General features: G+C 36.2%; 2 non-coding genes across 2 annotated transcripts; one reads left to right on the top strand and one right to left on the bottom strand.

Annotated features, from left to right (window-relative positions):
- Positions 1–55442: 55442 nt before the first annotated feature.
- Positions 55443–55549, top strand: LOC121205837 (small nucleolar RNA R71). Its single transcript, XR_005900910.1, has one exon. It is a non-coding gene; the product is annotated as a small nucleolar RNA R71 (small nucleolar RNA).
- Positions 55550–58213: 2664 nt separating this feature from the next.
- LOC121205778 (small nucleolar RNA R71) lies at positions 58214–58320 on the bottom strand. The gene has a single exon (XR_005900853.1). It is a non-coding gene; the product is annotated as a small nucleolar RNA R71 (small nucleolar RNA).
- Between the last annotated feature and the right edge of the window lie 13769 nt (positions 58321–72089).

Here is a 72089-nt window from a genome sequence, read left to right as displayed (position 1 = left end):
CCCTGCTCTTGATGTTGTTAAAGTCTCTATTTTTTACTGGAAATAGAACGTTGTTTGCTTTTTATTTTCATAAAAGTGCCGAATGTACAAATGGTAATGGATTCAGCCTTTTATAGGCGTTTACAACTTGCTTCTTGTTCTGCCTTGTCTCGTTTAATGCTTGCAGGTACAGCTTTGGGCGGTGGCACAGTGACGAGGGCGGTGGCTGCAGCAGGCAGGAGGTGGCAGACGGCCAGAGGGTCCTAGGTGAGGCTAAGTGTAACACCCCAAACCCGGCCTGGAAGTTTGGTTCGAATCTGGCTTGTCACATTGAAGTGTTTTTCGAAAACCATGTTTCCATTAAAAACCCTTCTTAATAATTAAAAACTTATACCCTTTTTAAACCTTGTTAGAAAACCTCAGCTAAATAACATTCTTAACAACTTTGTAAAAATCTTGGTAGTTGCAAAAGCTTAATTTAAAAACAATTGCTGATACGTGATGTTTTGAACAACAGTAGTTGCTTTGGAAAACCGTGTTCTAATACTAGCAATTATAAGAACAATAAATAAAATTCCAAATTTGAAATCTAGAAAATTACAACGGCTTTACTACAACCCACATAAAAACATTTAAAAGCAATAATCAAAACTATAACATAAACAGTGTGTGTGGCTTCCTTTGAGTCCCTCACAGCTCCGATCCGTCTAAGGTTGGAAATTACCTGAAAGGTTAATAAACGGGGTGAGTTTACGAAAACTCAGTGTGAAATCCCCTACTATAAAAAGGAACAGTCAGTCATCTAAAAGAATTAAAAGTCTGGCCCCATCCTTACTTACAATTTCAGTACCAATCGGGTCTTAGCCCATTACAACAGACAGTACCAGATGGACCTTAGCCTATTACAGAATAATAAACATTATCAGAATTGGAACCAAAATGAGAATCAGAATTAGAACCAATAACAGAATCAGAATCAGAATCAATATTAGTAACAGAATCAGAATCAGAATCAGAATTAGGTGACAGAATCAGAATCAAAATCAGTAACAGAATCAGAATCAGAATCAGTAACAGAATCAGAATCAGAATCAGTATTAGTAACAGAATCAGAATCAGAATCAGAATTACGTGACAGAATTAGAATCAGAATGTGAATGCAATCCCAACCCAATCCAGCCGTATACACCCCCGTGCCAACCTTACACCATGTGGGGAGACAACTCGACCCACCCATCCGCTACACACCACAGAATTTGCAGCATGGCTGCCAGAACAGATATCGTGACAGAGTCACCAGATACAGATATTGTGGCAGAGCCACCAGAATCAGATAATGTTGCAAACCCACCTAACAGAATACGTGGCACAAAGCCATAGATAACTGTAATAACTTCGGCACATAGCCATCAGTGACAGTAATATAACTGGCGCAAGCCTTCGGTAAATATGATCGAGACAGAGTCATCAACAAATATGTTAGGCACATAGCTACAGGTAAATACTTTTGGCACGAAGCCATAGTCAAGATGGCACAAAGCCATATTTAGGTTGGCACAGAGCCATTAATAGCAGGTCTATAATCGGCACGAAGCCCACAACAACGGCACACAGCCTTCGGTAGCGTGATCGGCACTTAGCCATCGATCGGTCAACAGATATTGTGACAGAGTCACCAAATACAGATATTGTGGCAGAGCCACCAGAATAGATACTTGTGGCATAGCCACCAGAACGCTTCCTCCGTACAAAATCCCAACCCATGCAACATGTCATGTATGCAGAATGTCATGCCCATATTTGAATCAAACAATCACAGTCAAGTCATTAATATCACCAGCATATATTCACAATCAAATCCGTCAAACACACAGTCCAAGTCAGTCACTTGCCCACAAGGGCAAAATAGTCATTTAACACCCTAGGGGCAAAATGGTAATTTTACCCCACGAGGGTATCTCAGTAATTCTACCCTACAGGGGTATTTCGGTATTTCTACCCTACAAGGGTATTTCGATAATTCTACCCTACAGGGGTATTTTGGTAATTCTATCCTATAAGGGTATTTCAGTAATTCTACCCTATAAGGGTATTTCAGAAATTCTACCCTACAGGGGTATTTCAATAATTTCACAATCAAGGGTAAAATGGTAATTTTGTAAATCGAGGGTAAAACGATAATTTTGTAAACTGAGGGTAAACCAGTAATTCTGTAAATTAAGGGTAAAACGGTAATTTTACAAATCGAGAGTAAAATGGTAATTCTGTAAATCGAGGGTAAAATAGTAATTCTGTAAACTGAGGGTAAAACGGTAATTCTGTAAATCGAGGGTAAAATAGTAATTCTGTAAACTGAGGGTAAAACGATAATTTTGTAAATCGAGGGTAAAACGGTAATTCTGTAAATCGGGAGTACTTTGGTAATTTTACAAGTCAGGGCATTTCAGTAATTGGTAAACTAAAGTATTCTAAACATTGATAACAATACGAATGGGCCTAAAGCCTATTCTCGGCCCAAATGGGCCCACACGCTCTTATGGCCCTTTTAGCCCAAACCTAGCCATAGATATGCGATTCACCTAGCCTAGTCCAATATTTACTACACAATCAAACAACTTATCCAATTGGGCCCGTAGGCCCATTGGGCCCACATGGCCCCTTTCGGCCCATCGCGGCCCGAAGTAGCCATCCAACAACAAAAGTAGTGATAAATACACACCTGATTGGAGACTGGAGTTAATCCACGCTCTGATCACTCTTAGCCGACGCCCAACCCAAACGAGGACGCCATGAAGCGAAAGGGATCAGCCAAGAAAGGTACCTTTACTCTCCTCATGGTTCTCTCAATTTAAAGCCAGCTTCCCATCCACTCTTATGTTAGCTTCCCGATGTGGGATCCCTCCATCATCAGAGTTTAAATTCAACACCAACTCTTGTCGCCCCCTGTTAGCAAAATAAAAGCTCTTTGCTTGCCATGGGATTCAAACCCATGCCTCCCCTCAGATGCTCCACACGCTACTTGCCACTAAGCCACAAGGCTTTTTGTGTCACAATTTCTCCAACAATATTCTTAAGGCCTACCTACTACACCTAGGGTTTGATTCACCTTAAACCAAAATTTTTGCTAGAGTCCAGATTTGAACCTAGGACTTCTCTAACACTTCTCAGCACACTTAACCACTAAAACAAGCCTTCATTAACGAAATTTACACGCACAACAAAATATTATAACCTGCCTTGAACCGCTCCCATGCTCAAGGCCCAAAACTTTTAGGCCCAAATTCAGGGTGTTACACTAAGTGGGATTAGGGTTTTCTTTTTTATTTTTTTTTTGGGTTGGGTTAGTGTTTTGGGCTAAGTTTTGGGCTAAGGGTTTTGGGTTTGTATTGGGTAGTTGGGTTATGTTTATTTGGGCCCAAAATTGGGCTTTTACAAGTAATTTTACAAATTGAGGGTATTTTAGTAATTTTGCAAAATGAGGGTATTTTGGTAATTTCACAAATTAGGGGTATTTTGGTAATTTTACAAACCAGAGGTATTTTGGTAATTTTATAAACCAAGGGTATTTTGGTAATTTTACAAGTCGAGGGTATTTCAGTAATTTCACATATTAGGGGTATTTTGGTAATTTTACAAGTCAAGGGTATTTCAATAATTTCACAAATCAAGGGTATTTTGGTAATTTCACAAACTATGGGTATTTTGGTAATTTTACAAACCAGGGGTATTTTGGTAATTTTACAAACCATGGGTATTTTAGTAATTTTACAAATTGCAGGCATTTTAGTAATTTGGTAAACTAAAGTATTCTAAATAGGGATAACAATACGAATGGGCCGAAAGCCTATTCTCGACCCAAATGGGCCCACACGCTCGTGTGACCCTTTTAGCCCAAATCTAGCCACAGATATGAGATTCACCTAGCCTAGTCCAATATTTACTACACAATCAAACAACTTATCCAATTAGGCCCGTAGGCACATTGGGCCCACATGACCCCTTTCGGCCCATCGCGGCCCGAAGTAACCATCCTAAAGCTTAGCCGACGCCCAACCCAAACGAGCACGCCATAAAGCGAAAGGGATCAGCCAAGAAAGGTACCTTTACTCTCCTCGTGGTTATCTCTATTTAAAGCCAGCTTCGCATCCACTCTTATGTTAGCTTCCTGATGTGGGATTACTCCCAACCAATAGGAAAATTCCTCATTCTTATGATCACTTCAACCACAGAGTTTCAGTCCAACTCAACCTCCTACGCCTCTCAAATAGCAAAATAAATGCTCTTTGATTGCCATGAGTTTCGAACCTTGGACCTCCTTGCCAACTCTATGACGCCACCTTCCTGCCTCTTATGTGTCGCTACTTTGCCACAAGACCACAAGGCTTTTTGTGGCACAATTTCTCCAACAATATTCTTAAGGCCTACCTAGTACACCCAGGGTTTGATTCACCTTAAACCAAAATTTTTGCTAGAGTCCAGGTTTGAACCTAGGACTTCTCCAACACTTCTCAGCACGCTTAACCACTAAAACAAGCCTTCAATAACGAAATTTACAAGCACAACAAAATATTATAAGCTACCTTCAACCGCTCCCATGCTCAAGGCCCAAACTTCTAGGCCCAAATTCAGGGTGTTACAGAGACCCTTCAGTCACTTAAGAAATTTAGTATTTAACTATGTGACTCGCTCGTGTGACATTAGACATGGTCGTGTTGCCAAAACAGAATAGGGGGTTAAGTTGCAGGGGACACACGTCCTGAGAACACACCCGTATGGTGTGACCGTGTGTCACACACGGCCTAGACACACGCCCATGTGTCTATCCATGTGGACACTTCTAAGCTATATGACAAGCCATTTGCCACCCTGAACAATCCTAAACACTCATACAATTATTCATACATTCAAAACTTCATAAACAATGAAATTATATCATATGATTACACATTATCATTATACATAACTCACACTCAGAAAAATGGAGTCCCCTATACATGCCTTAAACCTTAATGATTTACAATCCTTCTCACCTCACATGATAACTCGATAGTGTGGTGTTATCTCCGGCCCTTCCAACTCGAGCTATTGTACAGACCTATAAGAAATAGGAAAAGAGAATGGGGAGTAAGCTTCAAAGCTTAGTAAGTTCATAAGAAAACAATTAGCAGCTCATTAACAAGTTTTATCAATGTTTGCAACATAATCACAAATTCACTACAATCTGTCTTCTTAAGTAACAGTCACTAAATTATTTATAACTGGAGCTACGAAACTCCAAATAAAGTACCGTTAATTTTCCCTAAAAATAGATTCATATATCTTCTATCCATAAAAATTTCAGAAGTTTTGGTTTGGCCATTCAATACCAGATTTTCTTAAAGTTTCCCCTGTTTCACTGTTTAACTATTCTGAACACTATTAACTACGAATCAAATTTCTCATTGTACAGAATTCAAAATATGTTCTCGTTTATTTCATTTGAAACTATACTCATTAAGGAGTCTAAGAATATAAATTTTATCTTATGACCATATTTTTACAATTTATAATGATTTTATAAAAACAGAATAGGGGATCTAGAAGTCATTTTGACTCTGTCCCACATCACTTCAAATATCTCATTATCGGCAATTCTTTTTATTACACTTCTTCTATATAAGAAACTAGAATCATTAAGCTTTAATTACATAATTTATTCAGCTTCTAACTCAACTCCCACAATTTATGGTGATTTGTAAAAATCACGTTACTGCTGCTGTCCCAAGCAGATTTATTACAAATTTACTCTTTTACACATTCATTGCATTCAAATTATTTAAACATGTATATCACCATTCAATTTCATCACATTTTTATTCATCACAAGTATGGACCTATGATTACAAGGTCACCATAAATTCTATTTCAGATATATATAACATCTTCACATATACTTCTCATTTCACATCCATGATTCAATTCCGATCAATCTAACATATATATAGATATATAACATATACCTGGACAACTTAACGTATTACACAAATTCAATTGCCGATCTAACACAAGTTCTCATAGTTGAACATAAACATGAAACCATTTCTCATATGTTCGATTCACATCAATCATTAAATTCAATTAATTCACATGTACATAATTAGGTTGTTCGTACTTGAATAATTTAATTTACGGAACGAATCCACATATCGTATTAGCCCATAGTCTTATTGCACCCCACTTTTAATAGTTCACCGGCAATTTGCCTGGTAGATAATAACCTAATTTCATCACAGGCAATAAGCCTGCTAGACCTTTAAGTCCGATATCATTTCACCGGCATTACACATGCTAGGCTCGGAGCCCGATAATATTCACCAGCTTAAAGCTTGTTAGACCTTTAAGTCCGATATCATTTCACCGGCATTACGCCTGCTAGGCTCAAACCCCAAAATTCATCACCGACACAAGGCCTGCTAGGTTTGAAACCCGAATATATATTATAATGTATAACTTATATCATCGATCACTAACATTTACCTCATCGAAGTTCACATTTAATCACTTTAGTACCAAGCCACATTCGGCTACCACATATAACTAATAATAATTTTATACACATCATGGTTTCCTTTAGATATTCAATAATCACAAATCGTGATATCTCTTCCAGCACATATACGGCATAGTTTATTCATTGTAACACTCATTTAGTGCATCAAATTTCCAAATCCAATTCAACTTAAGCATAATACCCATAATCGAATTATAGCCTTAAATCATTACATATTCACACATTAATTAAATAAATTTAATATTCTCTTTGCCATATTAATTTAACTCTTAGGCATATAAAAAGAATAAAGCTTAAACACTTAAGAACTTACCTTGAATGTCATTGAACAATTACGGGTTGATTAATCAACTACTTTTGCTTTCCCCCTATCTGAATTTGGCTCCCTTTGCTCTTGAGCTTAATTCAAGCAAACAAATAAACATTTATTCACCTTAATCCATCTCATGACTGAATGCCTTTAAGCTTAATAATAGCAATCCTTTAATAAAATAACACTCAACCAAAACAAATTCAGTTATACAAGTATATAATTAAAAGCATCAATCATGCTTAACTAAACGTTAAGCTATAATCGAAATCACTCAAACATATTTATGGTCAAATATAGCAAGAAAACTAAATAGGCTTTACTAGCCACACTTAGCTCAATTATAACATAACTTCACTTACTTATAAGCACATTCAACAACTTGATAACTAAGTTAATATCATGGTACCATAACTCAACATTTATCAACATGTCATTAGCAAAATATGCTCATGTCAAATTTGCTCCCAATCACATCTCAAAATTCAACAAGCTTAGAGCTCATTTAATAATTAAATTCCATTTCAAATCATCAAAACATTATCAAATGTATACTCATCCTAAATGACCGAATGCACATTAACTAATCACTTAACAATTTTCTTTAACCATTAAACTCATTCGGCAATGATAAGGACAAATTTAACAAACCTTAAATTCAACTTATAATTGTGCATATCTCATTCAAAGCTTCCACACCAATTTATTATCCAATCATCCATAACCGAATACACATATTTCTTTCATTCATTCTTAACAAAATTTTATCAAGCTTAAATCTCCATTCCATCATTTTAAAACGCAAACATTACTCAAATGTTATCTCAATTCACATTCGGCTACTACACATACACACAAAGCCGATTTCCCCTTATCATCTAATCCACCTATATGAATATTTAACTAGCTCAAACTTCACCCATCCACAATTACTCATTAAAACATAAAGACAACAACCATTCCCTTCAAATTCTTCCATGGCCAATTGTTCATATCACCACAAAATTTGAAATTTTAACATGGGCTAAGTAAGAGACTTAGTAACTAGCTTAAAATATGCTAAAATTTCAAGAACTAACATGAATTACTTACCTTAATTCAAGCTTAAAGGTGACCGAAGGGCTTAGCTCCCTTTTCTTTCTTTAAATTCTGCTAAGACGAAAGAAAGATGAGCATTTTTTTTCTTCCCCCTTTAGCTATTTTACTTATCTTTATTTTATATTATAAAACCATTTAGTTATTATAATACTAATATAAAATACATATATTTTGTATCAAATATCATCAGGGCCGGCCACTATCTCAAAAGTGGGGAATTTGACATGCAAGTCCACATTTTTTTAAACCATGCATTATTGACCACTATAATTTAACATATCACATTTTCAAAGTTTCACACATAAGTCCTTTTTAATAATTTTACATCCAAATGACAAAATTAAGACATGATACTTTCACACATGATACTTCACATATAGTAAACATAGAAAAGAGCATTTAAATAATTTTGTGACTCGGTTTTATGGTCCCACAACCACTTTTCGACTAGGGTCAAATTAGGGCTGTCACACCATCAGCTCATATACGTAACTTAAACTAACACAAAAACATATTTGCTTCCATAAACACCTACGTTCATATTTCAAACACTCTTATTACATGCCACAAAACCAAATGTAACAATTTCAAGTGTACAAAATAAATCTAGATAGTGTGATCTTCAATTTGATTCAATCGTCGAGTTCCACAGGACAAGATCTACAAAGAAACAGGAAAACAAAACAAGGAAGCTTCAATATAGCTTAGAGTAATACCCCTAACCCATATCTGACGTCGGGATAGGGTTCGAGGCGTTACCGGACTTAAACATAAACATTCATACAAAACCTGACCATAAAATTTGGTCCAAATCAAATTCATCCAATCACATGCATATCATCCCTTATACGGGCCCACGATGCCCAAAACATACGTTGGGAGTGGTTTGGGACTAAACCGAAAACTTTTGGAACTTTTACTACACTTAGAAAATTTTCATATTTTGGCGAGTCACATGCCGGTGTGGGTAGGTCGTGTGGTCATACAGAAGCTCGTGTGGCTTGGGACACGCCCGTGTCCTCAGCCTGTGTAACTCTCTATTTATGACGTCTTGCACAATTTGGGGTCACACGGCCAAGTCACACGCCTGTGTCCCTGAGGCCGTGTCCTTCACACAGCTGAGACACAGGGTCGTGTCTCTACCCATGTGGCCAAGTATTTACCAAGCCATTTGCCACCCTCATTTACACACTCACATAGACACTTTAAATGGAACTTAACATGACACAATTAATGTGACAACCCAAATTAGACCCTGGTCGGAATGTGGTTTCGAGACCACATTACCGAGCCAAAAATTTATTTTCGTGTTTTAATTGCATAAATTGTTGTGTGACAGTGAATATATGAGAAATTAAATGCTTAATATTAGCATTAGGATTGTGAATTAATTCAAAAAGGACCTAGTTGACGAAGTTAGAAAAGATGATAGATGAATTATAAGGATTAAATAATAACAAGGTGAGAAAGTTTGGGTTTGCATGTCAAGGTGCCCAATTCTTGATAGGTGGCCGGCCAAGCATGGTTCCATTCCTCCAAGTTTATGTTGATTATTATTTAATACTGGTAAGTGGAGTAGGAAATAAAAGAAATGAATTAAAAAGAAAAGAAAGGATGAATAGAATAAGGGAGGAAGGAGGAGTGTTCATCCTTTTCCTTACCACAATAGCCGAACCTAAAGAAAGAAAAAAAGAGAAGAAGGTGAAGCAAAGGCATTCGGCCTTTTGAATGAAGAGGAGGTTAGTAAATTTTGTTAATTTTTCTTTTGAAATAATAGTTGTTTGGGTTAATCATCACGTTTTTCTTACCTAGCCATACTAAAATTTCGAATTTAGAGTGTTGGATGGAGCTTTCGGTTATGGTATGTGTGAGAAGAACTTGATTTTTTCTTACCTTTAAGTTTTGATGGATAAAGAAACAAAAGGTTGTTGATGAAAGAAATTAATGTGTTAAGAGATTATGTGAAACTTATTCATGTTTATATATGTTATATGCAATGAAAATGGTTGATGATTTTGGAGGTGATTAGCTTGAATCGGCCACGGTATATCCATAAACACGATCTATGCTTGTTATGTTACTCATGGTTAAAACAATTCGGCTATGACATTCGGCCATGGATGGTTGTATTTCTTTGATGTTGTTTTTGATGCTTTAGGGCATTGAGGGTTGATTATAGATGAGGTGAGTTTCTTGATTTAAAATTTGATGGATGTTAAGCTAATTGGGCAACCAAAGGTTCAATATTTTTGTTATGAGGTCATATGTGCATTTCGGCCATGGTCTTTGCTTGAATATGAGATTTGTAATGTGATTTTCCTAAATTGTCTATGAATTTTTGGTTGTTGATTCCATGGTAATGGTATATTGAATCCATGAAAATTTAGTAAGGTTGCATTCGGCAACTTGCTTGGAATTAAAAATTGATGTCTAAGCTTAGGTGATTTCGATGATGATATATATATTCATAAGTATATTTAGTTGATTCGGCTTTGGTAGTTGCATGAGGTTATTAGCCGAATATACTCACATACATATACATGTGAAATTGGATTGTAAATATTTAGCAAGGTGATTAAACTAGTTAAATTATTGATTTAGCTCAAGGAGTTAAAGGAGGTGAATCGAGCAAAGGCAAAGAAAAGGTTATCGAGTAGCCGAGTTGGATCCGTCTTACCTAACACGAGGTAAGTCATTAAGCATGTAGTTGGTATTATTTCAAATGGTCATAATGTGTATGTATTGATGCTGATTGGAATGAATAAATATACATATATATATATGCATGTACGTATGTGATGATGAAATTGTTGAATGAAAGAAAAGAGGTAAGATGTACTGAGTTGTTGATCTCGGCACTAAACGTACGGGATGACCATTTATGACCAAGAGATTGGCGCTAAGTGCGCGGGATTAAATTGTACAGCACTAAGGGTGTGATTCGACTATGTTGCACTAAGTGTGCGAAATGAATATGATGCACTAAGTGTGCGAATTGACCATGCGGCACTAAGTGTGCGAGTTGGACTATGTGGCACTAAGTGTGCGATTTGATTACGTAGCACTAAGTGTGCGAGTTGATTATATAGCACTGAGTGTGCGGGCTCAATAAATATTCGTGAATCATTATGGACACTATGCGTGCGACATTATTGAGTCGATCGCGGACAGCGGATCGGGTAAGTGTCTTGAGTACGTGGCTAATAGGTGCTATGCTTATACTTGGTGTTGAGCTCGGTAAGTTCGAACCTATGTGACAAATATACTTGAAGTCACGTACATATAATTTATCGTAGGATGGGTGAAAGGCCGTATAGTCGTTTGATTGTAACGAAAATAAATCGATTTATGAAATTGCTTCAATGTCCTATTGATGAGTATTTAGAATGTGAATGCATGAATTGATATGAAATTGAATCGATAGGTTGGAGGAACTATGGTATGGTTCGGTATGGATGGAGTAAATTGTCTCGTTCCATTTGTTTCCTCTTGTGATAATGTTATTGATAGATGGTAGTGCATTGCTTATGACTTACTGAGTTATAAACTCACTCGATGTTTCCTTGTCACCCATTATAGGTTGCTTGGACTCATCTATTTTTGCGGGGTCGGGCCGTCATCGAAGTCATCACACCGGATAGCAAGTTTTGGTACTTTCTTCTTAGTTGGCTTAGAGGAACATTTTGGCATGTATAAGCTATTACGTTGTGTTTGAATTTTGGCATGTAAACTTTAAGCCATGCGAAAATGGCACGAACGTTCGATTGAGTTGGATCAAGGGTAGGCATGAAATGGACCTAGTTACTTTCGTAACAGATGCTGGCAGCAGCAGTGTCATGAGATTGAAAAATCATTAAAAATAGTAGGAGTGGAATTAATTGATGAATAAATTATGTAATCGAAGCTCGATGAGTCTGTTTTCATGAGGAAGTAACGAAAAGATCATATGGGCAGTATATTAAGAGATAATCAGATTTTTGTGGGACAGGGCCAGAACGGTTTCTGGATTCCCTGCTCCGACTTTGGAAATTCATTACAAATTAACCAGAGATAATTAGGGGTCGTACCATATATGTACAGATTCCTCTCTGAGTCTAGTTTTCATAGAAACAAACGGCATCAGTATTGGAGCCCCGTGCAGGGAGATATCCAAGTCGTAATGGGCAAAGGTCAGTGTAGTCGACCCCTGCAACTGGGGAGACTTTGACTAATAAACTGTACTAATTGGCCCGACCAAAAATTCTAGAAAAAAAATACATAGATGGGCACATGAGTCTAGTTTCTGGAAAAAATTACGAAACTGATTTTTGAGTTACGAAACTAAAGATATGATTTTTAAAACGACTAGTACACAGATTGGGCAGTGTCTGGAAAATAAATTTTGTAAGGAGTTAAAGCCAGTTAACACCTCGTGTTCGACTCCGGTGTCGGTTTCGGGTTCGGGGTGTTACAATTAAGCTACCAACACAACCATAATCAAGGCTTAAACATATCAAACCAATTATTTACTGTTCATAACAAAACTGCCCACTTGAGTCATAGTCACAAATTATTTATATCTTGAGCTACAGAACTCTAAATTTGGGTCCGCTTGATTTTTCTAAAACTAGACTCAAATATCTTTCTTCCATAAAATTTCCAGAATTTATGGTTTAGCCAATAAGTACAGTTAATTCTTCAAATTCGACCCTGTTCTGCTGTTTGATAGTTTCTTCCTTTCTTCACTAAAAATTAATTATCTCTTAGTACGAGATTCGGATGATGTTCTAGTTAGTTTCTCTTGAAATTATACTGATTAAGAAATTAAAAATATAAATTTAAACCTCGAAGTATTTTTATACAATTTTTAATGATTTTCCAAATTTAGAACAGGGGAACCTGAAATCATTCTGACGTTGTCTCAAAAACTATAAATATCTCGTACAATGAAATTCTTTTTCTTACACCGTTTATTCTATGTAAAACTAGACTCAATAAGATTTAATTTCATATTTTCATTAAACCTCTAATTCAAATTCCATAATTTTTTGTGATTTTTCAAAGTTGAACTACTGTTGCTGTCCAAAACTGTTCTAATGCAAATTTTACTCTTTCATGATTCCCTTGTACTAACTTTCATTAACATACCAATATTAACCACATCACACAATAACATTAGCATAGGCATATGAGTAGTTATTATGCTTTCAACCCATTAGCCAATATAAGCCAATTTATATGGCTACACATTACATCAAACCTTTAACCATCACATGCTAATATATTTAGCCAAATCATAATGACTCATACACCAAATGATTGAGTTCCTATACATGTCATAAACTTAAGAGGTTTGTATTCACTTTTACCCCACGATGATAGCTTGATAGTGTGATAATATCTCCGGCGATCTCCAACTCGAGCTAGCTTATTAACCCTATGAGACATGGGAAAGGAAAGGGGAGTAAGCTTCAATGGTTAGTAAGTTCATAAGCAAATAAGAACAACTATTAGCATTTATTTACTTTATCCATCCATGATGATACTATTATTACAATTTGCATTAAATCCAATGATTACCACTTACTCATTCATAATGCTTACTCTTTTATCTTACACACACTAATTATATTGTCTTGTCATTAGGCTAGCAACCATAATCTCCCAATTATAGCATATCACATTATTAACAAGTTATTTCAATTTGCTTAACAACACGCACATCATTTATGAGTAATCATAATTTCAACATATAGTTTAACAATCTTTCACATTTTTATTGAATCACAACTTAAGTATATACATCGTACTATATCCCAAGTCAATTAGGCTCATAAGCCTAACACATGATTATTTTAAAATCTTATCATACATCCATTTATCATAATTGTAGATCATTAGTGACATGACTATCAATATTTCACAAGCATAACTTTCTCGTGTGCATTCTTACCACATATTTATAGTATACCAAGACCTTTACTCATTGGTTATAAGTACATTTACTAACTCGTAGCACATTCTCATATTTCCTCATCATTGACTTACTTGTTACATAATTCACTGATTTTACCCGTTGAACAATTGGAATACTACCGGATACACGGAAAGCTTGCACATAGTGCCTCATACGTAGCCACTTACTACCTTATATCACATATCACAAATTGCTCACTCTTGAGCTAATCATGTGCCTGCTCACACAAGCTAACAGTCAGGACATAACTACACGGGCTGCTCACACAAGCTGACAGGTACCCGTAACACATGCCAGGCTACCCAGCCACCGGTAGAACGTACAAGACCAGCACTCGGATTCACATAGTCACACATACACATAATCGCATGAGATCATGTTCACATAGTTCCTAGTGACATGTCACATTGTATCCTAGATTATTCCTAAGGTTCAAACGAGATTTTCTCGATATCACATCTTTATCGAACTCGTTCACAAAGTTGTTCTCATTGACCATTATGTCATTCATACACTCATCATAACAATTAAAAATAGAAATTCATACGTTAATAAAGCATTAAAACATGATACAACATTGCATTATTTGCACATGAACTTACCTCGACACCAAAAATGGCAAAGAGGGACCTTATCGTCAATTACTCATTTTCCCCCGTTCTATGTCCGAACCTCATTTTATTTGATCTATAACATCACATTTAGCCCACTTATTAGTCACATTATTCAATGTGACCAAAAATTATACTATGGCAAAATTACATTTTGCCCCTAAACTTTATCATATTTATACATTTTCCCCTTGGCTCGTAAAATGATTTTTATTCAATTTCCTTGTACTTTAACCTAGCTGAACCATTTTCATAACTATAACAGCCCACAATTTTCACAAGAACACACTTTTACTACTTATTTTATAACTTTTACAATTTAGTCCTTTTAAGCATTTTCACCAAAAATCACTTAGCAAAAGTTGTTTCTCCAACCATAAACATGCATAATCTACCATTAAACATCAAAATGCACAAATTTATAATATGGGTCAAACCCTAGACCTACATCATAACTCAAATAAAAATGGTAGAAATAGGTAGATCTTGTTACGAGGATTTAAAAAACGTAAAAATCATTAAAATCGAGGCAAGAACGGACTTACAATCGAGCTTGGAAGCTTGAAAAACCCTAGCCACGGTTTCTTCATGTAAAATTCATCCAAGGAAGAAGATGGACAAGAAATTTTGACTATTATTTTGTTTTTAATTCATTTTAATTACTAAAGACCAAAATGCCGTTATGATAAAAATATTCTATTTCACCTATTTCATGTCCATTTTTGTCTAAAAAATTAACCAATGGTCTAATTATCATTTAAGGACCTCCAATTTAAAATTTCATAGCAATTAGACACCTATAACACCCCAAACCCGGCCTAGACATTACGGCCGAATCTGACATGCCACATTGAAGTGAATTTTGAAAAATGTAGTACTGTTGGAAAAACCATTTTATATAAATCTGTTGATATAGAAAAGTGTTATTCATATTAGTTTATAATTGTACTATTAAAACAAAGTTTCTTTAGATTTGTTATGTTGGCGTGGCGTTTGGAAAACATGCATTCTTTTTATTAAAATCGCGGCCGGCCTATTGCTAACAGGTATGATTTAAAGTAATAGAATTCCCAACCAAAGAAAAACTTTAAGAGGCCTTATTACATATTTGAAACCCAAATTAAAAAGCTTAAAGAATGAAAATTTAAAACAATAGCAAAAGCAGTCGTGTGGCCCCCATCAAGTCCCTCATAGCACCGACCCGTATAAGGATTACCTGCACAGGAAAGTAAAAGGGTGAGTTATGAAAACTCAGTGTGTAGTCCTTTATCAACAAATATTCGTACAGTAAGTAGTTATAGTCTGGGCCTAAGCCTGTTTTAGTAGTAGTTCAATCTCAATTAGGGCCTTAGCCCAATACAGTCATAGTCTCAGTATGGGCCTTAGCCCATCTCAGTAACAGTAATAGAAATGCAATTAGAAAAATCCTACCCATCCATCCTCTACTCTCTACTCCGTCCAGCCCTACACTCTATGTAGGGATAAAATCAACCCACCCATTCCTACACTCCAAAATATAGCACCGGTTACGGCACTAAAATAGTATTTGCAGCAGAGCTGCCAGTAATAGGCTTATAGCCTTTCAGTACACTTCCTTCAATATCATATATCCCACCCCATGTAATGCAACATAATATAAATGTATTTACATTAATAAAGGCTTGCTCAAATAGTCAAACATCACGTAAGGGTATATCAGTCATTTACCTCATAGGGGTATAACAGTTATTTCATCCAATTAAGGTCTAGGTATTCTTACCGACCCAACAGTAGGCCCACAGTTGTCTCGGGTGACCCGTGCAACCTTAACAGTCAAACAATGAAAATGGGCCCCATCCCAAAATTCGGCCCATGAGGGCCCACACGCTCGTGTGGCCCATAAAGCCCAAAAATGACCTTGGTCGTGAGCTACACAGCCTAGCCCAGTAATCTCCACACGTCCGTATAGTTTACCCAACTTGTGGGCCTACACGATCCATTTCAGCCCAATGTGGCCCAGAACAGCTTAATCCCATGAAATCGCTTATGAGGGCCTCTACTGCCAAACGTCCACGTTTTGAGCGTTTCGAACACCACACGAGCGAGCGCATGCTTGTATAGAGTCTAAGGACACATTTTTCAGCTTTTTCTGTTTAATAGTTATCGTGGTGTGATAACACAGCTATTTGCAAAAATGAGTGAACTTGTGACAGCCCAAAATTGACCCTAGTCGGGAAGTGGTTTCGGGACCGCTAAACCGAGTCATCGAAATGTTTGAATGTGATATTTATTGTCTAGAATATGTAATTATGAATGTGTGAAAATTTCAAGCTTCGATTTAGTCGATTGCATGTGAATTTAGTCAATAGGACTAATGTGCGACATTTTTGAAATGTGATAGGTCGAAGCATAAGGACCCATTAGTGCATGAAATAAAAAGGGGGGACTTGCATGTCAAATTCCCCCTAATTAGTAGTGGCCGGCCATGACAAGCATGGTAGACCAAGTGTGATGGGCAAGACATGTCATAGACATGTTGTGTTGGTGCATCATGGGTGGAAAAAAATAAAATAAGGAGCATGGGCATAAAATAATAAAAGGGAATATGATGAAAACAAAAAAAAAATAGTGTGTGGTTGTTTCCCCCCCCATTGCCGTGAGTTAAAGAAAAGAAAAGAGAAAATTTTGTTCATCCTTTTTCATCTTAATTTGGCCCAAAATTCTAAGGAAGGAGGAAGGAGTTCTTGTTTCATGTTTGGTTTGGAAGAGGATTAGGAGGAGGTTTGGCCATACTTGTATCTAGATCAAGGTATGTTTGAGGTTGTGCCATGAGATTCATGCATGTTTTTAGTTGCTAGCTTGAGTTCTAATTAGCCCATGGTTCAAATCTTTGCTATGTCATGGGGATGATATTCGGCCTAGGTAGATTTTGTGTTAATGCCATTGCATGCTAAATATGAAGCTTGTTAATGATGCATGTGATGGTGGATTGATGATTCTTGAATCTTCTTTTTAGCATTTTTGAGTGAGCACATATGTGCATTGGTTGCTAGAAGGAGAAGAATCGGCTAGCAAGTTGTGTGCTAAGGCCGAATATAATTTTTGTATATTAATGAGTAATGCATGTGTTAAATTGATGGAAAGGGAGAGGATGCTTTACTAGTGTATATATGTGTGTATTTGCCAAGTTTTGAACTTGAAACAAAAGGGTGTTTAGTCAATACAAGTGACCATACTTGTAGAATGTATAAATATGGGCTAAGTGCCTTGTGTTCCTCTTTTCGATGCTCAAATGATTAAATCAATTTATTTGTTTAATTAAGCTCAAGAGCAAAGGGGAACTAAATCCGATAAAGGGAAGGAAAAAGTGGTCGAATAGCTATCGGAATCATTCGACAACACCCGAGGTAAGTTCTTGAGTAAAAGAGCTTAAATTATGATTTGATTAGATCATGTTTTAAGCAAATTAAAATCATGCTCTTTGTGTGGCTATTGAGCCAAAATTGCAAGAATGATAAATGTCTTGTGTTTGAGTTTTGCTAACGAAAACGAAATACGAATGTGCCATGATTTATTGTTAAATGTGCATGGTTATTTGAATGATGTCCGGGCTAAGTCCCGAAGGCTTTGTGCTAAGTGACCATATCCGGACTAAGATCCGAAGGAATTTGTGCGAGATACTAATTCCGGGCTAAGCCCGAAGGCATTTGCACGAGTTACTAAATCCGGGTTAAGTCCCGAAGGCAATTGTGCGAGTTACTATAACCGGGCTATGTCCCGAAGGCATTTGAACGAGTAGCTATATCCGGTTAAATTCTGAAGGTACGTGATTTGGGAATGAATGATCTTGCTGTAAAAATTTCAGTAAATACTCTAGAAATATCCCAACATTGAGGTATGTTTCGTATGTGCTTGAATTTAGTTGAGCCCTTACAAATAAGTATTCGCTCAGTTGATAAACGAGCTACCGGCCTTTGGCTAAGTTGATCTTTTGTGTATGTACATAAGGGATGGTAATGTGAAGCAAGTATGATATCGAAAATTTGTGCATATGAAATTATCCGTTTAGCTATATGAATGCTATACTTTTGTTGTGCTGGAATTCCTTGCTCAAAACTTACTAAGCATAAATTGCTTACTCCGTTTCTTTGATCCTCTAGTTTATAGATTTTGGTTCTCCAGCTATCGGACTCGGGATTTTGAAGTCGAAGTCGCCCACACTATCAAAGCCCCCCCCCTTTTGGTACAATTTTGGTTGAACTTCGAAATGGCATGTATAGGACTACCCGTTTGTTGTGGGTCATGAACCCTTTGGACTTGTATAATTTTGGATAGCCATGCGAAAATGGCTTATATATGTTTGAGTATAATGTTATAATCATTTGGTATGGATATGGTTATTGAGAGGTGTGGATATGCTTGACAAGGATTGGCCATGGGAATGGTTAATCACTATCATAAATTGTGCTATTTATGCAAAAAGGGCTAGTTGAATCATGGAAACTATGAAATAGGTAAAGTCTACCTTAAAGGCAGATGCTGACAGCAGCAGTGATGTAGATTTGGAAAATCACTAAAAATAATAGGAATGGAATTAAATAGTGAATAAATTATGTAAACGAACCTTGATGAATCTATTTTCAGAGAAAAGTAACGAAACAATCATACGGACAGTATGTTAAGAGATATTCAGGTTCTTGTGAGACAGGGCCAGAACGGTTTCTGGATTTCCTGTTCCAACTTTGGAAATTCATTACAAATTAACCAGAGGCAATTAGGAGCCAAGTCAAATATGTATAGATTCCTCTCTGAGTCTAGTTTCTATAGAAACAAACGGCATCAGTATTGAAGCCCTGTACAGGGAGATATCTAAGTCGTAATGCGCAAAGGTCAGTGTAGTCGATCCCAGTAACATGGGAGACTTTGACTAATAAAATGTACTAATTGGCCCAACCAAAAATTCTAGAAAAAAATATGTAGATGGGTATATGAGTCTAGTTTCAGGGAAAATTTACGGAACTGGATTCCGAGTTTCTGAACTCAAGATATGATTTTTAAAGCGACTAGTATGCAGATTGGCAGTGTTTGGGAAATTTTTTTTAAAGTCTGTTAACACCTCGTGTTCGACTCCGGTGACGGTCTCGGGTTCGGGGTGTTACATTTGATTGGTATCAGAGCTACGGTTTAGTCGATTCTAAGACTTCCGTAATGCGTTGGGTCTAGCTATACATGCCATTTTATGTGATTATTTGATAGTGTGGTGATTTCTGACATTTGCAAATGTGTTTATTTATAGTAATGGATCCCGACCCCGACCGAGCGGTAGCTGATGATCTTGAGAGTGTAGCGCCTGCTCCCGCACAAGGGACAGCGCCGGCGGACTCTCAACCTAATGCTAGTAACCCGAATGATGAAGCTAGACAAGCTTTCTATAGCGTGATGAATGATTGGTTCAACCAATACATTCGAACTAATACGGCTATTCCACAACCTCCATTCCCGGCAAATACCACCCCCGCACCTACAATACCTCCGGAAACTGACCAAATAAGGTCAAATAAGCCCCAGTTGACAGAATCCGAAAACATGGGGCTACTGAATTTAAAGCTACGGACAGCGATGATGTCGAGCAAGCTGAATTTTGGTTGGACAACACTATCCGGGTACTCGATGAGCTATCTTGTACACCCGATGAATGCCTAAAGTGTACTATCTCCTTGCTACGCGATTCTGCCTACTATTGGTGGAATACACTGACTTCTGTTGTGCCCCGAGAGCAAGTAACTTAGGAGTTTTTTCCAAACTGAGTTTCGGAAAAAGTATATCAGTCAGAGATTTGTTGATCAAAAACGGAAGGAATTTCTTGAGCTTAAGCAAGGTTCTATGTCGGTTACTGATTACGAGCGAAAATTTGTTAGACTTAGTAGATACGCTCGGGAATGTGTTTCGTCCGAGGCTATCATGTGTAAACGCTTCGAGGATGGGCTGAATGAAGATATAAAAATGTTCGTGGGCATTCTTGAAATACGAGAGTTCGTAGTACTTGTCGAGCGTGCTTGTAAAGCCGAAGAGCTTAGAAAAGAAAAACAAAAAGTTGATGTGGGAACTGGAGAGTTTCGTAAAAGATCTTCGGGAAAGTCTCTTCAACAGGCATCGAAGAAATTTCGAGATGATGTGGGCTGGTCGAGAGGTATTTCGGGCCTTTTTAGACGAAATCGTGATCGACCCCCTGTGGGTACACGAGGCACTTCGGTCGCCAGTGTTGGGAATGAACGTCGAGACAGAACGAAATGTCGATATTGCGGTAAATGGCATTCGGGGAGTTGTAGATTCCCTGACCGCTCCTGTTACAATGCGGATCAGTTGACCACTTCATTAAAGATTGCTCGAGGTTGTCTGAACAGAATGTAAATCAGAGTGGGAAACCGGGTGCTACCACTGCTCGAGGTAGACCATCTAGAAATACGGGCAATGCTGGTGGTGGTCAGAGAGGATCTAGAGATGCTACGACCAGATCCGAGGCTCGTGCGCCTGCTAGAGCTTATGCTATACGTGCCCGCGAGGATGTTTCTTCGCCTGATGTTATTACCGGTACTTTTACTCTCTTTGATACTAATGTAATTACTTTGATTGACCCCGGTTCTACTCATTCTTACATATGTGAAACCTTAGCATCCAGTAAGACTTTACCTATTGAGTCTACTGAGTTCGTAATTCGGGTGTCAAATCCCTTGGGTCGTTACGTGCTTGTCGACAAAGTGTGTAAGAAATGTCCCCTAGTAATTCGAGGTTCCTGTTTTCCGGTGGACTTGATGCTTTTGCCGTTTAATGAATTTGATGTTATTCTCGGGTTGGATTGGTTGACCGTGCATGATGCGGTTGTGAATTGCAAAAGCAAGACTATTGAATTGAGGTGCGCAAATAACGAAGTAATCCGAGTTGAGTCTACGGACTTGGATGGGTTGCCAGCTGTAATATCCTCAATGTTGGCCCAGAAATATGTAAGAAAAGGGTGCGAAGCATACCTTGCGTATGTACTTGATGACAAAGAATTAGAAAAGAAACCCGAATATGTGCCGGTGGTTTGTGTATACCCGGATGTTTTTCCTGAAGAATTACCGGGTTTACCACCTGTTCGGGAGATAGAGTTTGGTATTGAGCTTGTACCTGGGACTACGCCGATTTCGATGGCTCCGTATCGTATGGCACCAACCGAGTTAAAAGAGTTGAAAGCTCAGTTGCAAGAATTGACGGATAGAGGTTTTGCTCGACCAAGTTTCTCACCTTGGGGTGCACCAGTACTGTTCGTGAAAAAGAAGGACGGAACCATGAGGTTGTGCATTGACTATCGTCAACTGAATAAAGTGACGATAAAGAACAAATATCCGTTACTGCGTATCGATGATTTGTTCGACCAACTGAAGGGAGCCTCAGTGTTCTCAAAATAGATTTGAGATTGGGCTATTATCAGTTGCGAATTCGAGATTCGGACATACCCAAAACTACCTTCAGAACGAGATATGGTCACTACGAATTCTTAGTGATGCCGTTTGGGCTCACTAATGCCCCTGCGGTATTTATGGATTTGATGAATCGGATCTTCAGACCATATTTGGATCGGTTCGTAGTTGTGTTCATTGATGACATCTTGGTCTATTCAAGAGATGAGACCGAACATGCTGAGCACCTGAGACTAGTGTTGCAAATTTTGCGGGATAAGCAGTTATATGCTAAGTTCAGTAAGTGTGAGTTCTGGTTAAGAGAGGTTAGCTTCTTGGGTCACGTGGTATCCGCATCGGGTATTCGAGTTGACCCGAACAAAATTTCAGCCATACTTAATTTGGAAACCTCCAAGAAATATTACCGAAGTTCGGAGCTTCCTGGGGCTCGCCGGTTATTACCGATGATTTGTAAAAGGTTTCTCGACGATAGCCACACCAATGACGAAGCTACTTCAAAAGGATGTTAAGTTCGAATGGACGGAGAAATGTCAGAAAGGTTTCGATCAACTGAAAACTTATTTGATTGAAGCTCTAATTTCAGTGCAACCCGAATCAGGCAAAGAGTTTGTCATTTATAGTGACACATCCCTACTTGGGTTGGGTTGCGTATTGATGCAAGAAGGTCGAGTGGTGGCCTATGCGTCGAGACAATTAAAGCCACATAAGAAAAATTATCCGACCTATGACCTTGAACTAGCTGCCATCGTATTTGCTTTAAAAATATGGCGACATTACTTATTTGGTGAAAAGTGCCATGTATTTTCGGATCACAAAAGTCTCAAATATTTGATGACTCAAAGAGACTTAAATCTGCGACAAAGACGTTGGCTTGAGTTGTTGAAAGATTACGAGCTTGTCATTGATTACCACCCGGGAAAGGCTAATGTGGTTGCGGACGCCTTAAGCCGGAAATCATTGTTTGCTTTACGAGCGATGAATGTGCACTTGTCTGTTCTACCCGACAATGTGTTAGTAGCTGAATTAAAAGCCAAACCATTATTGATTCATCAAATTCGTGAAGCCCAGAAAGTTGATGATGAATTGGTTGCAAAACGGGCTGAGTGTGTTCCGAACAAGGAATCGGAGTTTCAAATTGATAATGATGATTGTTTGAGGTTCAGAAGTCGTTTGTGTGTTCCAAGGAATTCGGAACTCATTTCGATGATTCTGAACGAAGCCCATTGTAGCCGAATGTCAATTCACCCGGGGAGTACGAAAATGTACAACGATTTGAAACGTTGGTTTTGGTGGCATGGTATGAAACGAGACATCTCCGACTTTGTTTCGAGATGTTTAATATGTCAACAAGTGAAAGCGGAACATCAAGTGCCTTCAGGATTACTTCAGCCGATCATGATACCCGAGTGGAAATGGGATCGAGTCACAATGGACTTTGTGTCCGGACTGCCATTGTCAGCAAGTAAGAAAGATGCGATTTGGGTTGTTGTCGATAGACTGGCTAAGTCGGCTCACTTTATCCCCGTGCGTACGGATTTTTCATTGGATAAACTAGCCGAATTGTATGTTTCTCAGATTGTGAGATTACACGGGGTACCTATTTCTATCGTGTCGGATAGAGATCCGAGATTCACCTCGCGATTTTGGAGGAAATTGCAAGAAGCTTTGGGTACCAAGCTGCATTTTAGCACTGCTTTTCACCCCCAAACCGATGGTCAATCTGAGCGGATAATTCAGATACTTGAGGATATGTTGAGATGTTGCATCCTCGAGTTCAGTAGTTCATGGGAACGGTATTTACCTTTGATTGAATTCGCTTACAACAATAGTTTTCAATCAAGTATTAAGATGGCACCTTACGAGGCTTTGTACGGTCGTAAATGCCGTACACCATTGTTTTGGACCGAGCTCGGTGAAAGTAAAATTTTCGGAGTTGATTTGATTAAGGATGCCGAATAGAAAGTAAAGGTAATCCGTGAAAGTCTGAAAGCAGCCACAGATCGTCAAAAATCGTATGCAGATTTGAAACGAAAAGACATTGAATATCAGGTGGGAGATAAAGTGTTTCTTAAAGTTTCGCCTTGGAAAAAGGTACTCAGATTTGGCCGTAAGGGCAAGTTGAGCCCGAGATTCATTGGGCCGTACGAAATCTCCGAACGAGTTGGTCCGGTTACGTATAGATTGATTTTGCCCCCTGAACTTGAAAAGATTCACGATGTCTTTCATGTTTCGATGCTTCGACGTTATAGATCCGATCCGTCACATGTGATTAATCCCTCAGAAGTTGAAATTCAATCTGACTTGAGTTATGAAGAAGAACCGATTCGTATCCTAGCTCGTAAAGTAAAAGAGTTGCGAAACAAAAGGGTTTCGTTAGTTAAGGTGTTATGGCTCAAACACGGGATCGAGGAAGCTACTTGGGAAATCGAGAGCTCGATGAAAGAACGATACCCAAACCTATTTACCGGTAAGATTTTCGGGGACGAAAATTTCTTAAGTGGGGGAGAGCTGTGACAGCCCAAAATTGACCCTAGTCGGGAAGTGGTTTCGGGACCGCTAAACCGAGTCACCGAAATGTTTGAATGTGATATTTATTGTCTAGAATATGAAATTATGAATGTGTGAAAATTTCAAGCTTCGATTTAGTCGATTGCATGTGAATTTAGCCAACAGGACTTATGTGCGACATTTTTGAAATGTGATAGGTCGAAGCATAAGGACCCATTAGTGCATGAAATAAAAAGGGGGGACTTGCATGTCAAATTCCCCCCTAATTAGTAGTGGCCGGCCATGACAAGCATGGTAAACCAAGTGTGATGGGCAAGACATGTCATAGACATGTTGTGTTGGTGCATCATGGGTGGAAAAAAATAAAATAAGGAGCATGGGCATAAAATAATAAAAGGAAATATGATGAAAACAAAAAAAAAGAGTGTGTGGTTGTTTCCCCCCCCCCATTGCCGTGAGTTAAAGAAAAGAAAAGAGAAAATTTTGTTCATCCTTTTTCATCTTCATTTGGCCGAAAATTCTAAGGAAGGAGGAAGGAGTTCTTGCTTCATGTTTGGTTTGGAAGAGGATTAGGAGGAGGTTTGGCCATACTTGTATCTAGATCAAGGTATGTTTGAGGTTGTGCCATGAGATTCATGCATGTTTTTAGTTGCTAGCTTGAGTTCTAATTAGCCCATGGTTCAAATCTTTGCTATGTCATGGGGATGATATTCGGCCTAGGTAGATTTTGTGTTAATGCCATTGCATGCTAAATATGAAGCTTGTTAATGATGCATGTGATGGTGGATTGATGATTCTTGAATCTTCTTTTTAGCATTTTTTAGTGAGCACATATGTGCATTAGTTGCTAGATGGAGAAGAATCGGCTAGCAAGTTGTGTGCTAAGGCCGAATATAATTTTTGTATATTAATGAGTAATGCATGTGTTAAATTGATGGAAAGGGAGAGGATGCTTTACTAGTGTATATATGTGTGTATTAGCCAAGTTTTGAACTTGAAACAAAAGGGTGTTTAGTCAATAAAAGTGACCATACTTGTAGAATGTATAAATATGGGCTAAGTGCCTTGTGTTCCTCTTTTCGATGCTCAAATGATTAAATCAATTATTTGTTTAATTAAGCTCAAGAGCAAAGGGGAACTAAATCCGATAAAGGGAAGGAAAAAGTGGTCGAATAGCTATCGGAATCATTCGACAACACCCGAGGTAAGTTCTTGAGTAAAAGAGCTTAAATTATGATTTGATTAGATCATGTTTTAAGCAAATTAAAATCATGCTCTTTGTGTGGCTATTGAGCCGAAATTGCAAGAATGATAAATGTCTTGTGTTTGAGTTTTGCTAACGAAAACGAAATACGAATGTGCCATGATTTATTGTTAAATGTGCATGGTTATTTGAATGATGTCCGGGCTAAGTCCCGAAGGCTTTGTGCTAAGTGACCATATCCGGACTAAGATCCGAAGGCATTTGTGCGAGATACTAATTCCGGGCTAAGCCCGAAGGCATTTGCACGAGTTACTAAATCCGGGTTAAGTCCCGAAGGCAATTGTGCGAGTTACTATAACCGGGCTATGTCCCGAAGGCATTTGAACGAGTAGCTATATCCGGTTAAATTCCGAAGGTACGTGATTTGGGAATGAATGATCTTGCTGTAAAAGTTTCAGTAAATACTCTAGAAACATCCCAACATTGAGGTATGTTTCGTATGTGCTTGAATTTAGTTGAGCCCTTACAAATAAGTATTCGCTCAGTTGATAAACGAGCTACCGGCCTTTGGCTAAGTTGATCTTTTGTGTATGTACATAAGGGTTGGTAATGTGAAGCAAGTATGATATCGAAAATTTGTGCATATGAAATTATCCGTTTAGCTATATGAATGCTATACTTTTGTTGTGCTGGAATTCCTTGCTCAAAACTTACTAAGCATAAATTGCTTACTCCGTTTCTTTGATCCTCTATTTTATAGATTTTGGTTCTCCAGCTATCGGACTCGGGATTTTGAAGTCGAAGTTGCCCACACTATCAAAGCCCCCCCCTTTTGGTACAATTTTGGTTGAATTTCGAAATGGCATGTTTAGGACTACCCGTTTGTTGTGGGTCATGGACCCTTTGGACTTGTATAATTTTGGATAGCCATGCAAAAATGGCTTATATATGTTTGAGTATAATGTTATAATCATTTGGTATGGATATGGTTACTGAGAGGTGTGGATATGCTTGACAAGGATTGGCCATGGGAATGGTTAATCACTATCATAAATTGTGCTATTTATGCAAAAAGGGCTAGTTGAATCATGGAAACTATGAAATAGGTAAAGTCTACCTTAAAGGCAGATGCTGACAGCAGCAGTGATGTAGATTTGGAAAATCACTAAAAATAGTAGGAATGGAATTAAATAGTGAATAAATTATTTAAACGAACCTTGATGAATCTATTTTCATAGGAAAGTAACAAAACAATCATACGGACAGTATGTTAAGAGATATTCAGGTTCTTGTGAGACAGGGCCAGAACGGTTTCTGGATTTCCTGTTCCAACTTTGGAAATTCATTACACATTAACCAGAGACAATTAGGCGTCAAGCCATATATGTATAGATTCCTCTCTGAGTCTAGTTTCTATAGAAACAAACAGCATCAGTATTGAAGCTCTGTACAGGGAGATATCCAAGTTGCAATGCGCAAAGGTCAGTGTAGTCGATCCCTGTAACATGGGAGACTTTGACTAATAAACTGTACTAATTGGCCCAACCAAAAATTTTAGAAAAAAATATGTAGATGGTCATATGAGTCTTGTTTCAGGGAAAATTTACGGAACTGGATTCCGAGTTTCTGAACTCAAGATATGATTTTTAAAGCGACTAGTACGCAGATTGGCAGTGTCTGGGAAATTTTTTTAAAGTCTGTTAACACCTCGTGTTCGACTCCGGTGACGGTCTCGGGTTCGGGGTGTTACAGAACTAGCCTACGTGTACTCCCACCTATTATAACAGAAACTTCAATTAAATACCTAACACACGAGTTGAAAGGACCCTAATCGAAACTTGTTACTATCGCCTAGCTTGAAGGAGCCCGGTTTTAGCCCACTTAGATCGCTGACGAGAGTTGATAATAGACTCCTGATGATTATCTACATGAGAAGTGAATCTATTATTCTTGTTGCTTATACACAAGGGTTGGACAAAACATACCCACAAAAATGGAAAGAACCATTCGGCCAAGGCTGAAGAATCCCAAGTGAAAATGCCTCAGTTCAGAAATAATACTAACGAATAGTGTTACCTAAGGAAGAGACGAGAGAAAGGTTTTGATCGATTCTATAGCGCTTAGAGAACTCCTTCGCTCCTCGAGAACTATTTAGACCCGAAAGAACACCATAACCAAGTGAAATAAGATAAGGATCAGCATTTTGAGAAAAAGAGAAGAAAAGCCGAAAGAGCAGAGACAAACAAAGACTTACAAATCAGTATTTGGCCACCCGCCAGCGAATAGGGAAGGAGTTAAGAGAGAGCAGAGAAATGAAAGAAAATGAGAGAAGAAGTGCCAAGGTAATCGGCCTAGAGACCACAACCAATTGCTTCAAAGAAATATTGCAAGAATTGACAAAATCAGAGAGTGAGCAAGCAAAAGTCAGCCCAAGTATTCAATGGAAAGAAGGAAAAGAAGGTGCAATTTGTTAGGGGAGAATTGGTTGAGAGAAAGGGAGAAGAGAGGGAAAGGTGAAGATTCGGCTAAGGCAAAGAACACTAGGAGGAGGAATGATGAAGTGAGGAAAGTTGATCAATCAAAATACCCTACTGTAGGACAAATCCCAAAATAAGTTAACACGAAACGTACCCGAATGGTCACAAGTAAAGTTCGGCTACCACACAAACACAACCAAAAGAGAGAAAAGGAGAAAAAGAGAATTGCTACCAATAAAGAGAGCAAGCCCTTCACAAATTCGGCCCTAGGTGCCTAGGACTGATTTTTGGCACAAAGAGAACCCCACTTTCGGCAAACAACTACCACTCCCCCTACTTCTTGATCCACTCCTCAAATATCTCCCAAAATCTCTCCTCTGACCAGTTAGATTCCTTTCGAACTCCTCCTAAAATTCAGCCACACACTCCCCTTCCCCTCAAACACTCTAACCGCCCATTAGCTCAGAGTCTCACTGCCACACAACCATCCACTCAACCATTTGCAAAATAAAACACACTTGCACGCAGCAAGACTCGAACCCTAGCCCTCTAGCAACAGTAACAAGCCACTATCCCCTAAGCCAGTAGGCTTTTTATTACTTGACTTCCCCACAATTATTTAAGAACCCACTATCTAGCAACAAGGGTTTTTTCAATTAAAACAAAATTTTTACCAAAGCCAAAGCTTGAATGCAGGACATCTCCAACACTCTTCAGGACACTCAACCATTGAAGCAGGCATGCAGATGTGATACACAACATACAAAAATATATACTTAAATTTTCGGGGCGTACAACACCTCTAGCTTCTAGAACTTAAGTTTTGCACTTTTTACAATTTAGTCCTTTTGACTGAATTGAGTGCCCAAATGTCGAAATTTTCGAACAAAATTTTTACAAAATTATTCTATGAAATTGTAGACCATAAAAATATAATAAAAATAAATTTTTCCTCATCGGATTTGTGGTCCCAAAACCACTGTTCTGAATAGGCCCAAAATCGGGTTGTTACAACTCTCCCCCATTAGGGATTTTCGTCCCCGAAAATCTTACCAGAAAAATTTCTTTCAACTCTCATGAATCACTTTCACTAATTTCCCAGAATCACAAATCATATCAACTGCGTATATCTCTTTCTAATCACCTTGAACTTTAAAACACTGTGTCGGAGTATATCGTCAAAGTTTTGAATTATTCTCTCAAATTTACCACCGATTTACAAGTGTATTACTGTGCCAAGATGCAACTACGTACTCATAATTTCTTGTAGCTTTTTTGTTCATAATTGGGATATAGCCCTCGGATCTCAATTCGAAATAATAGAGACTAATACTTTGCATAATCGAATAATCCTAGAAACATCTTACTCGATTGGTTTGTTAAATAAGAAATCTGTATACGAACGATCAATCACAATCTGATAACATCTTCCTTTTCAAAGATAAAGATAATTCAGATACAAAATCTATAGTAACTCTATCTCATATCACATCAAGGTTGTCACTGACTGCAATAGACCTGAAAGCTCTTGATACTTGACTTTTATCCATTATCAAATCGACATCTGAGCATAAACTCAAAAATATCAGGTTACATACCCGATCATCGAAAATCTATTTCAAATAACTGCACATTTTTATTACTCCTAGAATGATCCAACGAGATACTACTAAGCCTCGTACAAAAATTTCCTGCGTAAGCTTTGAATTCATCTGCACACAATTTCTATCTCAAAACAATAACATCAGTCATCAGGTCAGACCTGAAATTCAAAATAAAAAATTGACTCATACTGAACTCGTTTAGCTTACCATTCGTTAACACATTTCTAATATTCTCAATCTTGCAATGAAAACATCGCTTTAGTTTTTAATCTATCTAAAATCAGATCATCATCAATTAAGATCAATCATGTAACCCACTCACAAAATAAACAAAGATTTTTCCATTCAGCATCTATAACTATATCTGCTTTCCCAAAGATTAATCAATAACTAATCGCGATATTTCAATAGCTCAAGTCTTTAACACTATCTTAACTTCAGATCTTTCTATGACATTCGATACCTTAATTCTTGAAATCAGGGAACATGTGACACCTTTTTTGACATAAAAGTGACCGTCACTAATCACTGGTCGAACAGTTCTTTTTAATGTGACATTAACCGTATGAAAACATGAACCATCACGTTACATTCTGGTAATAAAACACATTCCAATCCATTCAATAGTGCATCACTGGAAAATCATAAACTCATTACTCAATTCAAATTGAACTCAGAACCAGAGCTTCGATTAATAATACCTTCAACTGTTTTCAACGTTGCTAACATGCACAAACCATCCAAATTTTCATAAATGTGATAACCATATCATTCAGAACAACTTTGACTTATAATAACATCATCAGATTAGAACAAATCTAATAGGTATATCTCGGTATCATACTCTCTAAAAAATCAATTCTTTATTCAAACTGTCCATCGATATATTTGTGGATGCAAAAAATTTATTACCATATTTGAGGATACTTTAACTACATGCAACTCAAATTACATTTCAACTGACTAGCTCACTCTGATAAAAACAACCAAGTCGATTTCGACTATCAAATAATAACATTACAAAATGCTCCTTCCTTCATGCTATTAAAACAACTCAAACACACAAACAACTCAAACACACAATCTTTCAAATTTCTCTTATCATGCCAATCAAAGACCTTTACAATCGCATTAGCTTAAAGAAACAAAGACATCCTAATTGAATGCATTGACTTTAATTAACTTATCTGAGAAAAGAAATCCATCATACAAATTGAAGCTTGTGATTTCACCACTTATACCTTTGTCGATGTCAATTCCTTACATGAAAATTAGAGAAATCCAGATACCAGAATCACCACGTTTCTATGATCGAACCAGAAGCATAATTATAATAGACATAGTTATTACAAGCTGAAGAACACACTTTAAAGATAAGTCATGGTTGATAATTCATAGAATAAGAGTGATAGAAAAATCGAGATAAAGAAATCCAAGATACGATACCATACCGGAAGTCCGAGAACTTAACTCACAAGAAGATAATAAAGATCTTGATAATTACCAGAGAAAGCCAGAAGAAAAACACTATTTATCGACTATGGACTTCCTTCATAGCAGAGATAATATATTTCCCGCATATATAAAACAAAACTATAATCAGTAGAAACATAAGAATAGTCTCACATAATATTTTACCATCGACTTCATTCCAACATATCATAATAGAATTCCGAAGAGATAAAGAAATGTCGATCATGAACCAACCAGACCAACAAAACTTTTGTCTAACATTATACTCAGCTAACATTCTCACACGATAGGAATTTCATCAGAAAATGAACAACACACACATATCTCTGAGGATAAAAGAATAAATAGAATACCCAAAAAAGATCATCATATTATTTCAACTGTAACTGTCACACACAGACATCTTTACTACTCAATTATAATTCTCTGACTAATTTTGTCATCATGAACCCCGTATCATTCCATTCACTAATGAAAACCAATTCGGGAAAAATTTCAGCAAACTCGTACTTTAGACATCATATATGAATAAGTCAATTAGCTGACATTAACTTTTTGTTTAACCGTGACATTGCTTAATCTGAATAATCTTTAGAACAATCTAATATCCTTTTAAAATTATTTCCACTTTCCAAACTATTCTTCTCTCTCTATGCATTACTAATTATTTCACCACTAAACTCTTTAGTTTCACATTTATGGACTTATTCCTCATGATTCTCATGAATTTTCGTTATAAAGCAACACTGGTAAGGGGGTGAGGTCATAAAGCGTCTAATTTTACTCTCATAGGTACACACATATAACTTAGCATTAATCACCAACATCATATCATCACAATTACATAATTTACTTCAAGCTAATTAACATAAATAGTCATGTTACATGAACTTTTTTTATTATCTTATGCAAAAAAGTGTACATAAACACACGTTCCGTCAATTTGAGTAAATTTACTTATCGTATTCACTTAATCAAATATGTTGGGCACATAACATCATATGCATGCCAAACAAACATGGATGGGCTTATCATTCTAGTTTTCATATTTCTCAACTTGTAGTTATCTCATTTCGTACATTAACACATACATATCGTGAACTTCTATTCGTACCTTTCCCAATTTTGACACATCATAAGCACATTTCAATATCATTATCAGCATTATCAAAAAATAGCACGATTGGAAGTCATCTCTATCTTAACAAAACAATTTCGTTAAAGTCGGGAGATATTACACTATCACGGTAGTAATATGGCATGTATAGCTAGACTCACTACACTATGTTAGTCCAAGAATCGACTAAACCGTAGCTCTGATACCACTAAATGTAACACTTCTTACCCGTATTCAATGCCTGGATAGGGTTCGAGGTGTTACCGAACTTAAATATAAACATTCATACATTTTGGGAACTTTACTACACTTAGAAAATTTTCATACTTTGGCGAGTCACACGCCAGTGTGGTAGGCTGTGTGGTCATACACGCGTCCGTGTGGCTTAGGACACGCCCATGTGGCTTGGGACACGTCCGTGTCCTCAGCCCGTGTAACTCTCTATTTATGACGTCATGCACAATTTGGGGTCACACGGCCAAGTCACACGCTGTGTCTCTGGGGTCGTGTCCTTCACACGATTGAGACATACGGCCGTGTCTCAACCCGTGTGGCCAAGGAAATGGCTATTTACCAAGCCATTTGCGGCCCTATTTGCACACTCACATACACACTTTCAATGGAACTTAACATGACACAATTAAGCTATCAACAGAACCATAATCAAGGCTTAAACATATCAAAACAATTATTTACTATTCATAATAAAACTGCCCACTTAAGTCATAGTCACTAAATTATTTATATCTTGAGCTACAGAACTCTAGTTTTCGAACAAAATTTTCATGACATCATTCCGTGAAATTCTAGACCATAAAAATATAATAAAATATTTTTTTCCTAATCGGATTTGCTATCCCAAAACCACTGTTCCGATTAGGCCCAAAATCGGGTTGTTACACTTAGTAAGTTCACATGTTAAAACGTTATAATTTACTGAATAATCACAGTTTTATAATTAAAAAAATTAATGTCTAACATTAACCTTGTCAATCACAATAATTCAATAGGTGAGTTTCATAAATACAAGTCATTTAATCATTTCATTTATACAGTATCAACCATTATCAAGTCACAATATAATATCGGAAATCACAAACACATGTACAAGTCTTTCACAAGAAATTATAATAAAGTATTAGTTACATATCATTATTAGGTCATTTAACTATTAAAATTTTAGCCCGATGAATGGTACAAATAGGTACAGATACGCGATTAACCATCCAAAACACACCATAATGCTCAAACGATCCATAGCAACCAAGAATACGCTTTGGCACTAAGTGCCTAGCCAGTAGGCTATCATCACTCCAGAAACACTCCTCAGCACCAAATGCCAAACCCGAAGGCTTACATCTGCCCCCGATAGCACACCAGAATCACTATCAATATAACACAGTAGTCCTCAATAAATGCTGGACTTCGGTATATTTAATAGACAATAACAAGCCAGGAATCATCATCCCATCACAAGTCAATCTCGTACAGTGTGCAATGTAACCTATTGGCATGCCAATTGTATCCTATCATATGTTCATTTGTGCTCTATACAAGTAACCGTATAACATTTTACAATTCAATTTACTTGCTCACCTTATATCAATTTGTAACAACTCAAATACATATATTTATATACATTTATTAACATACCACAACATAAAAAACAATATAGTATTAAAAATTATACCTAATTAAACTGTATGAACTTACAAAGGCTACACAACAAAGATGACAACATCAGGGACTATTTAGTAATTTTCTCATTTTCACAATTAACTACTAATTCTTGATCTATACAGTGATTTTTATTTCAATTTCTAATCCCAAATACATTATAAAATTCCATTTAATACATATGATTTCTTAATTGACATTTGTAATGCCCCGAATTTTTGGCCTAGAAGTATTAGGTCTTGAGCATGGGAACCGTTAGGAGGCTGCACATAAATGTTTAGTCGTGCAAGAAAATGACACAAATAATTGACTGCTTGAGTGGTTATGTGTCCTGAGAAGTGTGGGAAGTCCTAGGTTCAAACCTAGGCTTTAGCAAAAAATCATATTTTAAGTGAATAAAACCCTTGGTTCTAGATAGTAGATTTTTAAATTATTGTGGGTAAAACATGACACAAGGAGCCTGCTGGTAAAGGGGGTAAGTGGGGTGTTACTAATGTCTGAGGTTTGAAGTTCAAGTCCTGGTTTGCACAATAAGGGGGTCAATTTTTGATACTTTGGACGGCTAGTGTTTATGTTGCATTAGAGGTCTGATAGGTGAGAAGTTGGAGTGATTTGAGGAGGACTTTAAGGAGTGGATCAAGGGGGTGGGAGTGTTAGCCGAATTCTGGGAGGATATTGTGGAGGGAGTCTTAAGGCTTGTTTAGAGTTTGAACCGAAATTGGAACTATCTTGGACTCAAATTTCGGTAGGGGTGTGTTAGCTCCTCATTTTCGTTTTTTTTCCTCTCCACTTCTATTTTGTCAACATCCTTTATTGCCTTTTTGCTACTGTACCGAATACTGCTAGGGACTTCGGGCTTTCAGTTTTATTTTGCCTTCGGTTTTACTTTTTCCTCCAATACCCTGTCTATCAATTTTCTTTTCTTCTCTTTTCTGCTCTCTATCCATTTACTCAAATTTTCTCCCCTTTTCATACTGCCCTTTGTAGGTCGATTAGTGTTATCCATCATTCTTAGCACTTTGTTTCGGTAAGTGATTAATCGCTTGGTTCAGGGTTTTTTGTGCTATTGGTAATGGTTAACGAGAGTAGGTTGTAATATAGATTTTTTCCAAGGATAGTGAGGTAATCTTGGTCGGTGGTTTAGGGGGGGCTAAATCACTCTCGTTCAAGTAAGGCAAGTATCAATATTATTTTAGCATTAAGTGTTAAAAGAGGGTGATTAACCCTATTGATTAAAGGACTGACAGAGTGATTGATTCAATATAGGCTGGTGTTCGTTGGCTTCTGCGCCTTTTCGCAATTAGGTGTGTAATCACTGTCTTAATCGTAAATCAGCAAAATCTGAAAAATAGGATCGTTGATGCTACATGGACGTGCAATTGCTCGTGTGGTAACCCCAAACGCATAACGTGGGTACTAAATTACGAGAGGCCACCATGGGCGATCTCATGCGCTTAGGCCGTTTCGGTCATGTTAGGCCAAAATGGTGACCGAAAACCCCTTGTAAGGTAAAGTGACCAAAATACCCCTATAGGGTAAAATGACCGAAAGCCCCTATAAAATAAAATGACCGAAATACCCCTTGTAGTGTAAAATGACCGAAATACCCCCATGGGGTAAAATGACCGAAATACGCCCATAGGGTAAACTGACCAAAATTCCCCTTGTAAGGTAAAATGACCGAAATACCCCCCATAGGGTAAAATAACCGAAGCACCCAATAGGGTAAAATGATCGAAATACCCTTGTAGGGTAAAATGACTGTAATACCCTTGTAGGGCAAAATGACAGTAATACCCCTAAAAGGTAAAATGACTGATTTACGCTACGGTATGTATGACTGCATTTGAGAATGCCACGTTATATGTATGTTGCATCCATGTAAGATATTATGATAGGATGCATGACATGTTGCATGGGGTTGGCATTGTTATTTTGGAGGAAGTGTACTGTACTGATATGGTCACAAGGGTCACCCAAGACGACTGTGGACCTAAGGTTGCATGGGTCGCCCAAGATGATGTGGACCTACTGATGTCTTTAAGCCGTTCATATTACTAGTAGCTTTGCTGCAATACTATTTAGTGCCGCAACCGGTGCTAATCTTGGTGTGTTTGGCTGGGTGGGTCGATTTTATCCCCACATGGTGTGTTTGGCGAGACGGAGTGGTGTGTAGAGGCTAGATTGGGTAGGATTTTTTATTGCATTACTGAACTAATACTGTTACTGTAATGGGCTAAGGCCCACATTGATACTGATACTGTAACGAGCTTAGGCCCAAACTGCATCTATCTATTGAATGATTGACTGCTTGGTTGTTAGGGGATTACACACTGAGTTTTCGTAAACTCTCCCCTCTGTTTATCTGTACAGGAAATCCCCAGCCTTAGATAGATCGGTGCTGCGAGGGATTCGGAGGTGGCCACAGTACTGCTCCTGCTTTATAGTTGACTTTTATTTATTATTAAATTTCGAATTGTGTATTTATTTATGTAATAAGGCCTCTCTAAGGTTTTAACTTTTAACTTGGAATTTTACTTGCTTTGATATAAACTGCTAGTTGTAGGAAGAAGACGTGTTTTCAAAAGATAACTATTTTTCAGAAACACCATGTCTTCTTAATATAATTTTAAAGCTTCCGTGTAACAACTCCTACCCGTATCCATTGCCGAAATATGGTACGAGGCATTGCCGGAGTTTACTGAACATTTTCAAATAATTCCGAATCATTTATTATTCATATTCTGAAGATAATCATAAAGTCCCTCTATTGGGCCCTCGAAGCCCAAAACATACATTAAACATTCAATTCACATTCATGTCACATAAATATACAATTCAAACATTCAATAATTCAATTCAAGTTGCACGAATTTACTTTGTTGATTATTTGTGTTTATAATTTCACTAATTTGAAAACTTTTCTTTTCCACATTCAAGTCTCATATTTGAGCTGCCTGGGTTTTTATAAATAAATTTGATCATCATTTTTATTTATTTCATATTCTGATATGTTCAATTAATGCTCCAGGCAAAATTACCATTTTACCCCTGAACTTTTGATTAAGGACGATTTCATCCTTAGGCTCAGAAAAATAAAGTTCTTGTAATTTAATCCTTATTTTGAGCCTAATTATTCTTATATATATTGATCCATGAATTCTATAAAATAAATTTTTTTTCCATAATTTCAACACTTTTCAATTTAATCCCTAAAACATGTTTTCACCCAATCTTGATCTAAATTAATAATTTCTTTCAATTTTGTAATTTAAATAATAAGATAATCCATTTCATGCAATTTGGTCACTTCTGACATTTTTACAAAATTTCCCATAAAGTTTTACTTTTATTCAATTTAGTCCCTAAGCCTAAAACATGCAAATTAGCCATGCTAGCTGAATATTCATATATATTTTTCTCCTCTTCCTCTCCATTCCACATTCTTGATGTATAAATCATGCTTATAAGTAGCATTATCTATAATTTTACTATTGACTTATATGTATATTCAAAGCTATCCATCCGTGTCATAGTCACTAAATTATTTTTATCATAAGATACAGAACTCAGAATTAAGATTTGTTAATTTTCTCTGAACCATAAAAGTTTCAAAATTTTTAGTTTAATCAATAAGTACATTTTATTCTTTAAAGTTACCCCTATTCTGCTGTCTGACAATTCCGACCCTTCTTCACTAAGAATTAATTATCGCATCGTACGAGATTTGGATCATGTTCCCGCTTATTTATATTGAAAATATACTCATTAAGAATTTTAAAAATATAAATTTAAGTCCTTAATTATTTTTATCCAATTTTTTATGATTTTCCAAAGTCAGAACAGGGGAACCGAAATCATTTTGACCTTGTCTCAGTAAATTTATTATAGCTCACAATTCACAATTCCATTTCTTATACCGTTTCTTCTATAAAAAACTAGACTCTATAGGATTTAATTACATATTTTTCTAATCCTCTAATTCATTTTACACAATTTATGGTGATTTTTCAAAGTTAGCCTACTACTACTGTCCAAAACTGTTTTAGTGCAAGATGTTTATAACACCCTTATTTTCTTTCTCTACATTGTTTCTCATTACTTTCTCTTATTTTCTCTTCACTAACATATCAAGAACATAAGACCATATATAAGAAAACTTTACATTAGCATCAATTCCATGCTTTTTCAATAATATTAATCTTAAAAAATGTATTGAAATCTTGATGTTCTTACTTTGTTCCATTGATTTCAATCTTTAACTTGATTTTCTCTCTCCTTCAGCTTCTATTTCTTGATTCTAACTTAATATTCTAGCTCCCCATAGTCTTCTTGTGATCTTTCTCTCTTGATGAATATGGAAATTCTTTTGATTTCTAGGTGAAAATGGTGAATTTTTGGTGAAAGGACCAAATTGTAAAGAAAGTAAAACTTTCTTTCTTTCTCTCTTCTTCTCACATTGGTTTGCATGGGAAAGACGATGAAAATTCTTCATCTTCCCTTCCTTTTATAGTTAATAAATAATAATAAAATAATAAAATATCTTATTAAAATATTAATAAAATAATATTTATCTAATTAATAATTATAAAATATCATCAACATCATCATTACTTTCTAGATTTCTCTCTCTTCCAATTGACCACTTTGCCCTTTGTGGTCTTTTAAAATTCCATCATTGAATCATCACATAATTTGGTAAAATTATGATTTAGTCCCTCATAATTATTTTTCTATTCAATTTAGTCCTAATTCATCCATTTTCCTTAGTTTCTAGATCATTCCACCCTTAAAATATTTAGACTATTTGTCCTTCAACTTTTTCATATTTACACTTTAGCCCCTCAGATTTTGAGTATTTACTCTTGTGTAACAAAACTTTTCTCACTTTTACAATTTAGTCCTTTCTTAAACTAATATATCATAATATACTTCCTAATGTTGACATAACTCAGAATTTTCCCTTTTTATCACTTTATTTCCTTATTTTACTATATCAAGGATAATATATTACTATAAAAATTTTTGGGATATTACATTCCGCAACAAACATAGTTTTAAAGTGTAATAACAATCTAATATGATTTACGAATTTTTTTAATGATATAATAAGGTTTTAATATATAACGGGCTTTCCAATGAAATTATGGTTTCGAAAAACACTTTAATGTGACACCGCCAGATTCGGCCATAACATCTAGGTCAGGTTTAAGGTGTTACATTTAATGGTATTAGAGCCAAGTTGCAAAACTTGGCTGTGGATTGAGTTTTTAGATTTGAATTTCTGAAAGAACTGTTTTAAACAATTTGAAGCATTCTGAAATGTTATACTGAATGTGTGGTACACCGAGTCTCCGCGCCAATCTTGTACGTTCTCTCTAAAAACTGTATTTTGATTTTAACTGAAACTCCCATAGGGTAGGATTACTGAGACTATTATGGGTAGTACTACAAACTCTTTAGTAGGGTATACTAAAACTATAGTAAACCAATAGACATCGATAGACACTGCGTACCGCGAAAATAAACTCTTAAATACTGTTACTATTTTTTCATAAGATACCTATTAATAAACAATTGGAACTGTAAACCGATATGCATAAAACTATTAATAAAAGATAATACGCAAATAGACAATGAGCATAAGAGGTACACTCGAACGAGGTACAAGAGGCTGTGGTAGAGGCCGTAGAGGTGCTCGAGTTGGGTCCTTGTCGTCTAGCCATATGCCTAATTTGGAACTAGAGTGCGCAGCGGGAGCGTAGTGGTGTAGTTTTGGTTATGCAACCATTCTAATAGTTGGAAATTTTGGGGACGAAATTTCTTTAAGGACGGGTGAGTTGTAGTGCCCCGAATTTTGGGCCTAGAAGTATTAGGTCTTGAGCATGGGAACCATTAGGAGGCTGCACATAAATGTTTAGTCGTGCAAGAAAATAACACAAATAATTGACTGCTTGAGTGGTTATGTGTCCTGAGAAGTGTGGGATGTCTTGGGTTCAAACCTAGGCTTTAGCAAAAAAATTATATTTTAAGTGAATAAAACCCTTGGTTTTGGATAGTAGATTTTTAAATTATTGTAGGTAAAACATGACACAAGGAGCCTGTTGGTAAAGGGGGTAAGTGGCGTGTTACTAATGTTTGAGGTCTGAAGTTTGAGTCCTGGTTTGCACAATAAGGGGGTCAATTTTTGATACTTTGGACGGCTAGTGTTTGTGTTGCATTAGCAGTCTGATAGGTGAGAAGTTGGAGTGATTTGAGGAGGACTTTGAGGAGTGGATCAAGAGGGTGGGAGTGTTAGCCGAATTCTGGGAGGATATTGTGGAGAGAGTCTTAAGGCTTGTTTAGAGTTTGAGCCGAAATTGGAACTATCTTGGACTCAAATTTCAGTAAGGGTGCGTTAGCTCCTCATTTTCATTTTTTTCCTCTCCACTTTTGTTTTGTCAACATTCTTTGTTGCCTTTTTGCTACTGTATCGAATACTACTAGGGACTTCGGGCTTTCGGTTTTGTTTTGCCTTCGGTTTTACCTTTTCTTTCAATCCCCTGTCTATCGATTTTCTTTTCTTCTCTTTTCTGCTCTCTCTCCATTTACTCAATTTTTCTCCCCTTTTCATGTTGCCCTTTGTAGGCCGATTACTATTATCCAACATTCTTAGCGCTTTGTTTTGGTAAGTGGTTAATCACTTGGTTTAGATTATTTTACACTTTTGATAATGGTTAATGAAAGTGGGTTGTAATACAGATTTTGCCAAGGATCGTGAGGTAATCTTGGTCGGCAGTTTGCGAGGGGCTAAATCACTCTCATTCAAGTAAGGCAAGTATCAATATTATTTTAGGATTAAGTGTTAAAAATAGTAATTAACCCTATTGATTAAAGGACTGACAGAGTGATTGATTCAATATAGGTTGGTGTTCGTTGGCTTCTGTGCCCTTTCGTAATCAGGTGTGTAATCACTGTCTTAACCGTAAATCGGCAAAAGCTAAAAAATAGGACTGTTGATGTCACATAGGCGTGCGATTGCTCGTGTGGTAACCCTAAACGTATAAACATGGGTACTAGATTACGAGAGGCCACCATGGGCGATCTCATAACCTTAGGCCGTTTTGGGCCATGTTAGGCCGAAATGGTGACCAAAATACCCCTTGTAGTGTAAAGTGACCGAAATACCTCCATAGGGTAAAATGATCGAAATACCCCCATAGGATAAAATGACCGAAATACCCCCTGTAGGGTAAAATGACCGAAATACCCCTCTAGGGTAAAATGACCAAAATACCTCCATAGGGTAAAATGTCTGGAATACCCCTATAGGGTAAAATGACTATAATACCCTTGTAAGGTAAAATGACTGTAATACCCTTGTAAGATAAAATGACTGATTTGCCCTACGATGTGTATGACTGTATTTGAGCATGCCACATTATATGTATGTTGCCTCCATGTAAGATATTATGATAGGATGCATGACATGTTGCATGGGGTTGGGATTGTTATTTTGGAGGAAGTGTATTGTACTGATATGGTCGCACGGGTAGCCCAAGACGACAGTGGACCTAAGGTTGCACGGGTCGTCCAAGATGACTATGGACCTACTGATGGCTTTAAGCCGTTCATATTACTGGCAGCTTTGCTGCAATACTATTTAGTGCCGCAACTGGTGCTAATCTTCATGTGTTTGGCTGGGTGGGTCGATTTTATCCCCACATGGTGTGTTTGGTGGGACGGAGTGGTGTGTAGAGGCTGGATTGGGTAGGATTTTTGATTGCATTACTACACTGATACTGTTACTATAATGGGCTAAGGCCCACAGTGATACTGATACTGTAATGGGATCAGGCCCAAACTGTATCTATTTATTGAATTATTGGCTGCTTGTTTGTTAAGGGATTACACATTGAGTTTCGTAAACTCACCCCTCTGTTTATCTGTACAGGAAATCACTAACCTTAGGCGTATCGGTGCTACGAGGGATTCGGAGGTGGCCACAGTACTTCTCCTGCTTTATATTTGAATTTTAGTTACTATTAAATTTCAAATTTGGTATTTATTTATGTAATAAGGCTTCTCTAAGGTTTTAACTTTTAATTTGGGATTTTTACTTGCTTTGATATAAACTGCTAGTTGTAGGAAGACGACATGTTTTCAAAAGATAACTGTTTTTCAAAACACCACATCTTCTTAATATAATTTTAAAGCTTCCGCAACAAACATAGTTTTAAAGTGAAATAACAATCTAATATGATTTACAAATTTTCTGTAACACCCCGAATTTGGGCCTAGAAGTATAGGGCCTTGAGTGCGGGTCAGTAAGGAGGTTGTATATAGGTATTTAATTTTGCAATGAAATAACACAATTAAATGTTTGCTTTAGTGGTTAATGGCTTTGAGAAGCGTTGGAGAAATCTTGGGTTCAAACTTGGGCTTTAGCAAAAATTTTGGTATTAAGTGAAAAAACCTGGATGCTTGGATGAGGTGTGACACCCCTAATTTGACCCTAGTCGAAAAGTGGTTTCGGGACCACAAAATCGAGTCATAAAAATAATTAGCCGTCATATTTTATGACTATTATATGTGAATACGAATGTGTGAAAGTTTTAAGCTTTAATTTAGTAAATTGCATGTGAATTTAGTCAATAGGACTTATGTGTGACACTTTTGAAATGTGATAGGTCAAAACATAAGGATCTATTAGTGCATGAAATAAAAAGGGTGGACTTGCATGTCAATTCCCCCCCCTAATTAGTAGTGGCCAGCCATGAGCATGAGAGTGGACAAAATGTTATGGGGTGAAACATGTTGGAAACATGTTGTGTTAGTGTGTTATGGGAGAAAGAATATAATAAAAGTTAATGAAATAAATGAAAAAACATGTTTGAGGTGAAAATAACAAGGCCATTTTCTTCTTCTTCTTGCCGTGAGTTGAGAAAGAAAATAGAAACCTTTGAGCTTAGGGCATTCGGCAAAAGAAGGCTTCAAATAAGCTCAAGAGCATAGAGGGGCAATTTTGGATAAAGAGAAAGTAAACGAATAGCCGTGGATATCTAGTCGTCGACCACTTCCGAGGTAAGTTTTAAGTGATTAAACGTTGAGTAAATTCAATCATAATAGGACATAATGAGTTGATTTAATAAGATATGATGTGGCCATGATATGTCTTAAACTCAAATGGTAAGTTCATATGTGTTTGGACTTGGAAATTTAAGAGCAAATTGTAATAATTTGCTTTGGACAGCAGCAGTAACGTGATTTTAGAAAATCACTATAAATTGTTGGTGTGGAATTATAGGCTGAATAAAATATGTAATCAAAGCTTATTTAGTCTAGTTTCTTATAAAAGAGACCGTGGAAGCAAAGAAATTTCCTATAAAGAGATATTTAAAGTTGTGTGGGACAGTGTCAGAATGACTCCGAAATCCCCTGTTCTGTTTTTAGAAAATCATTATAAATTGTACAAAAATGGTTATAAGATAAAATTTATATGCTTAGACTCCTTAATGAGTCTAGTTTCAAATGAAATCAAATAAAACACATTTTGAATTCTGTAAAATGAGAAATTTGATTCGTAGTGAAGAGTGGTCAGATTAGTCAAACAGTGAAACAGGGGAAACTTTAAGAAAAATCTGGTATTTATTGGCCAAACCTAAAATTCTGAAAATTTTATGGATGGAAGATATACGAGTCTATATTCAGGGAAAATTAACGGCAAGTGATTTGGAGTTTTGTAGCTCCAATTATAAATAATTTAGTGACTACTGCTCAGGAAAACAGCTCGTAGTGAATATGTGATTTTGTTATAAACATGGATAAAACTTGTTTTAGTTACTCATAAGCTATTGATTAAACCCATACGTGAATTCTAAATCGTGATATTGTAAAACGATACATGAGTGTTAGATGGATCTTTGATATTAAAATTTGTGAAATTGTAAGTTTATGAGTATTCGAATATGAAATGATAGTATGGCGTGAAATTGAATTATTCATTGGGAAATGATTAATGTAGATTCGGCCAAGACAAAGTGTATACATGATAGTATATGTGATATGTGAAGTATATTTGGATAATTGTGATGTGAATGTATATATATGTGATACGGCCTAATAGCCGATGTGATGAATGTGAAAGTGTATATATGTGATAAGGCCGAATGGCCAATGTAATGAATGTGAAAGTGTATATATGTGATAAGGCCTAATAGCCGATGTGATGAATGTGAAAGTGTATATATGTGATAAGGCCGAATGGCCAATGTGATGAATGTGAAAGTGTATATATGTGATACGGCCTAATAGCCGATGTGATGAATGTGAAAGTGTATATATGTGATAAGGCCGAATGGCCAATGTGATGAATGTGAAAGTGTATATATGTGATAAGGCCTAATAGCCGATGTGATGAATGTGAAAGTGTATATATGTGATAAGGCCGAATGGCCAATGTGATGAATGTGAAAGTGTATATATATGTGATAAGGCCTAATGGCCGATGTGATGAATGTGAAAGTGTATATATGTGATAAGGCCTAATAGCCGATGTGATGAATGTGAAAGTGTATATATGTGATGAGGCCTAATGGCCGATGTGATGAATGTGAAAGTGTATATATGTGACAGGGCCGAGTGGCCAACGTGATGGATGTGAAAGTGTATAAATGTGATAAGTCCCGAAGGGCAATTGTGTCAGTACTATATCCGGGTTAAAACCCCGAAGGCTTTATGCGAGAGTATTATCCTGATTAATGTCCGTAGGCTTCGTGCTCGTACTATATCCGAGCTTTAAAGACCCGACGGCTAAATGCTAGGATTCAAGTAAGACTTTGATATTGAGTATCTGCATTAAGTTACCATCAAATAAGTATTATGTATTCAAGATGTTCAGGTACGTATTACTTACTCATCGGTGGAGTGATTTCGAGGTGAATTATCAGTATCAAAGAGGTAGGTAAATGTGATTAATATTATAACTCCAAATGTGAGAATGTGCTTTGGAAATATTTGACCATCTAGGTCATTATTATTCGAAAGTATATATGTGGCAGCCAAGTGTTGCGTTTAATGATATTATAGATCGAGATGAAGCTCTAGATTAACTTCATCGAACAGTTGAAATGAATGACCAATAATAGTGATTGAGAACACTTTGTCTTGCTTAAAACTTACTAAGCATTAAATGCTTACTCCGTTCTTTGAATCTCTGTTTTATAGATTTTGGTTCGTCAGCTATCGGACTCGGGATTATTGAAGTCGAAGTTGCCCACACTATCAAGGCCCTTTTGGTACACTTTTGGCTGAACTCTAAAAATGGCATGTATAGGACTACCCTTTTGTTGTTGGTCATGTACCCTTTGGATTTGTATAATTTTGGATAGCCATGCGAAAGTGGCTTATATATGTTTGAGCATAATGTTATAATCATTTGGTATGGATATGGTTATTGAGATGTGTGAATATGCTTAACAAGGATTGGCCATGGGAATGGTTAATCACTATCATAATTTGTGCTATTTATGCTAAAAGGGCTAGTTGAATCATGGAAACTATGAAATAGGTAAAGTCTACCTTAAAGGCAGATGCTGACAGCAGCAGTGATGTAGATTTGGAAAATCACTAAAAATAGTAGGAATAGAATTAAATAGTGAATAAATTATGTAAACAAACCTTGATGAATCTATTTTCATAGGAAAGTAACGAAACGATCATATGGACAGTATGTTAAGAGATATTCAGGTTCTCGTGAGACAGGGCCAGAACGGTTTCTGGATTCCCTGTTCCGACTTTGGAAATTCATTATAAATTAACCAGAGCTAATTAGGAGTCATTCCATATATGTATAGATTCCTCTATGAGTCTAGTTTCTATAGAAACAAACGACATCAGTATTGCAGCCCTGTACAGGGAGATATCCAAGTCGTAATGCGCAAAGGTCAGTGTAGTCGATCCCTGTAACAGGGGAGCCTTTAACTAATAAACTGTACTAATTGGCCTGACCAAAAATTCTAGAAAAAAATATGTAGATGGACATATTAGTCTAGTTTCAGGGAAAAATCACGAAACTGATTTTCGAGTTGTGACACTCAAGATATGATTTTTAAGGTGACAGCGACACAGTTAGCCAGCTGTCTGGAAATTTTTAAAATGGACTGCGATAGTAAGCAAATTTAGCCTGTGAACCCCTCATGTCTGACTCTGGCAACGGTCTCGGGTACGGGGTGTTACATGAGGGTTTTTAAATTATTGTGTTAAATAAATGACACAAGGAAGCTTGTAGTCTAGTGATTGTGGCATCATTAAGGTTGTATGGGAGCCTGGGTTCAAGCCTTGGCTCTTGCAATTTATTTTGGTTTTTTTTAAGAGAACCTGAACTTTGGCCTTTAGACCTTATAATTAATTGGGGATAAAATATGACACAAAAAGCCTTGTGGCTTAGCGGAAAGCAGCGTGTAGAGCCTTTGAGGGGAGGCATGGGTTCGAATCCCATAGCAAGCAAGAAGCATTTATTTTGCTAACAGGGGGCGGCAAGAGTTGGTGTTGAATTTAAACTCTGATGTTGGAGGGTTCCCAGATCGAGAAGCTAACATAAGAGTGGTTGCAAAGCTGGCATTAAATAAAGGGAACCATGAGGAGAGTAAAGGTACCTTTTCTTGGCTGATCCCTTTCGCTATATGGCGTGCTCGTATAAGTTGGGCATCAGTTAAGAGTGCTCAGAGCGTGGATTAACTCCAGTCTCCTATCAGGTGTGTATTTCCCACTACTCTAGCTATAGGATGGCTACTTCGGGCTGCGATGGGCCTAAAGGGGTCATGTGGGCCCAATGGGCCTACAGGCCCAATTGGATAAGTTGTTTGATTGTGTAGTAAATATTGGACTAAGCTAGGTGAATCTCATATTTGTGGCTAGATTTGGGCTAAAAGGGCCACACGAGCGTCTGGGCCCATTTGGGCCGAGAATAGGCTTTAGGCCCATTCGTATTGTTATCCCTGTTTAGAATACTTTAGTTTACCAAATTACTGAAATGCCCTCGATTTGTAGAATTACCATTTTACCCTTGATTTATAGAATTAGCATTTTACTCTCGATTTATAAAATTACCATTTTACCCTCAGTTTATAAAATTACCGTTTTACCCTCGATTGTGAAATTACTAGAATACCCCTGTAGCATTGAATTACCAAAATACCCCTAGTTTTGTAAAATTACCAAAATACCCCTAGTTTCTAAAATTACCGAAATACCATTGGTTTGTGAAATTACCGAAATACCACTAGTTTGTGAAATTACCAAAATACCCTCAATTTGTAAAATTACCAAAATACCCCTGATTTACAAAATTATAGAAATACCCTTGACTTTCTAAAAATTACAGAAATACCATTGGTTTACAAAATTACTGAAATACCCTTGGTTTGTAGATTTACCAAAACACCCTTGTAGGATGAAATGACTAAAATACCCCTAATAGGTAAAAAGACCGTAAAGCCCTTGTAGGGTAAAGTGACCGTAATACCCTTGTATGGTAAAATGACGAATATCCCTTATGTTCTGTATGAGTGATGTGCTTAGGATTTACATATATTGATATTGGATTAGTTAAGCTTGAGTGACAGGTGGCGGTTATCGTAGGTGATTGATTATGGAAACGTTTCAACTTCAATCCATAACAGGTGTGTACTAACCCTCGTAGTAGCTTAGATTAATATCTGCTGAGAAGCCGAAATGCTAAAATACCGGTATTTCGGGAACTTGTAATCTTGCGTGTGGGTATAGATGCAATAAATACGATAAGATCAGTGTTTGGATCGATGGAACGAGTAAGAACTCAATTTTGTGCACATGTATGTTGGGCCTCAATGGGCAGGAATTAGGCCAAATGGGCTTTTGGGCCCATTTGGGTAAAATTGATTGAAAATGGAATTTGGAAAAGTTGCATGTTAACACGGTTAGTATTGTTGTAAAATTTGGGTTAAGCAGGCTTAGTGGGCTAAATTAGCATTCGTAGGGCCCATTAGGGGTTTTGGGCCCAAAAGCCCGAATTTGATAAGTGGGTTAAAGATCATTGATTAAACACTCGGAAATATTGACAATTGTAATGAACATGGAAAACCCTGATTTTTCGTAAAATTACAAAAATACCCTTATAATATGAAAAATCACTGTTTTGCCCTTGTGGGCAAGTGACTGACTTGGATTGTGTGGTTGACGGATTTGATTGTGAATATATGTTGGTGATATGAATGACTTGACTGTAATTGTTTGATTCAAATATGGGCATGACATTCTGCATATATGACATATTGCATGGGATATGGGTTATATTGATGGAGGAAGTGCTAAAAGGGCTTTGCCCCAGTTTACTGAAAAGGGCTTTGCCCCAGTTTATCAGAAAGGGCTTTTCCCCAGTTATTAAAAGAGGTTAGGCCTCCAGTTATATGATAAAGAAGCTATGCTGCCAATGGAGAGTTTGGTTGGGTGGGTTGAGTTATTCCCCACATGGTGTGTTGGTTGGTACGGGTGGAGAGTAGCGGATGGTGGGTTGAGTAGTCTCCCCAAATGGGCTTGCATACATTCATTGATATTACATGTGATATTGAAAAGGGCCTATGGGCCATGCTGCTTACAGTAAAGGCTTCGGCCAGTGATATGATTTATGAAAAGGCTACGGTCCAGTTATATGATTTATGAAAAGGCTTCGGCCCAGTATATGTCGAGACTGAATTAGGGTTTAGGCCCATATTGCTACTGTTTAAGGGCTAAGGCCTAGACTGTACTGTTACTGAATAGGGCTTTGGCCCAGATTGTACTGACACTGTGTTATTCACTGTTTGTTTGTTGTTGGGGATTACACACTGAGTTTTCGTAAACTCACCCCGTTTCTAACTGTGCAGGTAATCCCTAAGCTTAGATGGTTTGGAGCTGTGAGGGACACAGAGATGGCCACACTACTATTTCTGTTTCTTTTAATTGCAATAAGTAGCCAATTTATTTCTTTATAAGTTTTATCATATTAATATTATTATTTGGTTTTGGGTTGTAATAAGGCCATTTTAATTATTTTTCTAGGATTATTTTATTTTATACCCTATATTTTACTGATAATAGTCCAAAATGGGTTAGACTTAGGGCGTATTTCCAAAATGATAATTGTTTTCAAAATAACGCAACGATACAATTAATTGGTTTATCAAAAATATCTATTTAAATGAATTCCAACTCGTATTTCTCAAAACCTAACCTCGTACCAAAGTATGGCAACGATTGTGGGCATGTCTAGGATTGGATCCAATCAAGAGCTTGGTACTTAAGCAGCCTTCATGGCTCACCTCCTCTGTTACGGATTCCTACCTGGTGCCCAGCTTCTATTCACTTTGTTAGCTTAACAAAAGACAGTTTATAAAACACTAAAACGAGACATGGATTTTTAACTTCAACATGGCACGTTAGATTCGGCCATAAAGTCTGGGTCGAGTTTGGAGTGTTACATTTAGTGGTATCAGAGCCAGGTTACAAAACTCGGCTGGGGTATGGGTAGCAGAAAATTATTGTTGTTTTTTTTTCTTTTTCCGAAATTGGGGTTTGAAAAGGGTTTTTCTAAAAATTTTGTTTTGAAATTTATCAACAAAACTTGACTTGTTTCTGGAAAGATGTTATTGGAAGTGTGGCACACCGAGTCTCCGGCACCAAATCTGTAAGTTCTCTAACTCTGTTTACTGTTATAGATAGCAATGCTATATTGAGAAACCACTATAGATAGTAGCACTATACTGGAACTTTCTAGTTAGAGTAAATTGTAATGCTTGAATTTAGATTTAGTATTTATTTGGTGTGTGTTCTGGAAATGTAGAAATTGGTGGCATGTGAAATCTCTCCGCTCTGATGGACAAATGTTTTGGGTGTATGTTAGTATTATTAGTATCAGAGTGCGCAGCGGAAGTGTGGTGGTGTAGTCTGAGAGTGGAAAATTTCGAGGACGAAATTTCTTTAAGGCGCGTAGAATTGTAACACCCCGAATTTGGGCCTAGAAGTATTGGGCCTTGAGTGTGGGTCCGTAAGGAGGTTGTATATAGGTATTTAATTGTGCAATGAAATGACACAATTAAATGTCTGCTTTGGTGGTTAATGGCCCTGAGAAGTGTTAGAGAAATCTTGGGTTCAAACTTGGGCTTTAGCAAAAATTTTGGTATTAAAAGAAAAAGAAAACCTGGATGCTTGGATGAGGGATTTTAAATTATTGTGTTAAATAAATGACGCAAGGAAGCTTGTAGTCTAGTGGTTGTGGCGTCATTAAGGTTGTATGGGAGCCTGGGTTCAAGCCTTGGCTCTTGCAATTTATTTTGGTTTTTTTAAGGGAACTTGGACTTTGGCCTTTAGACCTTATAATTAATTGGGGATAAAATATGACATAAAAAGCCTTGTGGCTTAGTGGCAAGTAGCGTGTGGAGCATCTGAGGGGAGGCATGGGTTCGAATCCATGGCAAGTAAGGAGCATTTATTTTGCTAACAGGGGGCGGTAAATTTGGTGTTGAATTAAAACTCTGATGTTGAAGGGATCCCATATCGGGAAGCTAACATAAGAGTGGATGCGAAGCTCGCTTGAAATAGAGGGAACCATGAAGAGAGTAAAGGTACCTTTCTTGGCTGATCCCTTTCGCTGTATGGCGTGCTCGTTTGGGTTGGGCGTCGGCTAAGAGTGCTCGAAACGTGGATTAACTCCAGTCTCCTATCAGGTGTGTATTTCTCACTACTCTAGCTGTAGGATGGCTACTTCGGGCCGAAAGGGGCCATGTGGGCCCAATGGGCCTACAGGCCCAATTGGATAAGTTGTTTGATTGTGTAGTAAATATTGGACTAGGCTAGGTGAATCGCATATCTGTGGCTAGGTTTGGGCTAAAAGGGCCACAAGAGCGTGTGGGCCCATTTGGGCCGAGAATAGGCTTTAGGCCCATTCGTATTGTTATCCCTGTTTAGAATACTTTAGTTTACCAAATTACTGAAATGCCCTTAAATTGTAAAATTACCAAAGTACCCTCGATTTACAGAATTACCGTTTTACCCTTGATTTATAGAATTACCATTTTACCCTCGATTTATAAAATTACCGTTTTACCCTCGATTTATAAAATTACCATTTTACCATCGATTTATAGAATTACCATTTTACCCTCGATTTATAGAATTACCGTTTTACCCTCGATTTATAGAATTACCATTTTACCCTTGATTTATAAAATTACCATTTTACCCTTGATTTATAAAATTACCATTTTACCCTCGATTTATAGAATTACCATTTTACCCTCGATTTATAGAATTACCGTTTTACCCCTAATTTACAGAATTACCATTTTACCCTCGATTTATAGAATTACCAAAGTACCCTCGATTTATAGAATTATCGTTTTACCCTCGATTTACAAAATTACCATTTTACCCTCAGTTTACAAAATTATCGTTTTACCCTCGATTGTGAAATTACTGAAATACCCCTGTAGGATAGAATTACCAAATACCACTAGTTTGAGAAATTACCGAAATACCCTCAATTTGTAAAATTACCAAAATACCCCTAATTTACAAAATTACAAAAATACCCTTGACTTTTTTAAAAATTATAGGAATACCATTGGTTTACAAAATTACTAAAATACCCTTGGTTTGTAGATTTACCAAAACACCCTTGTAGGATGAAATGACAAAAATACCCTTAATAGGTAAAAAGATCGTAAAGCCCTTGTAGGGTAAAGTGACCGTAATTCTCTAGTATGGTAAAATGATGAATACGCCCTTATGTTCCATATGACTGATGTGCTTAGGATTTACATATATTGATATTGGAATAGTTAAGTTTGAGTGACAGGTGGTGGCTATCGTAGGTGATTGATTATGGAACCGTTTCAACTTCAACCCGTAACAGGTGTGTACTAACCCTCGTAATAGCTTAGATTAATATTTGCTGAGAAGCCGAAATGCTAAAATACCGGTATTTTGGGAACATGTAATGTTACGTTTGGGTATAGATGCGATAAATACGATAAGATCGGTGTTTGGATCATGGAACAGGTAAGAACTAAATTTTGTGCGCAATGGTAAGTTGGGCCTCAATGGGCTAGATTGGGCCTAATGGGCTTTTAGGCCCTTTTGGGTAAAATTGATAAAAAAATGGAATTTGGAAAAGTTGCACGTTAACACGGTTAGTATTGTTGTAAAATTTGGGTTAAATAGGCTAAATCAACATTCGTAGGGCCTATTTGGGGTTTTGGGCCCAAAAGCCCGAATTTGATAAAGTGGGTTAAAGATCATTGTTTAAACACTCGAAAATATTGACAATTGCAATGAACATGGAAAACCCTGATATTTGGTAAAATTACGAAAATACGCTTATAATATGAAAAATGTCTGTTTTGCCCTTGTGGGCAACTGGCTGGCTTGGACTGTGTGGTTGACGGATTTGATTGTGAATATATGTTGGTGATATGAGTGACTTGACTGTGATTGTTTGATTCAAATATGGGCATGACATTCTGCATACATGACATATTGAATGGGATATGGGTTATATTGATGGAGGAAGTGCTAAAATGGCTCTGCCCCAGTTTACCGAAAAGGGCTCTGCCCTAGTTTATCAGAAAGGGCTTTGCCCCAGTTATTAAAAGAGGCGTTATATGATAAAGTAGCTATGCTACCAGTGGAGAGTTTGGTTGGGTGGGTTGAGTTATTCCCCACATGGAGAGCTTGGTTGGTACGGGTGGAGAGTAGCGAATGGTGGGTCGAGTAGTCTCCCTAAATGGGCTTGCATACATTCATTGGTATTTCATGTGATATTGAAATGGGCTTGCATACATCCATTGACATTACATGTGATATTGAAATGGGCCTAAGGGCCATACCGTTTATAGTAAAGGTTTCAGCCTAGTGATATGATTTATGAAAAGGCTTCGGCCCAATGATATGATTTATGAAAAGGCTTCGGCCCAGTGATATGATTTATGAAAAGGCTTCGGCCCAATGATATGATTTATGAAAAGGCTCCGGCCCAGTAACCGTTAAACGAAAGGCTTCGGCCCAGTATATGTCAAGACTAAATAGGGCATTGGCCCAGATTGTACTGCTACTGTGTTTTCACTGTTTGTTTGTTATTGGGATTACACACTGAGTTTTCGTAAACTTACCTCGTTTCTAACTGTGCAGGTAATCCCTAAGCTTAGATGGTTTGGAGCTGTGAGGGACTCGGAGATGGCCACACTACTGTTTCTATTTCTTTTAATTGCAATAAGTAGCCGATTTATTTCTTTATAAGTTTTATCTTATTAATATTATTATTTGGTTTTGGGTTGTAATAAGGCCATTTTAATTATTTGTCTGGGATTATTTTATTTTATAGCCTATATTTTTCTAATAACAATATGAGTTAGACCTAGGGCGCGTTTCCAAAATGATAATTGTTTTCAAAATAACGCAACGACACAATTAATTGGTTTATCAAAAATATCTACTTAAATGAATTCCAACTCGTTTTTCTCAAAACCTAACCTAGTACCAAAGTGTGGCAATGGTTGTAGGCATGCCTAGGATTGGATCCAATCAAGAGCTTGGTACTTAAGCAGCCTTCATGGCTCACCTCCTCTGTTTCGGATACCTACTTGGTGCACAGCTTCCATTCACTTTATTAACTTAGGAAAGACTATTTTTTAAAACACTAAGAAGGACGTTGAAAGAGGAATGGGTTTTCTTAAAAACTTCAATGTGACACGTCGGATCCGGCCATAACATCTGGGCCGTGTTTGGGGTGTTACAAAGGTAGTTAGGATTCTTTAGAGATATTTCATGACATGATCTCCGCAACCTTTCGCTATTTCCCCGATTCTATTGGTGACCACATTTAAAAACCTTAGTTTCCTTATTGATTTTCATTGTTAATTCATTATTTTCTAAATCAATGGTAGACATAAAGTGGCCAAGAACGGTCTACCTAACAAAATGGGTATCTCACTGTCTTCCTCGAAATCTAAAATGACCAAATTGACTGGGACAATGACGTTACACACCTTAACCAACACATCTTCAAGTCCTTCCTTCGATTGTACTAAAGACCTGTCAGCTAATTGTAGTGTAATCTATGTATTTCTAAGTTCCCTAGTCAGAGTTTTTCATATATTGTTAAGGGCATTAAATAAATACTTGCTCCTAAGTCACATAGAGCATTATTAAAGTGAATATCCCTTATCTCTATAGGAATTTTGAAGCTCCCTGGGTCTTTCAGTTTTGGAGGCATTTGTTTAGAAATTATCACACTAAATGACAAGTCTATGTTAACCTGCTCTCCTGTTTTAATTTTCTTATGCCTAGACATAATTTCTTTTAAATACTTGGCGTATTTATAAACTTTTTCAAATAATTCAATTAGAGGAAAATTAACATTCAGATATTTGAATAAGTTTAGGAAACTTACAAACTCTACTTCACCCTATTTTCACTTATCTTCTAACCGTGAGGGGAGCGGTACCTTGGCTAGTGCGGGTTCTTTCTTCAACTCATCTTCCGCCTCAGCTGCTAGCTCAGTTACCTTCTCTGATTCAGGTTCATCATTAACGTTTTGAGGACTTTCCTTTTAAAGATCATCAGTATCGTCTTTGTTCTCCTCTTGAGTTGAGTTTTTTGGGTTACTCAGTACTTTACCTGAGCAAAGACCAATTGCCTTTACCTGCTCCTCTCCTTATCTTTGACAATTTTTCTGGGTATTTTTTGGGATTTTGGTGTCAATTTTCCTTTTGATGTCTCCTATCATGCTCATCAATTGGCTCATTTGATCTTTGAGTTTAGTCGATGCTTTTTTCATGTTGGTGCACTCAGATTGTACTTGTTTTCTTTCTATGCTCATTGACTGCTTCTCTTCTCTTAATTTGATCTAGACGTTAACTACATATAGTATGGTCATTTGAGTTGGCCCTTTTTTAAGGCTTCTACAAATACGAAGGTTGGTAGTTAGTATTTTTAATAGGTTTAGAACTGTTACCTCCTCCCTAGTTTATGCCCCATCTCAGGTTTGGGTGATCTATCTGCCAGGGTTGTAAGTGTTCGAATATGGGTTTCCACCCCTATTCCTCATATAGTGTACGTTCTCTGATGGATTATAAAAATAATGGCTAAGAGGTTTATCTCCACCAAATGTTGAAGACGCACTAGATGTGGACTTATGTGGTTAAGCATGTCCAAAATTTGTTGGTATTTGTCATCGTCCTAGACAACTTTTACTGTAGATGGTCTCTGGCCATAAGTAAACCTTTCTTTTGGCCACTAGTAAGAATTAATCACCATGTTCTCTATTAAGTCGTATACATCCTCGTATGTTATGTTCATTGAGGCTCTTCCTACAATTCTATCGAGTCCTAAGTGTGCGTGTGCATCAAACCCGTTATAAAATATTTGAAGCCTCAACCACTCGAGTAGACCATGATGTGGGCATATTTGAATCAAAATCTTTAAACATTCTCAAGCTTCGTAGAAGTGTTCTCCTTCTAATTGCTTGAATGTAGCGATATCTCTGCTTAGTTGGAACATCTTGCTGATAGGAAAGAACTTGTGTAAAAACTTTTTCACGAGTCTAACCAAGAAAAGGCATTATCGATTAATAAAAAGGGAAACAGATGAAGATGAATAACGTTATTGGTGACCCCATTAAACTTTAGTGTATCACAAAGCTAGAGAAACTATTTTAAGTGTTGGTTTGGGTCCTCCATCATAGTTCCTTTAAACTATAAATTATTTTGGACCAACTAGATCATGGTCGGTTCTTTCTTCTCGCACCATAGGTGGGTTTGCTGGTAATTGTGGTGGTGGTGGTAAATCTTGTAGGTTAGTTTCATTAATCTCATTGAATAGCAGTTTCTCTCATGGTGGATTGTCTGTAGTAAGTGGTTGGTTTTGCATTTGCTGTTGCTATTCTATAGGTGCTCCCGTACTTCGAGTCATACACTGAAACCGTAAAGAAAAATAAAAGTGATAGTAAAAATAAAAAATCATATCTATAACTTAAAATTTTTCTAATTATTCTATTAACGCAAAAAATAAAAATAATCTAGTGATGTTGCCTCCCCGACAACTGGGCCAACAACTTGATCGCCTCTGGACGTACTAACGTTCAGAGTGTGAATAATGCTACTAAAAATATGGAATTTGAGGTGGTACCTGCAAGTATACGAGTTAGGTTGTAAATGGAGTAGGTGAGTACTCTGAGGATTGTACCTAAGGGAGGCTAGTCCTAAATTAATATTAATCTAAACAAAAATAGATCTAACTAGTACTTAAAATAAATTATACTATAATGAAAATAATGTGAAAAAATTATTTATGAATACAATAAAAGAAATAAACATGCAAAATAAATTTAACATAGAAAACTTAAGATGTAATTCAACCAAATCTAAGCATGGGTGATCAGCTCACTTCGGTGATCATAAATAATTCCAATTTTAGGTTTCTACTCAATCAAATAGTCATTACACTAGCAGGATATCTCGATCTTTCACTAAACTAATGGGTTGGCAAGAATTACTTATCTCTCAACCTCACAGTCCATACCGAATTTGGGTAAGGGGTTCACGAATAGACAATACCAATTTTGGGTTAATTCCCACCTAAATGAGTTTCTAGGGTTGTTAAGCCTAGGTTTTAAGTTGTTCCCATTCCAAGCTGTTGATTTGTTAATAAAACTCTGCATAGAAATTAATTAATCACACTTCCACTCACTAATCCCCATAAAAGGATTAGTTCCTCATGGATTTCATAAACAATGTAAACTTGATAAAATAAATAAACATTATGAACAAATCAAGAATAAGAGTTTAAGAAGAAATCTTGATTATATTGAATATTTGAAGCACAAAAATCCATAGATTTTACATTGGATCTACAAATCAAATCTTTCGATGAACTCGAATGAAAGTAATTGAAAATAAATCCTATATCTAAAAAGAACTAAAAACTGAAAACTAAACCGAAAATAAAATTCTAAGTTACAAAAGCAGTCATTTCTCAAGTGTCTTATGAGTCTATTTATAGTGTTAGGGTTGGCCATCATCCTTAGCCTCAGGCTAGTTAACCTTTTTACGTTTATTTCCATTATGCATACCAAAACAACCTGCACTCATAATTCTCGACGTATAGGGTCGGTGTCGTGAGATCTAGTGCCTGTGTCACAACATCAATGGTAGTTTGTTTAGCTCAAGTTTACCTTCAGGGGTGTGTCACGACATCTACTAGCTATTTCGTGACACCAAAGGCAATCCTGGAATTTTGGTACTTTGTTTACAATGTTGCAGGATTAAACTCTTGCGTTACAACATTGCGACCAACCTCGAGCTCTCAAGCCTTTGAATGGTGTCTTGTACCTCTTTCAGCCCTTAAGGTCATCAAATGGCTCAAATTACACTTTTATTAAATTGAAACTAAAATATAAAAACTAATTAAAAAATAATAGAATTGTTTGAATTCAAGCTCCTTAAGTATGAAAACTAGTTTCTAAAATCATTCTTTAAAAGATATCTTTAAAACATTTAAATCATATGCTCACCTAGGAGCGTGAATAAAACATATCTTTAAAAGTAAAATCACATATCTTGAAAACAAAGGTTATAAAAAAGCTTACTCTTGGAACTTAGTTTTTAAAAAAACACTAAGCCCCTAAAAGCATAATGGTTCGCACACAAATGATGATCCTGAACACTCACCTATTAACTAATGATTTAAACAAGTTTTGTTTTTCCTTTTTCATTGCTAGTAGATGGTCTGACTGGTTCGTAACATACATAAACATGCACAAATTACTTAACAAGAAGAAAAAATTCAAACATATGAGCAAACCTAATTTCCTAGACAAATAACCTTAGCAAAATAGAGGCTTACCTTGGTTTCTAAGAATTTTGGTTCAGAATAGAGATTTGACAAAGAGAATAATTGATACGAGAACTTTCATGAAAATGACTTAATTTATAGGAACTAAGTGTTTTAGTACTCTTAGTATACCCTACTTGACTTAGGAAAAGGTTACATGCATCCTAATTGGAACATAAGTTAACTTCATAATTCAAGTGTAACTCGACTTTACTGGCATAGCCCAACTCACCAAATTAATTGGTAGACTCAGCTTGCTTAACACTGGAAAATCATCCTTACCACATCCTTTACGCGTACGCTGCACACTGATCTTGCAAAGCAGTTCAACTAAGAAAAGACGTTGTTGGCTTTAGACAAATGGAGGGAGAAAGTTTCTATAAGGCATGGGAACACTTCAAAATGTTGATTCAAAAATGCCAACACCATGGATTTCATAAGTGGATGTGATTGCAGGTATTTTATAATAGGTGTCATGCAAACGCACGATCTGTATTAGATGGAGCAGCAGGAGGAGCCCTTATGAATAGGACGTACGAGGATGGAACTAAAATTATTGAAAATATGGCATTAAAATCCTTTCAATGGACGGTTGAATGCTTCACATATGGCCAGAAACCCGCCACTGTCAAAGCTATTCAAGATGATATAAGTATCAGTAGATAGTGGATAGATTAAACCGTATCGAATCTACTTCTACACTGCCTATGCAAGGAGGAGACAAACCACTCTTCCATTTATCAACAATCCTATCGAGGATGTGAATTACGTCAGGAATACGGGTGGAAACCCTTACTCGAATACTTATTGTCCTAGTTGGAGAGATCACCTGAATTTGAGATAGAGAGGAAAACAAGGAACAGGTAATAGTTCAAATCAAGTTAAAAATGCTAATTATCAACCTGTTTATTTGCAGAAACCCCAAGGTAGGGCCAACCCTATTGACCATACTGCATGTGGTCAGTGTCTGGATAGAATTGAGGGAGAGATGTAGTCAATAAGAAAAGATGTCAAGCGGATGCAATCTGAGTGCACCAACTCAACAAGAACATTGACTAAGCTCGAGGATCAAATGAGCCAATTGATAAGCATGATGGGGGACATCAAAAGACAAATTGGCATAGGTATTCCTAGTAATACAGAGTAGCAAAGAAAACACTACACTAGAGGTAGTTACAGAGAATACTGATGATCTTTGAGGAATTCCCAAAAACTGAAGAAGAACCAAGGCCAAAAGAGGTAAAGACACCATAGGCTGAACCAGAAAAAGAAACATCTAAAGATATCGAAATCACAAAGGCCTCATTTCCTTCGAGACTTGAAGGAAAAAAAATAGGGGTGAAGGCAAATTTTTAAGTTTCTTGAACCTATTTAAAATATTAAATGTTAATCTACCTTTAATTTGTAACTATCTATTTCTAATGTCTCGAATCAAGGGACAAATTTCCTCTTATGCATACAGACAGAATAAATAGGTTTAAGGAAAGAGGTATCACAACATGGTAACCTTGTGTCATGACATTACGCATAGAATAAAAAATTGACTAAAAGCATATCGACGTCGTGACATGGCACCAGCGTGTTGCGGGATAGTAGAAAGTTCCCCATGATCTCCAAATTAATAGATGTGTCATGGCATGGAACCCCTATTCTGCGACACGGAACCCTTATGTCGCAACATCGCTACAATTATTCTACAGGGTTGACCCAACCCAATTGCATAACCCAACGACTAAAACTTAGTTTTACCCAACTTTTACCATTTAAAACACCTATTCTTAGCCATAATACCCTTATAAACATATTTAACATCTTTTTAACCTCTTAATCCTCTCAAATCTCTTAAAACTTCTTAAACCCTAAAATCATAAATCAAAACTCCTTCTTGCAACTAGTAAGAATCCCTCATCATTCAAGATCCTTCGGTGTAGCAAATGAAGGGAGCACACAAAGGAACCATTTACCAATACAAAAGGCAAAGACTTCAATATTTCTTTGAGGTTAAGAGCTCCTAACTCAAACTTTTTATTGTTTTATTGGATATTGATTGATTTGGTTCTTAGTTTAAACATGCCTCCTAAAAAAGTTAGAAGAACCAATGAACCCGAACCATCGACGGGTCCAAACCACCCTAACTTTACAAACCCAAATATTGGAAAATATTTTATTGAATTACAAAGAAAAACCTTTATCCAAGAAAGGGGATTTGATCCATCCATTATCCAATGTAAGGAAATATGGCCTTTAGTAAGATATCATAGGTGGGAACAATTTTTGACGATCCCAAAAGAGAATGTTGTGGTCCCTATTGTTTAGGAGTTTTAAGTGTCTTTACAGACCAAGAGTCTAGAAATATTAAAGGCCATATGTGGGATATGGTACTTGTGCCGGGGAAGGAAGTGTAAGTAAGCCCTCAAATTATTTGTGACTTTTATAATGCCCTATACTATGAGAATGATTTTATTGATGAAATTGATCTAGAATATTTCCGAGATATAGATATGGATAGTATTAAAAACTTTTTGATTGAAGGGAGGGGTGAATGAAAATATAGCACAAGTACCAATATCTCAATATCTTTTCATCAAGCAATTATGTTTCCTGAGTCTAACACGTGGATTTAATTTGTATGCACACGAATAGTACCTGCTTTAAATGTTTCTAATGTTAATACTTTTATAGCAGTTTTGTTCTATGTTATTTTGTAGATAAAGCATGTCTGCATCGGTAAATGGATCCACCAAAACATGAAGAGATTCATTAGTGGCTAGAAGGTGGGAGTTTTCTTTCCCCATCTAGTGACGGCCTTATGCAAAAAGGCGGGCGTACCTATGACATCCACTGAGTAGTCATTGAAACCTTCTCAAAGTATTATCGTTCATACATTATTCTAACAGTACATAGAGTTGCGAGTTAAAAAATAAAGGACTAAAACAAGAGATAACAAGAAGCAATGACTACACCAGTTTTGTCACAGAGGTTGACATGAGCTCAACAAGATGTTGGTGAAAGTAGTCATCCAAAGCTAGATTAGATGATATAGTGGATGCAAAAGTCAGGAGCAATATTTCAAGAATTTGCTAGGCAAAACAACAATTGGGTCCCTAATTACACGCCTAATATGTTTCGACCAACACAGGAAGAAGAAGCACAAGAAACTGAAGAGGAAGGAAAGGATGAAGAGGAATAAGGTGATGAAGAGATGGATTTTAAGAAGGAGGATTAAAACATTGTTACTATTCTATTTTAAAAGACTTGTATTTGTTTTTGGACACTCTTGATTTAGACTCTGTAGAAGTAGGATTAATAATAGATTTTTAGTATATTGTATTTTCATTAAATTTTCTATATAGGAATCCAACACGAAGGAGACACAAACAATTTGAGATTTACAAGATAAAAGGAGGAAGCACCCACCATTATCAATTGGAGCAACCACGATCAATCGGGTAACGTCTTTCCTTATCTTTTTACGTGCTACACGTTGAGAACAATGTGACAACCAAAGTGTGGGGGTAACATAGGAAATTCATTTTTAAATTTTCTTTTCTTTTCTTTTTTCTTGTCTTTTGGTGTGTTTGAGCTTGTAGAAATACAAGTGACTGGTTAGGAACATGTACATAGGTTGCTTGTGTTTATGAATAAATTTGATATGGTGGTAGGTGATTTTAAAATTTTGAGCATTAGACTACTAAAGTTTTATATGTTACATTGTAAATATGTATTAAGCAATCAACTAAACCAAATGATATATAAAATACAAGGAAACGAGCATGCTACTATGAATGATAAATAGTTGAAATTGAGTTTGTTTGGTTGATTAATTTTGTGCATGTTGAGGTATTTAGGGATGACCTAAGGTATTGTTTGGAACACATCCCAAGCCAAAAATCCAAACTATTAATATTCACCTTTAGTACCGATTTTTGAGCCTTTTGACACTTCTTGATGAACCTCATTACAAACCTCAAGCCTAAAATTGTTAATTTGTATTTTCCCTTTTTCTTTGGTCTTGCGCCACATGATTATAGATGTATGGTTATACGTATTGAGGGTTAAGTAGATACATTAAGGCAGAGTTTGTAAAAACAGAGTAGTAGGAAGGATTAGTGTGGTATGGGAATTATAGGTTTGCCTGAAAGTGCAAAACAAAAGAGAAATCTAAAAAGAAAAAGTAACACAAGTAGAAAAGTTCTTAAAGAAAAAAAAACATTCATGACCGACATGAGCTGAAAAAGAAAAGTCACAAAGTCACAAAAGATAGAGAAACTCATTCATTAGTGTAAAAAAAACTTGTAGGTTAGTCGTGGTTACTATGTCATGCTATGATTTCCTATACATGGAGAGACAAGAAAGGTGAGAGAAGGAGAAATGAGGCGGTGAGTGGGTAAGGGTCACTAAGGGGGAAGAATAGGGATCAATACAATGTGTCAAACTATTTTCGTATTTGTAACGATTTTGCTGCTTACTATTTTTTAATTTCATACCTATCCTAAGCTCAAAACATTATAAGCTGAAAAGTCCTATGTGATCTAAATACTTATATTTTGCTAAACATACGCATAAATGACTATTAGTATTCTACTCGGATAATCAAAGTACTTGTATGATTTGTTGATGGATTCTTATAAGTGAGACCCTTAATACTTATATATTGTGTAAAATATAAAACTTAGATGTTTGAAATCAAAGTTGGTAAATCAACTGTGCATCATGCTAAAATTGTTAGTAAGCATAAAATGCCTAAGTTATATGCTCTAAAGTCAATACTTGTATCATATTTGCTCAAGGGTCATCATCTTATTTGTCATTCTTGTTTATGTTTCTTGAGGACAAGCAATGACTTCAGTGTGGGGGATTTTGATTTGTCATAATTTGGTGTCGCAGATTAAACTAGTTTTCACATTTAATGAGCTTGAATACAAGCATTTTCGTTATGTTTTAGTTAAGTTTTTATAGTTTTATTTACATTCAATAAAATGTACAAATTTAGTCTTTTATTGACCTTAAGGGTTGAATAAGGTCTAAGGGTGAGCTAATGCACTTTATGAGTGTGTAAAAGACCATTAAAAGGTGAACTAAATGGATAATGGTCGCTATGTCACAACACGAATGACTCAATGTTGCAACATAGGGAGCAGAATAGAGAAAACTCAAGACTGCCTTCGATTTTGCGACAGAGAATGAGGGTGTTGCAGCATACCCCTGAAGATAATTACAGAGGAGTATACTAATTGCTATGTCGTGACACAGGTCCTGGTATGTCGCAACATCGACTCTATGACAGAAACAACACACGAAGTAGGGGCATTTTATTCTTCACAATCAAACTTTAAGCTCAGGAACATCAACTAACCTAGGGTTTAGGATGACAATGACCTGAAGGCTATAAATGGGCTCATTTTTCACCTATTATAGACATCATTCCTTTAACCTATATTCTCTCCTCTAAATTTAGTTTAGCTTTTTTTTCTTTCTTAGAGTTTTAGATTTGTTTCAATTGTTCTTGTTGATTTAAAGATATTTGAATTGTGGAAGTGTAATGGGATTTTTGTGCAAGAGCACACAATCGTTCAAGTAATAAGTAAAATGAGTTATTTTCTCCACAAGGTTGTGTACATTAATCAATTATCTACAAAATTATAAGTTAACAATTTGTGCTAAAAACACAATAATTTGAGTGATGATGGTTAAACTACATTAATTTAACTAAATGTAAGATTGATCCCTAATGCAATTTTAAACTAAGTATGCAAAATTATCTAAATGTATGAATGGATTTTAGCAATAGAAACACAACTTCAACAATCAATAGCATGTATAGGCTGGGATAATTATATTAATCAAATCAATTCCTTTCCATCACGCTTGACAGTTTTCAGAAAACATTCCATGGCAACTCGATCTTTCATGAGTTTGGAAACCAAATTAAGTCCTTTCAGAATCTTTTACTTATTGAAATATGCATTTTACTGATCGTATTAAACTAAAGGTTTCTTAGTATTTATGTGAGGTAATAGGGATAGATTAAGTTTGAAACAGTTTAATCACATAAACTTAAAAACTATGCAATCTAATAGAGCTAATTAAAGTTCTTATGAACCTTCAATTTATTCGAGTTTAATGATCTAAATTAAGCATGCACTTTTCAATTATTGTGTCTACTAGCCACCGTCTGGTTAGGATTGTTCAGCTAATCTGAATGCATCCAATCACATATGAAAGAAATAATCTTGATTTTAACTAAAAATCTGATCGACTGAGGCACAAACACTTTAAACATGATTCAAACAAATATTATTGAATTAACGCAATCATCCTAGCTAAACGAAATTAAGCTATCATTTTTGATGAAAAAAATCATAAAACACATCGCAAACATGATTAAATTAAAAAACTAATAAGGAAAAAGTAAACTCTATTTCAATTTAGCAACCTTTTGGATTTGGATTGAAAGTGTTCCACCAATCTGCCCGTTGCTTTTTTGCTAATCGTTCCTCAAGCTGGCTGGCCAAGAAGTGATCTTTTCAAGGCTTTTTTTTGCCTAAAATGAAAGGGAAAATGGAATGGCTATGCATAAGGAGAAGAGAGTGAGAGAGGAAATGAGAGAATGAATGATGTTTGTGAAAATGAAAGATGAGGGCTGTGAGGGATGATTTGAGAGATGATATTAGTATGGTATTTATAGGTAAGGTTGAGGGTGAAGTTTACTAAAAATAGGGATTGAAATCCCTCAATCTTCTCCATTGCTTGGTCGGCCACTATATGTGGAAAGGGAGGTGATTTGGTTGCTTTTTTTAGCACAAAATCATGCTATAATTAGGCATAAAGTGGATGGTTTCAAAAGCAATCTTCCAAGGCTCTTTTCTAATTAAATTGCAACTACAGAGGCCTCTAATAAAATATCCTAAAGTTGATTTTTGGGCAGCCATATGCTTGTGCAGAATTTAGGCTTGACTCCCCCTTGTTGGACGATTTCGAGATCTAATAAATAACTAGACATGTCCACTTTGCAACAACACTTTAGTTGGGTAAAACTAATATTCCTATGACCCAATTTGGCATGGTTTTGTCGTCCAAGTAAGGTGGATTTGTTCACGTCCATCCAACATTATGATAATCTCATCTTCCAAGGACCCACTACCTAATAAAAATTAACATATGAATAATTAACATGAAAATAATATAATTCATGCAAAAAAATCATGCAATAAAGCATAATTTTGCATACTTTATAAATTTATGTCCAATATTAAAATTTTAAAAAAATCCACTTAATTTATTAATAATTACTCAAGATTAATAGAGTTATTAAGTCAAAAGGTGGTAAAAATTGCTAGAAAAATCCTATATAATTTCAAGTTTACACACCCCTAACTTAAACCATAACTCGTCTCGAGCAATGTTCAAGCACAACAAACTTTTGATAGTGCAACTTTTGCAATATGGTTAAGCAATATCAGTCTTTGCACATAATCAAGCATCAATAAAATCAAGCTGACAAATTATTTTATTGATAAGTAGCTTGAATACAAATATTATTTCCAAACTTTATACTAAGTACAAAATATTGTCAGCATGAGTCATAGTATGCATGAATTTCAAAGTCATATAGAACATTCACCAATCAATAAGCTTTCCTTATCAATCTAAGTATAGCTATCACAAGGTTTAACTAGTGATCTTCATATGTTGAACTTAGCAATTCCTCTCTACTAATGTAGTGGGTATAATCATCAAATCAATAGGTCTTTTATTAGGTTGTAGCATGGCTAGGCTAAAGGTAAGGATAAAGAGAAGTGGATTTTTAGGTTCAATCATCTTAACCCTAACTTTGTCTTGGATTCTTTTGTGTCATAACCTTTATACAAATGGGTCTTTATTTTTGAACTCATGCTCAACCTTTATTTTTCAAAATTTGAGCAAACTTTTCTTTGTTCTTTATTCTTTTCAACAAACTTTCCTTCGTTCTTTCATCTTTTTTTTTGAACATGTGAAGCATGTACATATTTTGTATTTTTCCTCAAACTTTGATCAGTAAGATTGTAACACCTCTAACCTGTATCCATCACCGAAATAGGGCTATAAGGCATTACCGATCAATTGCATCATACAACATACATTTCTCATACATGAATCTATTAACACATAATCATGAATCAAAGATAATCATATTGTCCCTTATAAGGCTCTACGAGACCTTAAAACATGCTTGAAAAAGGTTTAGGACTAAACCGATAACATTTAAAAACTTTAGGAAACTTAGAAAATTTTCATGCATACAAGGTTCACACGTCGTGTGAATAGGCCGTATGCCTCACACGACCACCAGACACGCCCGTGTCACAGGCCGTGTGGAAACAGCGTATACATACTAACTTGCATCACACGGGAAAAGACACGCTTGTGTGCCATGACTTGTGAAATCTAGAAGGTATACTAACTTGGGTCACATAGCCGACCACACGCCCATGTGCCAACCCGTGTGCTACACACGGCCAGTAGACACACCCGTGTGTCTAAGCCGTGTAACTCTCTAACTTGTTTTAACTAAGTTATGTAGACACACGGCCGACCACACGCCCATGTGCCAACCCGTGTGCTACACACGGCCAGTAGACACACCCGTGTGTCTAAGCCGTGTAACTCTCTGACTTGTTTTAACTAAGTTATGTAGACATACGGTCGAGTCACAGGCTCGTGCGCTCAACCGTGTGGGGCACATATAGGCTTGGTTTAAGCTACATTCCTCACCCACATAAAGCATACCTATACCACATCATTTCATACTATTTCAATACATTCGAAGGCAACCAAAGCATGCTATTTCATACACATTTCATGCTATTTCAATACATTCATTCAACCCCTCAAATCATAACCAAAGCATACCATATCAATATGTCATAACCAACATTTTTCACCTAACTTTTTTATGCATATACTCACCATATTATCAACTAATTCTTGCCGCAAAACATACCATTTTATCATATTTAAAACCAATTCACAACAAATCATTTCTCATTAACCAAATCAATTAACTATCTAACCAACACATAAGCCATACTAAACTTGCAAAAACATAAGGCTATATGCATCATATATCACTTATCAAACTTATGAACTAATCCAACTTACATGACCAAATACACACCAACGTTTACATCATATACAAGCCAAATCTCATGGCTATATCATAACTCAAAACATATCATTATATCACTAGCCTATACATGCCATATACCATATTTACAAAGCATCCAAAAATACCAAGTAGTCGATAGTGTAATGACGGTTCCTGATGATCCATGATGCCCGAGCTGGCTTCAATAATCTATAAAACAGGGAAAGAACACACAAAGTAAGCTTTGAAAGCTTAGTAAGCCATATACAAATAAAACCATCTTATGAATCAACATCATTTCCATCAAATAAGGAAATTATGAATAAGCACATATAAGCTTACAAACTTTTCCAAATATTTACATATTCTATATTACATGTGAATTCATCAAATACTTACCTTTTCAATACTCGTATGAATCTCGGACGTACCTGAGTCACTTAACTTGTTCACACATTCTTTCTGAACTTGAATTTTCCCTTTGAACCATTCAAAATTGTTAAGGATACTCAAAAATAACATAAAGCTCATACAATGCCATATTCCAAATATGGTCTTACATGTTATCACATATCGATGCCACTGTCCCAGACAGGGTCTTACACGAAATCATATAAGAATGACAATGCCCCAGACATGGTCTTACACATAATCACAATACAATGCCAATGTCCCAACATGGTCTTACATGTAATCACATCTCGGTAATCCTAATGTCATGACATTCGTATCCTATACTTTTCCTAAGGTTCGTACGAGACTTTCAGATATCGTAACTTCATTGATTCTTGCTCGTAATTGCTCAACATCCATAGCAATTCATCAACAAATAAACATGTATAAATCAATTAAAAGATGTTTATTTACATATGAACTTACCTCGTATATACGATGAAAGGATCGGATCGAATACTCGACAACTTTCGATTTCCCCCGATCTAAATCTGATTTCTTTCTTTCTTGATCTATATGAATTCAAATTTAGCTCATTTAATCACTTATTCATTCAATTTCATCCAAAAATACCTATTCGGGCATTTTTACACTTTAGCCCTTAAAGTTTCACATTTTTCCAATTTAGTCCTTACTTAACAAGTACACAAAATTCACTCAATTCAATTTAACCCATGCTTGGTCGAATTACCATAGTACCCTTAGCCATCCATATTTCACATTTATTTCACATTTCATCCCCATATTTTCATCTTTTCACAATTTAATTCCTAATTTGTATTTTCTCTAAAAATCACTTAACAAATCATATTAATCTATCAACAATTATTCATTTTCCATCATCAAAACTCAAAAAAATCAAGCTATCATCAATGGAAACTCACAAATTCATCAAAAAATTCAAAAATTAGGGTACAGGCTAGTTAGATTACTAAGCAATGATCACAAAAACATAGAAATCATCAAAAATTGAGCTCAATCGTACCTCAATCAAGATGAACAAGGGATGAACCTTCAAAGCTCCCAAAACCCTTATTTTCTTTTGTTTTTCAGTTAAGATGAAAAGGAATAAAAATAATATGGCTTTTGTTTTGTTTATTTATTCATTAATAACCAAATTACCATTTTAACCTTATTATAAAACATTAAATATTATCCATTTAATGCCCATTTATGTCAAATTCCACTATCAATGGTCTAATAGCATTATAAGGACCTTTCATTTAATAAAAAATAGTAATTAAGCACTTTAAACAAGTAGAATGGAACTTTTGCATTTTACGCGATTTAATCCTTTTTCTCAAATTGAGCTATTAAACGATAAAATTATTTCACGAAACTTTCACACATATATAATCACATGCTATAAAAACCAAAAATAATATTAAAATAATTTTTTATCAAATTTGCGGTTTCGAAACCACTATTTTCATTTAGCTAAAATCGAACTGTTACAAAGACAAATTTAGTTAAGATAGGTGCACAGAAAATAGGATAAAACTTTTAAAAAAAGATAATATGGCTCATGGTGTACGTGATTTGCAATAAACAGGCCATTTAGCTCAAAAGTAAAGTTTCAAGGGTTAATTTAATAAGGTCGGCTTAAAAGGCTCAAATGATCTAAAGAAGAGTGCCTATATCTTGATTAGATTCTTATACCTCTTAAGATTTTGCCTCAAGAAAGTTACTAAATCACTTCTAAAAACAAACCTTTATGCGAGTTTAGTTCCAAAGAAATTAAATTTTCATGGAAAATACTACATAGGACTAAATAACATACAAGCATTCCATCACTTAAGATAACATAAAAATAACTTAGATAAAATCAAAAATCATGCTTGCATTTGAACAAACTTATGAACAAAAATTCTCTTTGAACATTCATTTATTTCAACATACTTAGGTGAAAAGATTAAAACATACATGCAAACTTTAAGAATTCATGAAAAATATTGCCTTACCCCTTTTTAAGAGAAGCAATGTTCTCATTACAAAAACAAAGTACTGAATAAAAACTGAACACCAGGCAGGGTTGTAAGAAAAGAGAGGTGAGTCATAAAGACTGCTTCAGTACCAAGTCTTTCTTAACAATCCAATCCTAGACATGTTCATTCCCATTACCACATCACTTTGTTGGTTCTAATGAAGAGGCATAGAGCTTATTGTATTCATGCTTGCAATATCTTATTTATTATGCGAAAGAAAAATATTAGCTAGGAAATAAAAATAAACACCTAAAAGGAAATAACTATTAAAGACAATAAATTCCCCCTTTTATTTATTTGACTTATCCCCCTCATCTTTCTCCTTTGATGCTTCATCCTTGCTTTCATCCTCATTCTTTTCCTCCTATAACTCGAAGATATAATCTAGGATCACAGGTGCAAAACTGTTAGAGATATTTTTGAAAGTATTTCTAATAGAATCATCTCTAATCGTTGCATATTTCCAATAAACCTATTGTTGGTTATGCATAAATTTCATCATATCCATCATAATTAAAAATTCTAATTTCTTTGTAGTATTTGAAGAAGTGCGCAGAGGAATTGTCAACTCAGGATCAACACTTGGTTCAACGGGCTCATCAGCATTCAACTCCTCTCTTGGTTCAAAAATTTTTGGTTCCTTTATCGGTTCTTGATTTTTTGGTTTTTCTTCAGATTCTGTTTATTCTGTCTCATAAATTGAGTAAACTTCTGGTTCAAATTTTTTGATGACTCTTTAGTTTCTGGTTTGGTTGGTTCACTTGGTTCAATTGGGTTTAGCTCATGGACATTCTCCACTAACCTTTTAAGATCATGGGCTATGATGCAACCTTGAACATACGGGCCTTTCAGGTTTGCTTTTGTTTTAACTTGGGCCCTTAAGAAAAATGAAGTTATCAATGATGGAAAGTAGGCACTTCCTATCTTCTTTCTAGCACAATCGTGGATCTCCTTGAGAATAATCTTCCCAGCATTGATAGACCTTTCTATCATAATTGCATACAACAAAAGTATTCACTCAATCAAGATGGTGGAACTATGTGAGATAGGCATGAAACTATATCGAGCAAAGTAGAACCATACCTTAGCCACTGGTTTTAGATATTCCCTTCGACAAGAATGACTACCATACTTTCTTATAATCTATTGGGATCCCAGATTTGTCACAACATTAATCACTTGTTAATGAAAATCCCAATTTATATTTGTCATCATGGTAAAGTACTCATCTTCTTCAACATCAGGTAGGTTAAACAAATCATTGATAGACTCAGAAGGTAGGGGTACCTTCTTCTTGCGAACAAGAACTTCAGTGGCATCTGGCATAATTAAATTGACATAGAACTCTCAAACTAACTCCTCTTCAGGCAATGATCATGCATCACAAAAATAATTCCAACCGATGCCATCAATTGTCTTTCGTATTGGCCAAGGCACAACCATCTTATCATTGCTCTCCAAATTTAAACCTTTTTCTAGCATCATGGGTTGATTTTGAAAATGGAATTAAACCTTTTTTTTTCTTCCTCATCTTGAATCACAATTGGATTTTAGGTAGAGGTCTTGGATGTAACAACCCATTTTTATTGAAATCGAAATAGTGGTTTTGGGACCACAAATTTGAGGTAAAAATATTTATTTTATTATTATTTTAAGGTCTATAGCATGATAGTATGATTGTATAAAAATTTTGTTAAGAAATATTATCATTTGAATGCTTGATTCGATAAAAAGGACTAAATCGCTTGAAGTGCAAAATTAGAGTTCCATAAGAAAAAGGTGTCAAATTGCTATGAATTTTGAATAGTGGCCTTAATTGGTAATTAGGCCATTAATATTATTAGTGGACAAATATGGGAATTAAATTAAGTAATTTGGTTGTTTATTAATAAGGTTAAAAATGTAAATCAATAAAATAACTTAAATTAAAATATAGAAAAAGGAAGTATCATCTTCCTAAATGAAGATGACCACTGAAATTAGGGCATTAGGAAGCTATAACCAAGCCTAAACATTCGGCCATTTCTCTCATTGTGCATGTGAGTGCATTTTTGCTCGGTTTTTAAGGATTTCTATGTTTTTGCAGTCGTTGTAGCTTAATCTAGCTTGCCCAAGGACTAATTTGCAAAATTATTAAAAGTCTAGGATTTTACCATTGATGAATGTATATGTGTTTTGTTGTTTGATGATAGAAAATGGGTGGTTGTTATTAGATAAACAACATTTGTTAAGTGATTTTTGATAAAATTGTCAATTAGGGATTTTATTAAGAAAGGTGAAAATTATGTGGTAAATGTGTGAAATAATGAAATGTGTGGGTTGTTATGAGCATAGATGAAATTCACTTAGTATGGGTGTGGACTCAATTGCATGAATTTGCATTTTTATGAGCTAAGGACTAAATTGTAAATATGTTAAATTATAAGGGGTAAAAGTGTAAAATTACCATAATATAAATTTTGGACTAAATTGAATAGAATGTATTTTGAATGAGTTAAATTTGATTATATAGATCAAAAAAAGAAATGTACAGATCTAGATCAGGGGAAAAATAAAGTATTAGATTAGTTGATCCTATTCCGTCGTTTTTATTATCGAGGTAAGTTCGTATGTTAATAAGCATTAATGTTAATTGTGT

Source organism: Gossypium hirsutum, chromosome A08 (genome assembly GCF_007990345.1).
Source record: "Gossypium hirsutum isolate 1008001.06 chromosome A08, Gossypium_hirsutum_v2.1, whole genome shotgun sequence".
In the NCBI taxonomy this organism is placed as follows: Eukaryota; Viridiplantae; Streptophyta; class Magnoliopsida; order Malvales; family Malvaceae; genus Gossypium; species Gossypium hirsutum.
This window is presented reverse-complemented; position numbering and strand designations above follow the sequence as displayed.